Raw genomic sequence first — 72,089 nt, forward strand, 5'->3', positions numbered from 1 at the left:
TTTCCTTCTATTATGAACTGTATTTCTTCATATTGTGAATGCCGCATTATGTGTTCAAGGTAGGAAGTCTTTTTGATTTTAATTGTGCCTGTTAGGTGTGCACGAGTTTTTATTCTGTTTAAAACACACACACAGTTTGTTGTTCTGGCGGTCCAACTTATCCTCAGCATCCGACGATATATCCATATTTCAAATGCATTAAGGCGTTTGATGTCTTCTTGTTTCAGCGTCCATGTTTCACATCCATATTATATAGCATATATACCATATAGGGGCTATATACTAAGTGTCGGCATTTCTGGTCTTGGGTGCCAATTTTCGTGTGTACGAAGAGTACAGTCAACACGCTTAGTAAAATATGATGTACTGAATAGACAGAAGGCAAGTATTTTTCTAAGCGCATGGAATCTAGCGTCAAATTAAGTGATTATGTAACAAAAAGTTCGTATTTTTACACTCTCCGACTTACTAGATTGTCATAGCGATTCTCCAAGGTTTCTCTTGCCAGCAGGGTATAACATTTTAATGTTCTTAGCGTCGTTGATATAGCCATTCTCGGATGACATAAGAACTTCCGCATGCTGAGGAAACCAGCCCTAGCTATTTCAATCCTTTTTCTGATTTCCTTAGAGTGGTCTAGCTGACTGTTTAATTCCCTGACCAAGTAAATATATCTCTGCGTGGTCTCGAGATGGACGCCGTTTATCATTATGTCGGTGTTTTCATTGTCTTGCGGATGTCTGTTGAAAATCAGTGTTTTTGTCTTGCCGATGTTAATCTCTAGACTCATCCTGATACTTTCTTCTGTCAGTTTGTCTATTAGGGTTTGCAGCTGGTCTTCGGATTCTGCTAATACCACAGTGCCGTCTGCTTATCTTATATGGTTTATAATCTTTCCATTTATTTTAGCCCCCTCTGGACAATTTTGAAGAGATTTTCAGATTATATACTCGACATAAACGTTAAACAATAATGGTGACAATATGCATTCCTGGCTATCTGGCTAACACCTCTTTGTATGTCTACGTATCTTGTATTTCCTTTTTTCTGTTCTTATATCAATATAAAAATAGATAAAATTTTACACATTTCTATAAATCTCTAAATAAAGAAGTGTGGTGAAGCAATCTTTATCATTTAATAAAATGCTATAACCATTATACAGTATGATAAAAAAACGGCGTCAAAAACAGCTGGGAATGACAATCCATGATAATTTTTCCGAGCTTTATCTCTAGACGTTATTTACTAAAAATTGATATAAAACTTGTCAAATATTAACACTAATAATAATTATAGAAAGGTTAAAAAAATGACAATGAGACAAAGATCTATTTCCAAAAAAGATATTTTTTCTCGAACTTTAAACTAGGTACACCATTTAAAACTCATTTTACTGAATATAAAAATAAATTACAACCTTCGCCATTATAAAATAAAGAGTACGGGCCAAGTAAATGACGTCTAGGGCTTGACATAGCTAAAATTATCAACAGTTTTCATTCTTCTTGGCCCCGTTTTTTTTCGATCGTATGCTATATAATTATCATATGCAATACTCGTTAATAATCTTTTTTTAATAAATAACTGAATTATCTCCCTAAATATCAATTCTACGATTTTGTTATCCTTTTTGTAATCTTAATTTTTATGCACTTCTAACTCTAGTCAATACAAATTTTTAATTGAAATAAAGATTAATAAATTAATTAACTACTGTATTAATTTAATTAAAATTCTTATCGGTATTTCTACAGTAATCTGAATTAAATTAAATGTTATGTCCGTTAATGTCACGACATAATAAATTATTAATTTTTCTTTGTAAGAATATGAAATAAAAAATTAATTTACTGTGCTGTGTAATACTAATATGGTTGTAAAAAAATTACATAAATTAATAATTATTCTATTCATTCTTTATTACTATTCCATTATAAATAAAAAAATAACTTAGCTATATAAATTTTGGTTTTTATATTTGTAAAAGTGAGATAAAGATTAATAAGTATAATAACAAATGAACCATACCGTCTTTAAATTCAAAACATTCAGTTTTAAGCCACTCTGTATACATCACTTATTGATTTTTAAAATGTTATTTGCAAAACCAGGGAGAGGAAAATCAGACGACGAACAGAGATAATAGGTGTTAAATAATAGCTTTAGACTACCGTTCGAGAATGTTATTTTGGTTTGTGAGTTTCGGTTATTGAGACAGAATGTTATTAAAGGTAAAGTGAATGTTTCCTCGTTATTTAACTAGTATTAACTAAAGCATATTATTTTATTTTCCTCTTCTAATATTCTGTTCTAAGATTTTTTCTTATTTATTTGATCTGACAAAGATAATATATATATTAGCAGGTTACGGAAGGAGTCTTCCAAGTTCTTGAGTTCTAGATTTTAGTTGGTTTCCACTTGGAAAGCAGAACGATTCCGCTCCTTTTTTAGCGCGATCATTTGCTTTCTCAAAAAAGGACATTTAAAGCTAGTTGTGTAGGAAAATAAAATAGATAAGTTAAAGACACACATTTCAACTTATTATGTAAAAGCTGAAAATGAACATAACAAAGAAGAATTAGTTTAAATGCTTTTTATGAATGGTTAAAGTTTTGAAAACCCAAGGAAGATTTTTAAGCAATATCATCCTCCTTATCCTTATAAGGTATTGATATTATCCTCACTTTTTGATTGCGTTTGACCACATACAGGGTGGCCCATCGAAAACGTTCCGCAAGACATAACGGCCAGGATATTTATTTTTCTATAAATCCAAAAACACGTCAATTTTGTTTGTGAGGGGGACAACTTTTACCCCAAAAATGATTCCAAAATCTTCAACCCTCTAAGCGGGGGTGTCATCCCCCAACTTTTTTCAAATGGGAAGGGGGGTCAAGTGGCACCGCAATGAAAAGAGCTTTCTATTCTTTTTATTTCCCCGCTTCGTTTTGAAAATCGGTCAAGTCATTGAGAAAATATGAAGGATTGAAATTTGAAAAGTTTATTTAAACATTTATCAGAGTAAATGACAAGGATAAATTTCTTCGACCAATTTGCTGTTTTTTCTTATTATTTCTAGATGTTTACGCATTTTTTCACTTGCCACAAGGTTGAACGATCAAGTGCGGTCTCAATATCGTTAAACTGACCTACAATAGAATTTCCAAAAATACCAGCCCGCTACGATCAAAATCGTCTTCGTTGAGTTCTTGTACCAACTGAATTTTATACGGGTGGAACTTGTGTTTTTTTAATATCGTTTGGACACTTGTACGATTCACGCCGGTCGCGGTCTCATTGGCTAATTTTCTTGTACTCAGCGTACTATCCATGGCAACTTGGCTCAATACAAATACCTCCATAGCTTCATTTACTACAGGATTTTCTCTCTGCCTCTTTTTATTCATAACGGAACCAGTTTCGTGAAATTTTGCTACTAAATCACGAACAATTTTGCCATAAAGGTGTTTGTCAGGATGGCGTTCATTGAATATCTGCGCAAACCGATTGCCACATTCATTATTTTTCAAAATAAAGTTCCATTATATCCACTTTTTCTGCAAGTGAGTACACCATAATTGTTAAAAAGTTTAACGATATTGAGAAGAACTTCAACGCACAAGTCACAGAACAGCTATCTAGCTACTACCGCACCTGATCGTTCAACAAGTTGTTGTGGCAAGTGAAAAAATGCGTAAACATCTAGAAATAATAAGAAAAAACAGCAAATTGGTCGAAGGAATTTATCCTTGTCATTTACTCTGATAAATGTTTAAATAAACTTTTCAAATTTCAATCCTTCATATTTTCTCAATGAATCGACCGATTTTCAAAAACTAAGCGGGGAAATATAGAGAATAGAAAGCTCTTTTCATTGCGGTGCCATTTGACCCCCCTTCCCATTTGAAAAAAGTTGGGGGATGATACCCCCGCTTAGAGGGTTGAAGATTTTGCAATCATTTTTGGGACAAAAGTTGTCCCCCTCACAAACAAAATCGACGTGTTTTTGGATTTTCAGAAAAAAAAATTACCCTGGCCGTTATGCCTTGCGGAACGTTTTCGATGGGCCACCCTGTATTGAGACATCCTCATTCTTCCAGAGAAAGAATTACAAAATAAGTTTTTTTTTGCAAATATTATCTTTGACTTTGGTTTAACTAATAAACTGACTAGTAAAAGTCAGTTACGTAAAAACATAAAATATATAAATGATGAAATAAACAATTAGAGATAAAAAAATATAAAGGGTATTTAAATAAGAGGTTTCGGATGTTGATAAATAATAAAATAAAAGTTTTATAACATATCTAAAAGTTATTTATGGCAGTGCGTAGCTGCTGGACACTGTACGGTACACAACATCTGCCAAATGGCCACCACGACGTCTCTGGCAGCACACAATCCTTTTGTTGAAATGTTCCATTACTGCTGAACACATTGATGGAGTTATGTTACGAATTATTCGCCTAATTTCTTCTTTTAATTGTTGAATGGTTTGCGGGTTGTTTTCGTAAGCTTTGTTTTTCACATAGCCCCACAAAAAATAATCAAGTGGCGTCAACTCGCAATGAGTTAGGTGGCACTTTTACGTACCTGTGTACGCAATAAATTCAATGTTTCATCTGTTGTATGACATGTCGCACAATCTTGTTGGAACCACATATTCTTTATATCCGTATCCATTATTTCATCCCATAAAAAAACATCAATCATAGTTCGGTATCGTTTTCATCTTCAAAAAAAACACGGCCCAATGATGCCCGCAGCCCAAAAACCGCACCAAACTGTAACATGCATCGAAATTTCATAGATTTGTCTAGGATTTTCATTGCCCCAGATGCACGAATAATTCGTGACATAACTCTAAAAACGTTTTACTGGTAAATTTCAACAAAAGGATTGTGTGCTGCCAGAGAAGTCGTGGTAGCTCTTTGTCAGATTAAAACTAAAAGAGTTTAGGACTTCCATCGTCTTTATTTATTTTGCTTACACAACGAATTCAGTCAGAAGTATCACTGATCAAGTGTGAACTAAACTAAATCCTAAGTCGTGGTAGCTATTTCTCAGATTAAAACTAAAAGAGTTTCGGACTTCCATCGTCTTCCTTTATTTTGCTTACACAACGTTTCGGTCAGAAGTATCACTGATCAAGTGTGAACTAAACTAAATCCTAAAACTACTGAGCTGATATACTAGAGCTGAGCATCCAACCGTGAATTTGTTGGGTGCAGTCAAGCATGGGGTTGTCCACTAAAAGCACCTGCATTGGAGCGTTTTATGACTGATTGACATATTGTTGAAATTTCCATATTTGGATTGCTAAAGATTTTATTATTGTTAGAAATGAATACGGTCTCTTTAAACTTGGGCTTTTTTCAATGGGGTTCTTTGTGGACAACCTGGGCTCCCGACCATTTTATGTTGTGGTGCTAGGACCACACATGATCTGCAATGCCAGACTTCATTGTTGCACCCCTTTGCGTATGTTTTTTATGTTCGTCAAGTCGTATAGCTAGAGGACATTTTGTCTACCCAATATAAGACTCACCGTACTCGCAAGGTACCTGCTAGTTTCACTCTTTCTCTTGGTTTGATAATTCAGGTTTTGTTTTTGTTAGAACACTTCTTAGAGTAGTTCCAGACTTAAAAACAGTTTTAATTTTATATTGCTTAGCTATTCGCCTGATATTCTCCGATGTTCCTTTTACATAATATGAAATCGTCAATAGGGAGAGGCCAAGATCGGTAAACTAATAGTATTGCTCATCCTCATAAGACGTACGTTCGCCTCTTCCCGCGCTTCAGCTGACAGTTGTGACGTCATTGTAGTCCTTGTCGTGATAGTGTGTATTATTAGTTGCATATGTTAAACTTATAAAAATTAAAGCTGAGAAATTTTGAGTTAATTATTTTGTCAATTTTAAAAGTGAAAAAGGTGTCTTTAAAGTTTTTAGAGCTATAGAGTATATAAATACGTTCATTTTTTGTTGTGGATTGTGACAAAGTGCTTACTAAGTGCCTACGATATTGTTTATTAATTATTTTAAAGCAAAATATGGAAGTACTCTAAAAAGAATGCTTGCAAAAGGTGATGCTGGGAACTGCTGTTCTTAAAAATGCATTATCCGAGTATTTAATACGATTTATACAGTTAATTTTCTATACTGCATACATATAAGGTGTTTAAATAAATAAACTAAATAATGAACGTTTTGCATCCGGCAACCAATAATGCACGTGTGTGTATTATTGGTTGCCGGATAAGGACTAATAACCATGACAAGGACTACAATGACGTCACAAAGCGAGTAGTTTTCGCATGAACTGGCCGGACACGCTGAATGAGCAGTCCTATTAGGTTAACTGTTCTTGGGAGAGAACATCCTCCTCTGGCTTGTCGGACCTGCAATTGGATACAATATTGTCTAGAGATTTTGTAGAGTAACCATTCTAAAGCAAATCGGTTTTAATATTATTTAGTTCAGAATTCAGAGATTCTTGGTCACTGCATATATTATAGTGGTTGCTCTATGGCATAGTGTTTTAATTATACCTCTTTTGTTTGCTTCTGAATGGTGTCCCGTTGTGTTGGTTTTTGTTATATTATTTGTCAGATCTTATCTTTATCTACAACATATAATTGTACACTGTCCAGGTGTGCACTGCCATAAATACCTTTTAGGTAGTTATGAAACTTTTATTTTATTCGTTATCAACATCCGAAACCACTTATTGGAATACCCTTAATTTAATTAAAATTATCTAGATAAAATTATAAAATGTCTAAATAATCTTTAATACAAAACCTGTATATTTTGGCATCATAAATTTTATTTCTTTTCAATTTCTGCCACGGTCGGTTGAACATTAAATTTCAAGAGTCAAGAGACCCTCCTCCTATTTGAAAAGCCCTCTCGATTCGGGGTAACAGGTAGTTTTGTTTGAGTGCGGCTCCGGCCGAAAGGTGCCCGATAATAGGTGGGTAGAGTCGAAAAAATTACACCCTTATGGGTCCTGTGGCACCTGTAAAGTTACTGGGAAACCTGCTGAGAGGCAAAAATAAATAAGTCTTTAACGAGTCTCTTAAATAAACGGTTTTTATTTTAATTTTGAAATGTAGGTCTTTTCAAATAGAACTGCAGATAAAACAGCTATAAAATATGAAAAATTGGAAATAAATTCAAGTTCAAGTATCATTTTTTAATACTCATTTAGCTTTATTGTCCTTTCGGCGATCGCCCTTTATTTTTTACATGAAAGGTCGCGCGAGGACTCTTATGAGTCCGCATGCTAAATTGAAGAGGTCTTAAGCATTGCTCGGTGTAAAGATATAAAATAATATGATAATCAAATTAATAACTATTAATTGACTTGCTTCATTACAAATAGTAAACATAAACATAAAATATATAACATAAAACAAGCAAAAACACAAACTAATAAATATTATTCAAAAACATAAATAATAATGAAAAAATCAATCCGTATAACAGTGATTACAGAACATTTGTGTGCTCAAAACATACGATATTGTGACACTGTACATACACAAGAGTAACGGGTTAGTCTGTTTTTCCACCTATCACAATTCTGTAGTGCCGATCCTCTGGTAATACTGTATTCAATGCTTCAGAATCTGAAATTTATTTTTCTGTATCAGAATTTATTTCGGGCCCTTGCCTTTCTATAATATCTACTTCTCCTTCTTCTTTATCATCGTCATGTTCAGTAATTAATTCGCCATCTCCGTTCAAACAGTCTTGCATGAGCTGTTACAATCGTTCTTGCTCTATTTTAAATGAGTACATCTAAAAAATAATACTTATTTAATTAAAAAATGTCTATTATTCAGCTCTTTTATCACAATTTACTCATTTTGAATTAAAACAAATTAGTAAAATAACTTACCTTTTCGACATTATAAAATTATTAATGTAAAAAGAGTATCACAAACGCGGTCGCGCGCGGACTGATAATGAATCAGTAATCTGTCGTTGTTCTCAACTTCATGCGTAAATTTAATGGAAGGAAAACGATTATTTAACTTAGAAATAAAATTATCTATGGTGTCTGAATGTGTGTCAAAAACAGCAAAAATATCATCCACATACCTAAACCATACTCTTGGTTTATTATGGACAGATTACCATTATTATTTATGGACAGATTACCATTTCTAGATGTATTAGTTATTAGAAATACTAATAATTGCCTGGAATTTGATATCTATAGGAAAAATACGACCACACGCAGATATATTCCTAATGAATCACATCATAGTGTTGAACATAAAATGGCTAGTTTAAATTTCTTAGTTCATAGATTACTTAGTTTCCCACTTTCCAACGAAAGATATGAAATAGAAAAAGATTACATTAGGAATGTAGCTGAGTATAATGGATATTCTCCTTCACTAGTTGATAAATCAATTAGAAAACGTAGGTATAGGTTAATGATTTCTGAAAATTCGACTTTTCAAGTGGAGAAAGATACGTCTAAATATTTTTCGATACCGTTTGATAGAGAGTTATCCGTGGTCTAAAAGGAATTTTTAAGAATGTCAATTATAAACTTGTGTATAGTGCTAATAATAAATTACAACAATTATTAGGTAATCCAAAGGATAAAACACCTCCACTGGAAAGGTCGGGTATTTATGAAATTTCTTGTAAAGATTGTAATCAGAAATATGTTGGGCAAACTAGAAGATCAATATTAACTAGATTTAAAGAACATTTAGCTCAGATAAGATATGGTAGACCGGATAAATCTTGCGTTGCCGAACATATTGTTGATAAAGAACATTGTATAGATCTTAATAATTTAAAATTAATTAAACAAGTCTCAAATTACAGGCAATTCTGACTCGGTTGGCTAGATTTTGCCACGCCCACTCGGTGCCCACTGAGCGAGTATATAAACGCTCAACTTGTAGATTGTACTTTAGTTTATAATCATCTGCTGATGATGCTAACATGGTTAGCGAAACAGTGTTAGCGCGTCCAGTGTAAAAGTAAAAGTGTTTTGGTGTATTGTGGTGATTTATTTTATTTTGCTTTTCATTTTAGGCAAAGGACATTTCAGAAATCGATTTGTTTGCTAGTTATTTAAATGTAAAGACTAGAATATTTATATCTTGGCATTATGATCCAAAAGGTTCTGTAATAGATACTTTCACCATGTCATGGGAAATGTTGAGAACATACTGTCAGAATAAGGCAAAGCAAATAAGATAGATCGGTTCATTAGGGGTGTATTTTAATCCAAACCATCTTTCGCCAAATACGATGAAACCTTTACTCTTTGAATAGCCTGGACTCAAACCGCTGATAATAAAACTAACCTTTTTGCTGACATTATGCTTAGCACAGAGGTTACAAACTCTATCGTTGCTTATTATAGCTGGTCGGAGAGATCCAATAATTTTTGTAAGATTTACTACAGGCTTATATTGGATAAAGGAACGACCTTTGCTAATTACAATAATGTACTACGTAAGGGAAAGTAAATTTCTAGTATAACCAACCATTTTAGACTAGTGGTTATTAGATCCTAGATTTTTTTTTGGTTATAAGTATAACAATATATGTAGAATATACCTGTATCTATAGGAATAATAAGTGTTAAAATGTCTATGGTGTAGTTTTGTTGGTAGTCATTAGGGTTCAGAACCGGGAAATCCCGGTACCGAAAGTACCGGGAATTCCCGGTTCTTTTGAGACATCAAAGAAGCGAATCTCGAAATTATTAATTACCGGTTCTTTCGATACTTTCGGCACTTTCGGGACTCGGTAATAATAAATAAAAACATATTTTTTGTTACGTGCGAAAGACTTTTGATACTTTCTAGTGGTCGAAATCAAACTCTTCTAAGTAAGTAGTTAGTATAGTTATTAGTTGAAGTTGGTTTCGAGGTTGGTTGATGTAATTTTTAAGCTACCTATGTGTCTTCTTTTTTTTTTGGCTTGTGTTCATTATTTGTATTCATGTTTACTTTCTCATGACTTAATAATTTGCTATTATTCATTTGAAACTCATTTTTTTATCGGTTTTACGTTTAAGAACCATCCCTTGCTTGCTAATTGACGAACTCTACGATCGTTGAACGAAGATATTTTAGTACGATTCTGGAAATTCTAATTAATACTACCAGTTAGAGTTCAAATCTTTTTGATCATAACAGAATCGAGCCTCTGTAACAATAATTTAAAAATATTTTTTTGTTACGTGAGAAAGTCATTTGATAGGTACTTTCTAACGGTGGAAATCAAACTCTTCTAAATAAGTACCTTTCTTATTGTTCTTGCTTCTTTTCTCTTTTGAAGTTCCTATAATATTTATTATGTTATGTTTTAATAGATATTTGCATTTTTAATTCAATATTTTAGGACTTTTGTCTCAAATTCAGTTAAGTTAATTTATGTTGTTTGATGTGAAATTTTATTTACCTATACTTTTTTCTTTACTTGTGTTCATGTTAATTTTTTCATGACTGATTACTTAATAATTTTGATATTATTTTCATTGTAAATCATTAACTACATTTTACTTTAAAAAACCATCCCTTGCTTTCTGGTTGATGAACTGCACCTCTAGTAAACAAAAATTAGTCAGTACCGAAAGTACCTAAAAAAACGGGAAATCACGGTTGCTAAGAGACGCGGTACCGAAATTCTCGGTTCCGAAAAACAGCTCCGGTTCTGGAAAAACCCTAGTAATCATATATAATAATACTCTTTGCGATCATATTTAGAGTAAACCTAATATGTTTGTTACAATGTTAATAATTAATTTATTATATGATTTGGAGATCGCCTGTATATATCTTTAAATATATACATGGTGATCTAGGAGGACGTGTACAATATTAGTATAATTAAGGATTAAAGGACTTATCTTAAGGAAGTTCAATCCCTAATTATGCGAGATTGGACACGTCCTCCTTGATCAAACCCACCCTACGTATCATTTCAAGATTAAACTAATTTTAAATAAAGTATATCTAATATACCCGGCCCACAGGCGATCTTAGTTACTAGCTCCAGAAGTATAATGAAGAACGAACACACAATCGGGTGGGGTAGCCGAGGAATCTTTTTCTTTAAACTTCTGCTCGCAACAGTGATAAGAAGTACTACTACATGGTGATTTAGGACGACGTGCCCAATCAAATACAAAAACAATCTGCAAGCTTACGAAAATAATCCGCAAACCATTCAACAATTGAAAGAAGAAGTTAGGCGAATAACACTGTCTAGCTACGCAATGGATTTTGGAATTTTGATTTTTGGAAAATGAAGAACTAAATCATAACTAATTATTTATTTCGAAATATTCAAGAATAAACAAATAGCAAATATCAAACTTAACACTAATGCATTATTCTAGTTATTATTTACAATATTAACATTAATAGTACAACCAGTACACGAACCAATATTTAATCCCAAACTAGATAGTTCTGATTTTACTTGAGATATGAGGGTTTTGGGACTTGAGACACTATCCAATTTTGATGTAGAGGTACTTGATTCCGGTATTGGACACTCTAAAATTTTATTTGATATTTGAATGTTATTGTTGATAGAATCCTCGACGTATCCCTCGGCCACCACCAGAACACCTTATCACTGAGTGCGCCGAGACGACGACCATTCGTGCCATGAACCTTGGTACGTCTGATGTCGAGGATGGAGAGCTGGCCTCTGTGGAGCCGTCTCAGATACTGGCTTTTCTTAAAGCCCTGAGACTGTATGATGAGTTATAACTCGTTATAACTCAAGAAAGGGGAACACACAATAGATCTATAAGGTCGCGGTGATTAACTCTCCTCCTAAACATTCTACATTCTACATCCCTCGGCCACTGTCGAAGATTTCCATCCTCCGTGGCGCTTCAAACTAAATATATCACCCCCTGCATTAGCAAGGAGTGTGGCTGAAGTTCTCCGGAAACAATGCCCAGCGTAGGCCTCATAATCTGGCAGTTGTGCTGGCAGTTTCAAGTGTGCTATCATGCTAGGCATCTTACCAATAGAATTTATGCCGACCACTTGGTTAACACATCTTTTATTTTGATATTTTAAAAACAATCTGCGACTGGTAGTATTTCTTGGACGAAGAGCTGCGTATTTTCAGTAAAGCTCAATATAATTCAAATTTGACACTGTAAAGACTCGGTCTATGTTTGTTTTTGTATCGGGTACTTTAACAATCAAAACTGAATCTTTATTTTTTATGTTATAGACCGTCATTTTAGTAAGTTCCCCACGGCGGCAAGCACCAGAAATACCAAGTATTAAAACGACCTAAAAGGAAATCGATGACGATGTTCAGTAATAAAAAAACATACATTCCAAGCTCACGCTTTTTTTTTCGCAATAAGATAATAATAATAATTTTTAGGGATATCCCGATTTTAATGTTTTAGTTTGGTTAGGAATAGTAGTAGGTAGAAAAAAAAATGTTGTTTGAAACTCGTGCGCGAACTACTTTGGTGATCTCGACTAATTTTTCAACTCGGCTATTCCTCGTTAAAAAATTCAAATATCGATCACCAAAGTAGCACTTCGCGCACTACATACCAAAATAACTATTAAGTATGTTATGAAACTTTTATGTTGTTCGTTATCAACATCCGAAACCTCTTATTGGAATACCCCTTAGTTAGTGTCATTGAAACCGTTGATTATTCGTTCAGTAACCGAATCAGTAATACTGTTTCTTTCAGACTGATAGTTGAGAACTCGCTTTTAGTTTCATTTTATGGAGGTGTCCATTGATTTGGTAATATCCGGTTAAAATGAAAACTGTTTCTGAACAATCGTCTTCCATCTGTAGAGGTGCCAATAATTCTTTCTTTTATACATTCTTGATGTATCTGACTATCGAATTAGTCGAAAACGCCACTCTCAGTAAACACTTCTGAAGATCTTATTATAAAAACATAAAAAAAATTAAATCTAAACGAATGGAGGGTTTCCTCTCTCTGGCCAATTACGCTTAATAATAGACGACCTTAATCCGTTTAAGCTAATAACAGAGGCGCAGATAGACGTATTATGATCATTAACGAGTCCGTAATTGACCGGCACCGGTGTGTACGATTCGAACTGGTCATGGAGGCATCAAAGGCCGCGACCGTCCACCGTCTGTCCCCAGAGGCGACTCGTTAAGGTGATATCGGACGGTTCACTTTTGAATAAATAAAAACTAATTGAATAAAATCTTAAGTAATTGCTTTCGCTATTAGATTGCTTTAAATTTCAGAAATTGCTTCTATCTAAAGCTTTTTCTTTAAAAATAGAAGCAATTGCTAACATTTGCTTATAATGATATGAATAAATTAAAGACATTATTTTTCTAATGTAGCAATTGCTTCAGAATTTTAAGGTAGCTCGATTATTCGGCTTTGTTTCATTTTGCGGTATACTTGTACTAAAAATAATACTAAATGTTTGAGCCTGTTTGATATTTTCTGTTATGGAGGAATATATGAATTTGCACAAAAAAAATATACAGCATACATAAGGATTGTAGAGATGGTGATTTCAGAAAGTTATATCGATTTGTTCACGGAAACGTTAAGCGGTTACCAAATTATTTTTATTATAATGATAATGAGTGGTGAAACGCATGGTGCTAAGTTAATGGCAATTTTCTGTGATAATTATTGAACCCGGATTTTCAAAATTCTGCAAGACATCTACTCTTCTGTAATGCATGTAGTTTGGGAGAAGATCAATATTTGGATTAGATCCTTATAAGTGCTGAGGATATTTTCGCGAATCTAAACGTTTTTTTTAGAGACAGTTTAAAGAAGAAATGTCATTTTCCAACTGTTATTGGTGTCATAGACTGTACATATGACAAAATTCAAAAGTTTCCTGAATTTGGCGATGAATATATAAATAGAAAAGGATATTTAAGCATCATTAACGTACATACAACTTACAACGCAAAATAATGTTTTGCAAATGTAGACTGGCCATTGATCAGACTCTGTGCACGATAGCAAAATTTTCAAAAATTATAAAATACCTACAAAATCTTTTTAAAAATAATATAGAAGTATATGTATTATTAGAATAAGATGGCTCCTAACGCCTCGAATTATGACATCCTGGACAAATCATCCAAATGAAGAGCAGCAAAATTATAATAACGTTTTTTGTCGAGAACTGAACGATGTTTGGGATAGTTAAAAGAAGGTTTCCTATACTTCACTACAAAAATTATAAATAAATTAGAAAAATACCGTCAATGATATTGCATATTTTGAACTTCATAATATCGCTGAAAGTTTAAATGATGAAGATTTGCATTACCGAAATGAGGAAAATAATGTAGAAATTAACATAAAATAACAAGAATATCCTATATATTATCAAATAAAAATCGCCAATCAGGATAGCAAAAAAGAGAATAATTAGTCACTCAAATGCTCTTCAGTTGGGTATCTAAGTATCACATTAACACTATTATGTAGATATTATACTTTTAAAAAACATTTGCAAGCATTGTTCCTAATCCTGTGATGGCTGAAATTTTTAGTGTGGTACATCTTACTTTAGTCTTTTTTTAAGTAAGGAAAAGCTACAAAGGCCAAGAAAAAACAGCATTTACTTAAAAGTTTTATTCGTGTGAACACTTAGTAATTGCTTTTACTTGGAGCAAATATTAAAAAGTACTTGCTTGATTTTTATTATTACCCTCATTATCCTTTGCTGAAATACCTAAATTTGGGCCTTAAGCTGAACATCGATAAAACTAAAATCATATGCACTCCTCCTAAAAATCAATCAGTGGTATAAAAATCGAAGAAGAACTACTGGAATATGTAGCGCAATTCAACTACCTCAGCAGTTTGATTTCGGAAAAGGCCAATATCGACTTTGAAATTCAGCACAGCATTAGCAGCGCCTCTACGATCATGACCTGAGCACAAAAACGAAACTTGCAATGTACCGATCAATAGTAATCTCCACCATGTTATATGGAAGCAAAACATGGGTGCCATACCGCCGGCACATGAACGTATTAAACAAGGTGCAACAGAGACACCTTAGACAACTCTTAAGAATCAAATGGTTCCACCATGTCTCAAATGTCATGGTTACTAAAACCCGCTTAAGATGGGCTATTCACGTATGCAGGATGCCAGAAAACCTCCAACCGAAATCTCATCTTTACGGTGAACTTGTTGACGGGTAGAGGAAACCGGGTGGAACAACAAAAGGGGGTACACATGCAGAATCAGTGGTAATAAGCAGCGCATAGAGAGATAACATCACGCATTGGGCTTATTGGTCACAGGAAAGGTCATGAAAGGAAACGCCTTGCGTAACCATCCTCTGATGCGTATGAAGTAATGACAGTAATGGCAGTAGCAGTAGTACTAGTATGACCTGCAGTTTCCTTATGATGCCGGTCTTGAATGTCCATGTTTAGCACCCAAGTAGCATTTTCACAACTTGCGACCACATGTTTACTAAACACAACGTTGGATTAGTTACAAAAAATAGTTAGCTCCCTACCTTGGGTATTAAAATAAATTTAAACGTTTTTATAACGTTGTGCCGACGTTGGACTAGTACTACAGCAAAGTAGGAAGCTTCTGCGACGCCGAATAAACATTGTCTTGTAACCTTTTTTGCTTAAGTGATCTTTAGGTGATTCGAACAACGTAGTTACAACGTTGGACAATATAGAGTTTTCCGACGTCAGTTTCAGGACCTATTCCAACGTTATGCAAACGTCGTCTATTTTACTAATTCCAACGTTGTTTAGATTTCCTTATTCTTACGTTGGTAGGACGTCGAGTCACTACCTTTTTGCAACTGCATTGAACCACAACCTTAAAACTTAAATTTTTACTTCATTGTTCTGTTCAGTCAGACAGTTCAGTGCTGTTTTTGTTTTTATATAAAAAACTTAATTAAAATGGGACATAAGAAAGTACATATAAAACTAAATTTAAATATACATCGACATATATTACCGATAGTTTATCCACTCCCTCGTTTATTTATATTATAGAGGGCGGCACAAGCTAGACTCTAGGATGACTAAATTAGGCAATCTTGCGACTAGTATACTACCTGTTAAGGCTGAACTGCGACTTTATTAGTCCAGTATGCGACTACTCGAACTACTCCATCTTAATCTCCAAAACAACAAAATGAAAGCCGCCATGTTGTTAAATAAGAAAATGTTTCGTTCCTAAAATAGCAATTCCTGCTTTTTGAATACATTAACTTGAAATATTTGACCCCAAAAAAACACGCGGAAACAATTTTTTCGACTGCAAATAAATTATTCTCATTTTACTAAAAAAAATTCAAGAAAATTTTTAAAACTTTTTTAATTTTAAGGCCCATTAGTATTTTTCAAAGTAGAAACAATACATTTATCAATAAAGTTGTTTGCGTTTAGCATTTTTACCTTGGGTAACGAGTTACAGATTCGGTTAAAGTGTTTCAATAATTATGATCTTCAAACATCCTCCACACTTAAATACTTTTGTTTTGTTTTCCTTCACTGCCATCTGACATATGTCTCTAACTAAATCATAAAAATAATATTTTTACTATAATTATCCCAATTTAGGATAAAACGCGACTTAGACGCCATATTAGTTTTGTATTTCTGTGAATTAGGATTTTAAACAACGTTGCAGTTTGTACTAAATTAGGCTTCTAGCCAACGTCGGTATCCAACGTCGGTTCGACCTAAAAATTATTCTCCAAACTAGTGCAGACTAGGGTTGGCACGAGGTTGTGCCGACGTTGCGCCCCGACGTTTGGTCGCGTGAGACAACGTTGTCCCGACGTCCAAATTCTGCTTGGGCATGCATTGGTCATGACTGGTAGTACGCATTAATCGAATATTTTCTTCTTTAGATAAATTGACATTCTCGATTTGAATATGTTTGTTTATTAAAATTAATATGTTATTTTTGTATATTATTCAGAGACATGTAGAACAGAACAGACTCACTTGAGAGTCCTATTATTGTCCTATTCATTGGAAGACAAGGATAATGATGGTGGATATTATGATAGACTATAACTATTTCAGTATTTTAATTAATAAAATCTAATGTGTTCTTGAATCAGTTAAAAGTCAAGTTTTAAAGGTATATGTATCTCAAAAAATATCTTTTATAATATCAATATAGAAGTGATCAGACAATCTGTCGTGTACACTTCACAGATAAAGAAAACGGTCAAGTATATTGTTTTTAAAAACATTCTTCCCGAAATACAAAATGACAATAATTATTAACGTTAGATATACGTATTGTAGCGTTTTTTAAACCACTACCACTGCGAACGGCAGCTTTTCATCGGAGAGCAGTCGTGGATAAGGTATTTCACTAGAGAGAAAATTAATCAGTAATAATTAACAAAAGATATATAGATATTGGGCGCCAGGCATGTACAGAGAAAGAAAACACAGTTGTATAATACTTAAAACTAATGACTATATTTATTCATGACGTTCTTTGCTGATACATGACATTGTAGAGTTCTAGTAAATATATAGTGGTTATATGTCAAAGAAAGTGGTGGTAAGAGTCGTACTAAATATCAATGAAAACAACTACGATAAAATACAGGACATGTAAAGTTTAAGAGAAAATATGAAATGTAGCATTACTTTAATTAATTTGATATATTCCATATGATGCTAAATCGAAGATGTTACAACCTGTAGATTCTAGAATCTATGTTTGATTATCCATCTATTAAAATAGTGCAATAATATCTATAAAAGTAATACCATTACAAGACGTAATGCAATGAAACCTAAGATCTAAATTATATTTTAAAGATTATATCGACATGAATGTTCTTAACATCTAACCACTGAACATAGTCTGTACGATATTACTTAAGATGTACGTTATTGTTTAAGACTGAAAATGTTTTAGATGTTAAATGTAAAACTAGAACTTAAATATACACTTAGCTGTTCTTTTATGTAACCTTGCTTCAAACAGTAGCAGCGTGAGGTGGTCTAGCATCTCTGTACTGTCTGTTGGCGATCCTGTTGGTCAAAACAACAAAGGGCCAGATTGAGGACACCATGAATCCTTACAGCCGTAGCTACTGACTAGGCTTAGAAATGGGAGTGAAGCAGCATGGGACTCAAGCTACATCCACGCTGTGGCACTTAGATGTAAGAAAAAATCGTTCTTACTGGGGACACTCGTCCACAGGACATCTGTACATAAGATAATGTCGGTACATAAGGCATTACCCGTACCTTGGACACAGTCCGTACCTTGGACACAGTCCGTACCTTGGAAATATTCCGTACCTTGGACACAGTCCGTACCTTGGACACAGTCCGTATCTTGGACCCTAAAAATATGAAACTCTTGTTTAAAACCAAACAAGGTCTAATAAACAAAATAAACCTACCTCGAAATACTTCCGAGGGCTCAATAAATAATAAACAACATGTCCTTTCTTCCATGTGACATTCTGGAGGACAAAAGAAAAGGGACGCCAACGTGCCAGCAAAACACAAATACAAGTTGGAATAATAGTAAAAATAAAGTAAAAATAAAGTAAAAATATTCAATAATAATATCGAATCTATAAAAGGTAATAACTCATCTTTACCTGTAGCCTCGAAATAGCAGCTGATTCAAATTATACAGCAAGACTTAAATAATCACCATTTACAAAAGCTGGGATACAACAGAGCGTCAAAACAAAGTGAGGTTAAGCACGGAGACAGTTGACGTTTGACAGTTGACAGAAGACGATGTTGACAGCGCCTCCTCAGAGCAATAACAGGGTTGTGTCGAACGATAACAGGGTTGGCAACTAGGGAACGTAAAAATTACGCGTCAAATAAACTATCCGGCCTGAACGAGAGGGAATCCGGTGATGATAGGCCAGACATCATATATTATATATAAAAAAGACATGTAACGAACTAAAAACGTTACAGTATCAATATATTAAACTTCCTTCTAGTTGTTTTTTTTTATATTTATAATACCTTAATGAAGATAATTAGTTTTTAAACTTTATCTAGACTAAAACGTGATATATTGTGTCCTACTTAAATGAAGCAATCAGAAAATCAGAACATTTTTGTTTATTTCTATTGAAAATATTTACGGATCGAGATTTACCTCGATTTTTATATAAGCTGATAAATTCATTTAGCTTTTTAATAAGTTTCTGATAATCAAACATATGGTTTAAATATTTATTTTGATGAAATACATATATTCCGGTATATTTATTTAATTTTCAAAGTAAACTTAAAAACCCACAAAATAACAAGTATTTTTATACAAAAATTATAAACAAATATTGCGGCTTCGTACACAAAGTATCTGTACAACAAAAATGTTTAAACGTGGTTTAAACTCCATTAAGTGTTAATCAGTTGATCGATAACAGTAAGTGATTCGAAGGAATATATAAATATTTTTTAATTCCGCAGTATGTACACTCAAGCATAACAGGCACAGTTTTAGACACCTGTTCGATTAAGTCTATTTATATGCAAAAATAAGTCTAAAATGCATTTATTTTGCATATTTTATATCTACATAAGCCAGCCTCGTTGTATTTGAATAAGTAACTGAGAGAAAATACCGACAAGTGTATCTGGAACACTGTGTCACTATAAGGTGTCAGTATACTACGTAAATGTAATAAATAATAAACAAAACGAATGTAAAAAACTATTCGTAAACTAAACTGTATTTTTAACTATTTGAGATCTTTTAAAGACTATTTTCTGTTTAATAAATGCCATTTTTGGTTTTAATGCCAAAATTTATTTACGCCACCTTTTTCTACTTTTTCTCAAAACGCCAAAAACTCATTCATCATTATTTATTTAGATCAGCATTAAATTTCTTCTAGCTCAGCTCATCCAATAATTCGTTTTAAGTTCATCTTAACTGTATAGAAAACATTTCCCTTTTCTTTCAAGACCTCCTCTTGGCAATAAAAAATAACTCTTAACATTTTATCGTTTATCGCAAACAATACCTACCCAAATGAGGCACTGTCTGCATTTGAATCTTAGTAAATTATGTCAATTTCCGTCATTGTCATCGTAAGTGTATAAAGTCATCATAAAATCATTACTTTTCCAATATAGTCCAATTTTCGTCAATGTTTATGCCGTCAATAATTGTCTTTTATTAATAGTACTACTACCGCCAGTACTGCCATTACTCGCTTCGAGTATTTGACACGCATCAGAAGGTAGTTACGCAAGGTGGTGCTGAAGATAGTTTATTTAAAAAAAAAATTACTAAAGCTATCAGTCACTTTTTGATCGAACCTAAAACAACAATGTATACTCTGTTTTTTTCTCAGGTAAGATTTCGACAGACGATGACAGAAGAAAAGCAGATGACGTCCCATACCAATCTATTTATTTTACTAAAAAAAGTTTCTAATATTTCAAAGCTAACTAGGATGGGTTTAAATCTAAATCCGTCATGCGTTGTTTTCAACCAGTTTTATTGATTTATTTCAAAAATGACCGATCATATTTCAATTTTATTGGTTTGACGGAACGATGAACGACAAACGGACGCCGATGCGTATGAACTCGCCCTTAGATTTTTGAGACTTGTCAAAGTCTTGCTAAATTATAGGTTATAATTTTGTGTCAACTTATGTCAAAGACCCTGGGTTTTGGAAGATGATGCATATTGATTTGTGTTATTAGGTGTGTTTTGTGTCTTTTGAAGTCAAGTAGTGGAAAAATCGAGGGAAAATTAACTGTAGACCTAGAGAACAGTTTATAGTTAATACTCGCTGCCCAGGCAGAAAGCTTTATACACCAATAAAGTTACCATCAATAAAGTTTGTATCGACCATCTCGTCGTAGATAAGTGCATCTCGTATATGGTACGAGGATCGTACTAAACATATACTAAAAACTGGAGTAGCTGTAAAATATCGACATCACATAATAGGTAAATAATGGATTTTGGTACTGCAGAAAAGTACTGGTTTAAAAAAATTAAGATTAAAGTTAATTAATCAACCTTTAAGGTATAAAATTTGGTGTTATTATTAATAAAATAATTTGTTTTATTTATGTTGTTTAATTTATTCCTGTGGAATATTACAAATTTGTATTTGTACATAAGTTTTATTTTTTTGGTACGTGGTGTTTTATTCTTGTTTGTTTTGTATTAATACATACCGTTTTTTTTTAATAAATAAATTCTCAATTACATTTTTTCAGTTTTATACAGCTTTTTTTCACAATATTTTGAAGTAATCACTTATCAGTCAAATTTTAAATATATTAATTTCCTGCTATGCGTTCCAATTGTACCAACTTATTTCTTTGTAAAATAAAATAAACTACTTTGAAATTAAAATGACAGACACATCTATCACTGTCAAGGACCTTGTCGGTTGAACAAACTTATAGCAATTAGGTTTAGTAAAAATTTAATATATTTTTTTAAAGTCGTTTAGATGTATATGTGTTTTAATATTTTATAAAGGAAATTTCCTTGAGTTTCCAATGTCATATGATGTTAGTTTTTAAGGCCTTATTGTGCAAAGGATGTTGTTTTGCTATTTGACTCATTCAACCTGTCCTGATGGGAATAAAATTCTCGAAAGCTTGACAAATTGAAAAAGTAGTTTTATTAGCCTGTATAGGGATTATTGACTGGATTCTCACTTAAATTTTGAGTTTTTTCTTAACTGAGTCAGTCACGACTAAACCTGCTGTTTTTTGATATTTATAATATAATATAAGATGAGCCTTAAATTATTGTCTTGATAAGTAAATAAAAAGAATATTCAATTTTCACAGTTCACCAACGATACACGACGACCATAACAGTCAGAATTTAATTCATATTTACGCATGTATGATATAAAAGAGTAAGAGTTACAAATTTAATATTTTTTTATTGAATCATCCAAGTAAACCGAAAACTCTTCTGGTTCTCCTCATCCGATAATTCCTTTCAAGTACGTCCTAATTATCTACAAACTACCTCTTTCCTCCTTTTGAAAGCCTCCTCTTGGCGATCAAAAATGCCTCACAGCTCTGAGCTCCTAATCACTTCCATGATCGACATTACCATCATATCCGTTCATTGTGTATTCACTGCCAGTCCAGATGAGGAATCTGACTCTCTGCATCCGAATCGCTGTAAATTATGTCGTTTTTTCGTCATTTATTTTCTTGAGTTCATACAAAATAATTATTTTTCTAATAGTATAGACCAATTTTCCTCGGTAGTTGTCCTAATTTTCTTAAAATACTTATTAACAATCAAGAAACACAAGAAAAAGAAATTACATATATTCGTCAATTGAATATGAAGTTATTGTCACGATGGATCCATAAAAAAGTGAACATTTAGTTCCGTGCCCCGAGTTTTCACAGTTTACAAATAATGATACACTACAATCATAACAATATTAGCATTAAATTTCTTCTCGCTTTCTTCATCCGATAATTCCTTTCAAGTACGTCCCAATTATCTAGAACCCATCTCTTTCAAGGCCTCCTCCCGGTGATCCAAAAAATGCCTCACCGCACCTGACCACTCGTACGACCGACCTTTCCATTATATCCGTCCGTCCGTCGCAGCCACTGCCTGCCCAGATTAGGCCGATCCGAGTCTCCGCGTTGCATCGCAGGCCTCCTCCATCCACTACACCTGCCGCCTAGCCGACGACCCAACAAATTCCTTCTCAGCGGGACTGCTGTTAACTCTCACACTTGTCCAGACAGCTGGCGCCAGCCGCCCCTCCCGCCCCGCGCCGCCCTCGACGGCCGACGCCGCCGCTTACAACAAAAACAATCATGTCAACCCGGACTTCAGTCGGCAAGGCCTGCCCGATCCTGCTGTATGTGTCTGTCTGACGCTCTCACAACAGACGAGCGCTACCATCACGAACGACGACTGTCTGTTTTTGGCCTTTGGTGCGTGTGGTCGAATTGGAATTCAGTACTTACAACGAATTCAAGTGAAGAAAAAATTAGAAACTACTCAAAGTATCTGTGATATTCTGGAAAGAAACTGAGGAATATAAGTGTCGTTGTGATAAAATTCGTTAGAAGTTATAGTTATAGTGACAGAAATAAACGAAGACATAAGTATTGCTGTGATTTGTGAACAACCCTATGTTACTTTTTTCTCATGAGCCGTGATAGAATGACGAATGGGAATAACAAGCTGATACTTAAAGGTGACTTTATTTTCACTATTACTTAATACAATTGAAGTTCAAAAGATGTAACTTGTTAAATTATTTAACATGTTCGGAACTTTCACCGATTTCTTCAGAAATATTTGTGATTGAAACATTCTTTTTAAAATATTTTGATTTCCACTCAAAATTATTCGCATTTTTTTTGTTTATCTATTTGTTTTAGTTTAATTTTCTATAAATTATTATACTTCCTCTATTACATCCTTTGAAATGAGTAAAATCACCAATTCCAGGAATAGAGCACTTAAAAAAGATATAAAGACGGTTGGTAATTCAAATATGTTTAGTTTATTTTTTAAATCAATTTAAAAAATTGGGAAACTTTATTCTTCTACTCTCGGTTTTATTCGAAAATATTACCAACTTTTACCAATACCACAATTCAAAAACTAAACCCAAGAGATTAAAAAAAAATCATCATCCATGTTTCCCGAATATTTTGTTTTTTGACTCATGTCAATATACCTATGCCTTGGTTAATTTTTAAGAGCAATATGAACTTGCCACAAACATTTTGCAATTTTTTCAATTATCGATATTTTTTGATGTTAGTCTTCATAATGACGAGATGGCTTTGGTGATTATTGTTGTGTACAATTAAATATGGTTCATAGTGTTGAAGATTGTGCAAAAGTTACTGATCTTGTTGAAGATGGCCGAAATTATGAATATTCGCTTGGTCCTTGAAGAAGAATGAAAAAAACATAACACAATATACAGGGTGGTCCGAACTGTATTCCGGAAACTTCGGCAGCATATTCTGCAAATAAAAATATGTAAAAAAGTTCGTATAAATGTATGTCCTAAAATGCTTAGTTTCGGAGATACAGGGTGTAGAAGTTTCATTTTTATTTCGAGAGATTTTTTCCCAATAATTTCTGAAATAACATCAATATTTGGATGAAAAATGGTATCTGGGAGTTTTTTGACATGAGAAATTTGATTTTGATGTCAATATGGCTCCTATTAGTAGAGGGCGCCACCTATATATTTTTTAACTGGTTTGAAGAGTAATAACTTTTTGCCCGTACCTGTATAAAACTACTGAGTAAAAAAATATACATTCGCGACGTTTTTTACGTGAAATAGGTCTCTTGGTAAAAATCGCTACGAGTAATGGTTTTCGAGATATTTGGAATCGAAATTATCAATACCGGTCATCATTGACATAAATTAACATGTTGACTAAATAGTTATTAGCCTGAAATCACAAATTTGAAATGTTTTTGTGCCAAAAGTTCAACAGAAACTGTTTTATCATCATTTTTTTGCAGAAAAATTTATGATTAATTTTAAAAAATAAAAATTTCCTAAATTTATTATTTCAGTCATCATTAGTCAACATGATTATTTTTTTCGTTAATAACGACATGTATTGTCTATTTCCATTCTAAATATCTTAAGAACGGTTTCTCGTAGCGATTTTTACAAAGAGATATGTTTTACTTAAAAAGTCACAGAGATGTATATTTTTTTACTCGGTAGTTTTATACAGGTACGGACAAAAAGTTATTACGCTTCAAACAGTTGAAACACATGTAGGTGGTGCCCTCTACTAGTAGAAGTCATATTGACACCAAAATCAAATTTCTCATCAAAAAGCTCCCAGACACCAATTTTCATCCAAATATTGACGTTACTTCAGAAATGATTTAGAAAAAATTGGAATAAATATGAAACTTCTGCACCCTGTATCTCTGAAAGCAAGCATTTTAAGACATACATTTATACGAACTTCTTTACTTATTTTTACCTAAAGAACATGTTGCCGAAGTTTCCGGAATACAGTTTGGACCACCCTGTATTTGCAGCCTCATTAACAGTATGAGTATTTTTTAAGAGTTTTTTTGAGAAGTTTTTTGTTTGTTAGTACAGTTTTAGTTATTACAGTTATTTTTTTTTCTTCTAAATCCTTAGTTCTGTTGGTGTTACTAATATTTATTAAAACCAAACCTGTATCGTTACTTTTTAACGTTTTTTAAATTTTAATATTCGTTCGAGTTCTAATCGGTGTCGATATGACATTTCGACAATAGTCACTAAAGCCACTTCGTGATATTAAAATATATGTAACATCATAAAAATAATGATTATAGTTGAAAAAATTACAATTTGTTAGTGGCAATTTCATTTCGCTGCTAAAAATTAGCCAAGGCATGTGTTCATATAAATCAAAAAATAAAATGCTCAGGAGACATGGTTCTGGACCAAAAATAATATTTTAGAAAAAGTTACTCACGAAATTATTGCATAGGGTGTTAGGGTAAAAAAAACCGTCAATTAACACTTATAATAAGCCAAGTACTAAAGTTTATAAAAAACTGAGTTTATGAATTAAAGATGATAGATTTATATACAATTTGCTAAAAAAAATCATGAAAATAGAGTTAAAAGTAAAAAATTATATACTTATTATACCGGGTGGTGCTTGCATCGTCGTTAGAAACATAGGAAATCCCATGCAAATTTTAAACTGTTCAAATATTGGCTACCCTGTTGATTTTATAGCGAAGTCGTAAATAGATTTTTTAAAGGTCTACGTTTGGGAAACACACATGCCAAATTTAAACCATTTTGGACAAGCCGATTTTAAGTAATTTGAGAAAAACTGCATCTATTTTTAACATAAAACTAAACATAGCCGAGATCATACGTTATCCATAAATTTATCAATTTTCTGTTGCAACGAGATATTGTAGAAAGTTAGTCGTCAAGTAACAGATGTCAGCTTCTTGCAAAATGGCAAAAATAATTAAAACGGTTTGGATTTTACAGCATTATGTAAAAGAAAGTTTATATTTTAAAATTTGATAAAGCTTATTATGTTTGAGAATAGGAACCTTCATCTCATCATACCATAAATATAGAGTGATATATACCAGTAAAATGTATATAAAAAATAGAATCACCTGTCATTCTAGGTACGAAAATAACAGTTATTGAGGATCACCCGATGGATTACCATAAATATCAAATTTAGTAAAGTAGGTAATTGTAATAAAAATTGACTTCTCTAATAATGTCTGAACCCAATAACAATTTTACAACATGTACCTTGCATATTATTATTCTTATTAATATCAGGTGTTTAGGTACTCTTCGATGAATGAATGAATTGCAATTCTAAAACCTTAAATTTCTTTAAGAAACATATTGTAATACAGTACTCCTGACAGTTATGAACTAAATTCACTATTTTTATGGACTTTCATTGTCCAGTTTAAATGTTAATATTATAATTTGTATAATATATTTACAATATTTTATTTGCATTTGTTGAAACGTTCAATTAAACCCTGTTTGTGTAAATACTTCAACAATAAAGAAAATAGAAATTCAAGGAAGGCGTTTTGATAAAGAAAAGTAACTTTTTGACTTTACTTTTCAATTAAAAGACACTTTAGGAAAACATGAATATTTCAAATAATTTTATAACATTATCAAGATTTAGTTCAATTATATTATTTGTTCAAAGGTATTATTGGCAAATATTTGTATATCTATGAACGACAATTGATAAAATAGATATAACCTTTTGAAACTGTAAAAACGGTGAAAACCCAACATGATGAGAAATATAAACCCGTTTTACTTCAGTCGTCAGAAATATGCATAAAAAGAATATTAATCTTAAAAACAATGTTAATTAAGTGTAAAGTCAGTTAACAAAATTGTTCCATTTTATATAAATGTATAATATTAGGGTGTCCGTTATTTACCAAGTTGATCATTTCTCTCACGACGCCCTCTAAATTTTTAGTTTATTGTCTAAAAAAAATAACAGACCATTGTATACTCTTAATATTCACATTAAACCTTGCCCCAAAGACGATTCATTTCCAATTTAAATTACATAGGAATTTGCCACTTTTCGCAAATATTTTTTTTCTCTCGATCTTGTTCTCTCGATCTTGCGGACATGACAATCACATATTCTTATACAGAACTGAACGCTCTACAAAAAAGATCTCTTACAATTTTTCGATAAACCTACTCTTTCAAAAGTTATTCACGGCTAAAGTTAACCACTGGGTATATTCCTAAACTTTTCAACTTTTTTAAAAAAATTATGATTATTTTTGAAAAATTTAATCTATTATTTGAAAAAAAAAGCAATTTTCATGATACCATAGGTTTGTTCCAACCCGTCGCAGAACCGTCACCGAACGATCACGCTCGTGCGCAGTAATTCAGTTGTGTTCCAACCGAGATTTGACGGTTATCGGACGATCCTATTTGCGTACCAAACTACCTTGGGATCGTTGTTACGATTTCAGAACGGTAATTTCGGTACATATTCCAAATTGAGCATTAAAGCATATTGGCAGGGATTATCGATTTTTAACAGCTGATTCTGGTCCGGCGTCCGGCTGATGCTTCTGTCTTGGTTATTTTTTACGAATTCGAATACGTGTGCGTTATACTTTTGCTTGTGAGTTTGTGTGGAGTAAATCGTTCAGAAATTTTAATTAATTTTTTATTTATAAAATAATATTCAAAGATTTTACCACTGCAATGAAATAACAGGAAACTACGCATAACAGGATCATAAAAGAGAGGATAGGTAAGTGAGTTAGTGAGTATACAGTTGAAACAACATTTACCAACAATTACTGGATTCTGATTCTCTATGTCAAGAATAATAATTATTATTATTGCAAATTGCAAACAAAAATAATAGGGTTATGTTATGAAATTCTAAACAAAAACAAAAAACCGATCAATACACGCACGCTTGACACTTTTGATAGTCCTGAAAACAATCCACAAAGCGTTCCAACGTTGATACTTTTTGCACCGTCACGAAACTATTCGAAGTCCGCGCATGCTAACAAAGTGCAAGAAAACCGATTCGAGTGCAATTTCGAAACGATCTCGAAATGCTGGTTGGAACAAACCTCATGATAAACAATTTTGAATTATGGAAAACAATTGAATGCATCACAGGTTTTTAATTCTAATACTAGTTATTTTTGAGCTTGTATTCTTTTGCAGTACTTAATTAACTAATTTTAATTAAGTTCGGTAAATTTCTATTATTTTCCTAACATTTTTTTTCTATTGACTTGACGATTTGAATTTATTTTTACAAACATTCTTGCCAACATACAAAAGAAATATCAAAATCCAACTAATCCAACTTTTAAAAACCTAACCAAGAATGTTTATTAAAATAAATCAGCTACACTTAAATGGTTTAAACTTCATTAGACTTGATGATTTCTTAATTCCCAACCATAACACCATCAGAATTGTATATTTTTACAGTAATAGATTAAATTTTTCAAAAATAATCATAATTTTGTCAAAAAAGTTGAAAACTTTGGGAATTTACCGAGTAGTTGACTTTAACCGTGAATAACTTTTGAAGGAGTAGGTCTATCGAAAAATTGTAAGAGACCTTTTTTGTAGAGCGTTCAATTCTGTACATGAGTATGTTATTGTCGTGGCTGCGAGAGAACAAGATCGAGAGAAAAAAAATATTTGCAAAAAGTGGCAAATTCCCATGTAATTTAAATGGAAAATAAATCGTCTTTGGGGCAAGGTTTAATGCGACTAAAAAACTTTTTTGCTGAGTGGTTTAATTGAAAGTGGTAGTAAAAACTTGCATTATGAAAGTTATAGTAATTAAGTGCAACATCTTTAAATCTGACCAGCCCAATTGCGATGTTATAGTCGGAACCTTGGGGTTATATAGTCAAAGGTCGGAACACTACCTCCATTATCGGAACGTTCCTCTAAAGAATTACGGTGTTTCCTTGCTCCGATGCCTGTTTTGTATTCCTCCCTCTTTGAGTAGGGATTATTCATTCATTATTGCCTCACTATCATTCACTATGTATATATTTTTTACTCAGTAGTTTTATACAGTTATTACTTTTCAAACCAGTTAAAAATATGTAGGTGGCGCCTTCTACAAGTAGAAGTCATATTGACATCAAAATCAAATTTCTTTTGTTAAAAAACTTCCAAACACCAATTTTCATCCAAATATTGACGTCACTTCATAAATTATTTGGAAAAAAAACGAAATAAAAATGAAACCTATACCACCTTTATCTCCGAAACTAAATATTTTAGGATATATGAACATTTTTACTTATTTATATCTGCAAAATATGCTGCCGAAGTTTTCGAAATACAGTTTGAACTACCCTGTATAATCACCAGAAAAGTTTAAACACTATTTTAATTGAATAAAATAAAACAAAATTTTCTAAATATATGGAATCTTACAATTAAGTCCAAGTTTTTTGATAAAATACGATTTCTACTCTACTTCTTTAGTTTAAACTAATTCATTAATATTAATGAGACTTTGAATAAATGTACTGCATCAAAAATTATTATTCTCTATAGGATAATTGTTTGTTATCACCTTGCGTCATCACTGAAGATATGTTATTAGTCGAAACAAAATGGAATTATTAACTAGCGAGTTCCGTTATTATATAGTTCACACCATGATGCTTTATAGCCATCAGTGCACCGCAAAAGATCTAGCGTGCCGTCAGATGGCGAGTTACTACCAAGATCTAGGAAGCGTAAAATACTAATGTATCATGTATTCAATCTGTTCTAGTAGGTTACTCCGTTCGCAATATGTTGTTTACTTCACGCCGTCCCTGCTCGTTCGTATGGGTCTGCATCTCAGAAAAATAAGTAAACTTAGAGGCAATATAACATATAAATAGAATTGGTTTATGGTAAATTGCAACATCATTTAACCTTGCATTCGAGCTTCCGTTACTTGAGCCACGCCACAAACCAATTTTTCTAAGAATTCATAACAACTTTCTTTAAATGGGTCTCAAAATGACTGCTAAAATTGAAAATCATATCCTGTTGAACCATAATGGGTATAAAACATTTAGATGCTTCTTGAATGAATTGGCAGTACTGTTTAGGAGAAAAAACATAATCATTTTTTCGTAAAAACTTCTCGATAACCCTAAAGCGTAGTTTACACGGGATAGAAAATTGCGATAGAACTTGCTAGAGTAACTTGCGATAGTGTTTACATTTAAGCAAATTTTAAAGCAATTTCTTGCAACAAGTACTTTCTAGGCATATGCTTTGAGCAAGAAATTGCATGCACGTATACACGGTATCGTGTATATTGCACAAGTATATTGTTTAGTAGAAAAATGTCGCGCCGTAAAAAGACAGCTGCAGCCACTGCTCTTCTTGTTGCAATTTTACGCAAACAGCCAAGAAAATCTAGAAAAAGAATATGGGTTAAAGAATGGTTGCCAGAATGCCTAACCTTGGAGCTTACGCGAAGTTATTAAAAAAAAGAAATGAAGACCCACAGCATTTAAACAATTTTCTGCGAATATCAGAAGTCGATTTTACTTTTTCTTTTTATAATTTTGTTCCATTCCTGGTTTGCTTGGGTACGAATATTATGTAACTTCCGCTGAATCTCATGCAGCCTCAGTTGTGTTGAATTTGTCAGCTATAAATTTGATTGCTTTTTGCTTTTTAGCTCTATCTCTGTAAATTTTCGATTTTTTGCCACAATTCCGGAAATCCTTCAAATAAATTAATCAAAGTGATGGTATCTTCTTTCGACCACATACTCCAGTTTAATATCGTTATTTAACACGCCTTCGAAAATCACTTGCACCAAAAATTTTCAACAAGACGGAAATAAATTTTAACTTACCAGAGCAGTCTCCCAACCTGTTTACACTTGCAAGCGTCTTTCGTCGCAACCACTTCCCCGCCAGTTTTGTGACTTGTTCGGAGAGTGCTTTCGGATACTGTTTACATTATGCAAGTTTGGTAGAAGCACGTAGAAGTGCTCTCAGACATGTACTTGCGATAATTTACTTGCCCGTGTAAACTATGCTTAAAACAGCGAACGCAGGGCACGAAACTGTGCCCTGGTTCAGGAAAACAATGTTAAATCTTCTCGAAAGAGATGGTTCTTACAAGAACATGCAATGGTTGCATTCTTATTTTGAGTTGCAGAGTTATCCGAAAACAAGTATAGCTGTTTCACATTTTTTGGGAGTATGTTTTTATAGAGTGGAAAAGAAAAGAAATAACTTCGTGTGGTGACTTTCTCGCAGTTGTTTCATTATAAATGTAAAAGTGAGCTTTACCGGTTTTGCTTGAATATATGGTCCGACAATTGGCGAAAGTAGGGGGTAGCTCCGGACATGCATTCTTCTTGCACCAAACAGTTTCGTTTTGGAGGCAGTTCCAAAAATCGTTATATTTTTACCATTTATCATCGGATCTGCCTCTTTCTCGCACCAATCGATTTAACTCATTTTTATGCAAGTAGTACAGATACAACTTAAAATTTGAACAATAATAGAGCTGCCCTCTTCTTGAAGCAAGGTCCTCAATTACGTAAAACATATCATCATAATCTTTTTCACTTTATTCAACCATTTCCAGTTATGGTGTAGCCCCCCTAACATACGCTTTTTGTAGTTGACCATTTCAGGTTCGGTCTTCCTAAAGGTCTCTTAATTCCTCGTGGATACAATGCTGTAATTTTTGTAGTCCATCTGTTTTTCTTGCCGGGTTTCTTGCCCATTGCTGTTTGAGGGATTTGACTCTGTGGATGACATCTATTAGCTCGGTCTTTTGTCGTATCCACTCTATTCTTTTACGGTCTCTCTTGGTTATTCCCAGCATATTTCGTTCCATTGATCGTTGTACGACTTGCAGTTTCCTTATGATGTCCATTTTAAGTGTCCTTGTTTCTCATGCATAGGTCGTTCCTGGTAGTACACATTGGTTGAATGTTTTCTTCTTTAGATAGAGTGGCATTCTAGATTTGAAATATGAGTTTCTTCCATAAGTACTCCATGCTAACTTCTGTTAGTTGTCCCAAAAATATATTTTTTTACTATTTTTAGTGTTGTGTTATTTATTAGAATTTCTTTTCCTTCCACTAGTTCGTTGTACATTACTTTAGTTAGTTAGTTCATTAATTTGTGCTTGTAGTTCTTCAGTACTATTGGCACTTAGGACTATGTTATCAGCGAATCTTAGATGGTTAAGATATTCTCCATCTATTTTTAATCTTTTGTTGATTCAGTCCAGTTGACGGAAGATTTCTTCTAATGTTGCTGTAAACAGCTATGGGGATATATAAAACATATACATGTATTTAAATTATAATAACAACAGTAAACATTAAAAAACTTGTAAAGTGTAACTAAATATTAATTGCCTGAATTTTCTAAACTACTTTAACCTCATTTGCTAGGTCAATGTTGATGAATTTTACATATCAATTTGGTGTATCTGGGGTAACTGGGGTTTCCTGTCATGATTTTTGGGTTTTAAATACAGAAATTTTTTTGGACGTTTTTCAAGACCCCAGTTGATATTGAGCTATCAAGACCTAAGGTATTTCCTATTCTTCTAGCACACACGCCTACACACTATAGGGTTAAAGAATACACGAGGCGATGTGGGGAGCGTGAAAATGCGCGAAAGGTATTTACGTTCGTGTTCTCTAGGGTTCACAGAGTCTCCAGACGGTCACCCGTCCATCCACTCGCATTGTCTAACGTCGCTTCGACAGATCTAGGCCTTTGTCCCGATGTAAAAAGAAACTGTTTGACTGTGGTACGAACAGGAATTTCAGAACCTCTCTAGGTGTAATTATTTCTCTGGGATCCCATAAATTGGAACCAATGGATGCTCTTCGGTAATCGGGCTAAGCGCTTAATAAGGAATAACTTTTAATTATCAGTGACAGGTCTTTGATCATCGGCCAGGTGTTGCACGGAATGGAATGTTGATAATTGGTTGCGCAAATCAAATAATCCTTTTACGATGTTACGCTGCTTTATCATTTAAGATTTTAATTTCTGTTTTAATGCATACTTATAATGTAATCTAAATTCTGCATTAATTTTTATTATTATTATATATTCTTTTAATTTTATATTATAAGAGGGCAATGGTTTAGCTACGTCGAAACACCGATTCCCATTAGAACACCGAAGTTAAGCGACGTAAGGCGATACTAGTGGATGACGGGTGACCGGTTCGAAACTCTGTATCGTGCTGTTGTCCAAAAAAGGCAAAAGTGTAAAATCTATTGATACACACTGCTCATTCACACCGGTTCGAGGCCTGATGAGATCGGATATCTCGTGAGTAAGAGTCGATTTAGACACTTGCCAAGTCTGGCCGAGGACCGCGGTTCGGATTCCGCGTAAACAAAGTAGGCCCCGTCCAGATTAGCCCTGGTAGCAAAGAGGAGACGTTAAGTGAAATCTACTACTATATTAATTAAACTGAAATACCGAAGTAATCATCTTGGTAATCAGAGAATACGTACCTATCAATAATATTACCAATTGAAAATTAGTACAATAGTTATTCAATAACAAAAATACCAGATACGCTACTGAAACACCTAAGTCAATTTGACTTATCCTAATTATTTTTGACAAAAAAATATTAAATAAAAGCGAAAATACAAAATACGGATATAATGTTTTAACTCTAAGTGAATTTCATAATTTATTGGTTTACTACAGTTATTCCCTTATTTCTCTGGATCTTTAACCGAGAAGTATCACACGTATAAAAAAAATAGTAGGTTTACTAGTTACCCTAATATTACCGTCATTAGCCCATTACTGATATCAATAATTATCAAAAAATAATTACTACAGTTATTCCCTTATTTCTCTGGATCTTTAACCGAGAAGTATCACACGTATAAAAAAATAGTAGGTTTACTAGTTACCCTAATATTACCGTCATTAGCCCATTACTGATATCAATAATTATCAAAAAATAGTTAAAATTTTCACCGATTGTCCCATCAGTATCGCGTGCAATCGCCCTGCACCACAAACTAGTTTATAGTATTTTTCAGGAATTCGCAATGAGGTCAGTGTTAAGTTACAATCTTTCTAGGATTTACTGCCTCTGAACCAAAACCAAATCAATTGTGGAGTAAATAATAAATAACAAAAAATAAGCTTAGAAAAGTCTACCAAATCTATACAATTTCAAATCAAATGCAAATGTGTCAATTGAAACGTCAAAAAAACTGTCACATGGGGTCATAATGTCAATTAGTGCATGTATATATAAATTTATACACCGGCCTTAAGATTTTTATTCAAAGTGTTAACCATTATGAGCAGATGATTAAAACTCTTAATAACAATTGGTGATAAAAGTTGCTATTTATATTCAAACTACATACTTCATTCACCTCATTGTTGGTCCAATTTTATTTTGAACGAAAACTTTAGTACAAAAATCAAAGATTTTCCTTGACGATTAAGTAAAAAACAATCTTCGGATTTTCACGAGGTTTGTCTCCTCAACGAACACCTCAGTAGACTGAAGCTGAGGAACAACGGCGAATGCAGATTCTGTGAGGAAAATGGCGAAACACCAGAACACCTTACCACTGAACGCGTCGATACTACGACCGTTCGTGCCATGAACTTTGGTACGGCTGATGTCGAGGATGGAGAACTGGCCTCTGTGGAACCGTCTCAGATACTGGCTTTTGTTTTGCCCTGAGACTGTATGATGAGAGTTATAACTCGTTATAACTCAAGAAAGGGGAACACACGTTCTACGTACTACATTAGTACAAAAAAAGAAATAAGTTTAAAATATCCTATTGTGTCTTTTTTAGATTAAAAACTTAAAATATAAATTTAAATCGAGTGTCAATTAAAATTATATTTCTAAATTTAACAAGAAATATACATTTGCAGCTAGTTATTAGGCTCGTATTCCTTGTCTGAAAAACCTGCTCTAATTTTAACTCTTGATAGTCGTATGATGCAACTTCTAATTACGTTTGTTTTTTCAACTAATTACCATGCAAATGATTTTTATTGATATTTACAACATATAATTAAATGTACTTCAACATTATCTAGATTAGTATCATTATAAATAGCAAGGAAAAAATTATAACACTTCAATTGCTTCCACTTATGATATGTAGATTAGGTACAACAAAGATTTTTTTTAAAAGATCAAGGAAATATTTTTAATATCTTTTTTATGTTGAACTTGTGCTAGGTACTTATAAAATGCTACGTATAATTTTTGTACAGGTTTGATGTGTTAATACTTATCAAAAACGATTAACGAGTTCTATTTACATAACTATACAGACAGAACAGCTACAATGAATTAGCAAAATTATATTCGACTTCATAAGTTAAGTTACGGCAAAATGATAGTATGCATGTTTTAAAAACATTGAGTGTTCGTAGCAATGTTACGATAGCATGGGTACCACGGTCCGTAGGTCATAAGAGTAATGAAAAGCAGATGAAATGACCAAATAAGGTTCATCAATTCATAGGCCAAGAACATTTTGCAGCGTTGCAAAAGCAGTCACAAGAATGGTGAAGAATTCACCAGGGCAGACAGGCGAAAAAGTTCGTAGTAGAACATTCGTTAACATTCATAACAGACCTGATGAGCAAAGACTGTAGTCAAAACTGTAGTGGGTCTAGTAACAGGGCAACCTGCATTGCATTTGCTCATTTAATTGCGTTTAACGCCTTGGGGGTAGCAAGATACAGCTTGCCATGCTAGAGCCATTCGGTATACAAGGAAAGTAATGTGGCTAGCACTAAGCTTCAACCGCCAATTATTACCTCAGGATTGTGAATCCCATGTACTCACTTAAGGCTGAGTCGACCTATAAGGTACCTAAACTACTTTTATTTTATTAAAAATAGTCGGATGATGAAATGCCGGCTGTATAGGATTCGAACCCACAACCTTGAGATTGGTAGACGAGAGCTGTATCTGTACGCCACGGGGCACCACTACTAACAGGACATTGTAAGCTGAATAGGCCTCTAAAGCTCATATTGTATTGATGGACGAAGCCATGTGCAGATTCTGTCAATCTGACGAAAAAGCGACTGTCAAATGCGTGGTGTTTCTGACAAGGAGCTAAGGGATAGTGCTGGAAAATGTAATCTAAAGGTCGCAGTGAAATAGGTTAATAGCTACCACAAATCGCGTAAAAAAAGTTTCGATTTTTATGATTGTGGTATTAGTTTGTAGATAAATTTGTTGGCATCATTTTTTATTATTTTAGTGGCTTACATATTTCGGTTAGGTGAGCTTATAACGGGGTAAATAAAAACTTCGTTTTCTGCGAATTATTGAGAAAACTGTTGATTATTATATATTAAACTATTGATTATTATTCTGCAATAAATTGAGAAAACTCCGTTTGGAAAAAATGGGACGGGCATTTTTGATAAGAAACACTTTCCTGTAATCTTAGATGTATTTCTAACATTAAATTTTTTGAATTTTCCTATTATCTCTATTCTTTTATGAGCTACATATTTTTAGGTAAAGTACTGATATTTTTACAATGAAAATGGTTTTTGAAAATGGAGCTCTCAATGCCCACTGTTAATTGAGGATGTCCTCCAAGAAATTGTCCTTCTATTTGCTCCTTTTATTGGAGATCAGTTTATACCGATGCATAATAATCCCAAACCAGTCCCCACGTTGCGCAGGGTAACGAGTTACGAGTACGAGTAGTTAACGTGTACCTGGATGAGGTTGTAGAAGATTGGAATGGCCTCCTTGTAGTCCAGATCTTAATCCAATCCAACCTTAAACCAAACCAAACCACAGTGTGTCTAATTTTTTGCAAAAACAACGTTTTGATTTACCCCGGTATAAACCCACCTAACCGAAAAATTATTGGCTTATATTCTTCCAAACCAAACCTAACCAATAATAAAAATAATGCCAATAAATTTATCTTCACACTGATACAGTCGACTCTCGATAGTTTGACACTCGTTAATTTGAATATCTCGATATACATATTGAAGTCCTTTAAGAAAATACTCGATAAATTGAAAAAAAAATAATATAATTTCCCCTTGATAATTTGAATGAATTCTTGCTCGCCGACATTCTATAATTTGAAGTGAGAGCTTCCTTACTCTCTATAATTTGAACTCGACATTTTATAATTTGAAGTAAGAAATCCCATATTTTGAAGTCCGTGAGTCTCCGTTTAACAAACTCTTATTTATTTGAATTTATCCCTATTTCCTCTTGATTATTTGAACTTCTATTATTTTGAACTCTCTTTATATTGATTTTTTTTTCCTGGTCCCTTGCGTTTCATATTATCGAGAGTCGACTGACCATAATTATAAAAATCGGATTGCAGAATAAAAAGTTATAAAACATCAAACTTAGTCAAATTTTTAGGGTGACAGAATTTTGTACCGGAGAGTATGTAATATGAGTATTATGAACTGCAAGAAATATTTTTCCAAATATACGAGTATTATATAACTTAACTGGCAATATAGCCAGTATGTCCCCTTGATCATTAAAAATTAAGATTCTTGCTTTTTCCATCTTCATTTGGTCCATAGATTCTCCGGTCCTAAGAAGAAAAATTGGGGAATTGTCTTACTCTGTCACATTTAAATTGCGGTTCCGTATGTCTTTTCTCAACAACTATATTCTAATGCAATCGTCATCTTCTGTGAATCGGAGTATATTGTAAGAGTTATTATATGCACTGAAAAAAATAATTTGTGAATTGAGGGTTATTTCTTGCCACAGATTATTGTAGTAAATTCCGTTCTTTAATTTGCTGTATCTATGTAAATATGTTATAATATATATTTACATTCAGCAATATTTTTGGTGAATTTATTTAAAAAATGTGTATTTCATAGTAAATTTACTTATTCATTGTAAATTTATCTTTTAAAATCGCCAACTTCTTATAATATTACTATAGAGTAACAACAAATTAAATTATTCGGTGGTAAATTTAATAAAACATGTTTTTATAGTTATAATATTTATTATAAATATTAATTAAGTTAAAAGTCACAAAATATACCTTATGATACCCATTGCCCGTCTCCTCTTGTCTAGAAGAACCTTACTGGAATTCTGCGCCTAACCAAAATAGGAACAAAATTGTCATTAGATACAAAAAAAAACATGCAAAAAAAGGTTTCTAATCAAGACAGTCACCGCGACCTTACAGATCAATTGTGTACCCTTTTCCCTTAATTGAGTTACAACTCATCATACTGTCTCAGGGCTTGACAAAAGCCAGTATCGGTGAATATCGGTAAAAGCCAGTGAGACGATTTGACAGAGATTAGTTCTCCATCTCTCATCAAGTTTATGACACGAATGGTTGTCGTCTAGGCAGGGGCGCCGACTTTTATGAAACCTCGTGGGTGCTCATCAAATATGAGTAAATGTAACCAATTTCCATATTGTTACATTTGTCGTATTTATTACACTTTTTTACATATGTAACATACATAACAATATTAGAAAAATACCATATCAATTTGTCATTTTTACAATTTTATTGAGTATAATTTGAGTTATACAGAAATATTTTTTTTTAGTACAGGTACCAATTTGTGAAAATATTAATTTTACCCATTACAATCGTGTAAGGACAGGCATTAAAACAACAGACAGATACTGTAACTGTATTTTATAAAGCGATACAAAATAAACGAAACTAAAAGTTGCTGAGAAGAGCTACTGGTGGAGGAATATCCGAGATTGGGAGGGGGACAGCTTAGGGTTTTTATATAAACAAATTCTCATAAACTAAAAATTCTCAAAAAGATAAACACAATATAATCATACACAACGAGCTATCACGCTTTCGCATCACATAGCACATTTCATATACTTGGCCAACTAAATAGACTGACAGTGAGCTATAGTGGATATGAACACACATTCCTAATGTAGTTTACAATTTGCTTCCAATTTAGAATAATTATAATTATATACAGGGAGAATCTTAAATAAGTACAAATATTTTCAGGGCCGGTAGATCTCGATAAAAGAAACACGTGTTTTCTCTTTATCGTTTTTCCAATAAGCCCAAAATAAATCGAGTTATATTACTTACTAAAAATAAAAAAAATATGTATTTTATGCCCATGTTTTGAGAACCACTGCTTTTTTTTCTGGGTTTTCTTTTTTGTAAACATAATCTACTACCTATATGTTGCCATAATATTAAGATATTATATATTTTAACTAAAAATTAAAAAAATTCAATTTTTCTCGAAAAATACCAAATTAAAAAAAAAAGAAAAAGCGAAAGAAATCTTATAGACGTGTTTCTGCGATCGAAATATACCACCCCTAAAATATTTGTACTAATTTAAGACTCACCTTGTATAAATCTATGAACTCTCTAAACACTTTTAGAGCCCCCACAAACGCGCAGTTATTTATTTTTATTATTAAACACAGGCCGATTGTGCAGGCCAGTGTGCGCAGTTTAACCTGTATTACAGCCTGTCGCACACACGCGCAATTTTATAGTACAGTTTTATAATCTGTATTACAACCTGTCCTTATCTGTTATCCTTGTTTATATATACAAGGGTTTTATCTATAATGAACTGAGTTACGGAGTCACTTCGGCACATTTTTTCTAAGGAAAAATGGCCTCCCGAAATACACATCTGTCTTGGATTTTATTCGCTTATACAATAAGTAAGAAAGCAGAAAAACAACGGTTACTTAAAGGAAATAAGTATTGCCACGTTAATTGGCTTGCTGATTTAACAGTTGAAAAACAGGATTGGTTTAACTACCTAAGAATGCAATGAATGAGGAAACTTCCTTAGAACTACTGAAATTAACGTCTGGAATTGGGAATTGGGCTGGATGAGATGCGAGTGTCTTAAAGTTGCTAAACTGATTAGTTTTGATGCTCATGCTCGTGGGTGCTCCGCACCCACTAGTTTTCTCTTGTGGGTGCTTGAGCACCCGAGCACCCACGCAGTCGGCGCCCCTGCGTCTAGGCCAAAGTTTACAGAATAAAATATTCTCGGCGCACTCAGTGATGAGGTGTTCTAGTGTTTCGCCATTTACCATTCATAGAATCTGCCTTCGTCGTTGTTACTTATTAGTTTCAATCTACTGAGGTGGTCATTTAGGAGTGTCTTGTTAAGAATTGTTGTTATTGTTTTTACCGAAATCAAGGAAAATCTTTGATTTTTCTCGGTCGTAAGTCCTATGAAATTTCTTCGAGTGTCTTAGACTATTGGAGGATTCCCATTCCAGGTTACGGATGGAGTCTACTAGGTTCTTGAGTTCCGCTTTAAGTTGGTTTTCACTTTGGAACCAGAACCGTTCTGGTCTACTAAATATTATGAATAGATATTTAATTTCCAATAAATCTATATCTCGATTTAGAAGCTGATTTGCATTGCAAATCATACGAAACTTAAAAAATTATACCTGAAACAGAATAATTCCAATGTGTCCATGCACTTGGTGCATGATCATTTCGAGTGTAATACTCGCGCACAATTACATTTCGAGTTATTACTACTTACTTAGAGTATTTTATTTTTAAGTCCTTAAAAAATAGATCTCGATAAAAAATAAGTACAGGCAAATAATAAAATATATAAAATATTCGAGTACGGTTACATGGCAGAATTCCTTAAATACAATCGTAGTCAGATGGATATCTGGAATTAAGTGGGATTCCTGATATTGATTTCAAAATTATATTATGGATAATATGAATTCACCATCATGTCAAGTGGTTAAAACCCTTATAAATAATTAATACGTCACTTTTTGGAAAGTATGTTTTCCAGTTTTTGAAGTATGAATATTATGCATTCTGAATATTATCTTTATACTAAGTCATATTCATAAATTATGTTTTTTTTTAAGAAAAATACTTCATGGCGGAATAGTTTTTAAGAAAAAGTTAAATTTAGTTGTAAAAAAATAGGTTGGCCATAATAACTTCTAGAAATGCTTTTAAATTAATAACACTTTACTTGACTTTACTATAGAATTTTTAGAAATAATTTTTAAAGTAAATAGTTACGTTTGATTGAGTGTTCTTAAAAAACATAAAATGAAAACAGTAAACTAAGGAAAATGGAAGATAAGAAGTAGATATATAAAGGGTTAAAATAATCAAAAACATAGTCTAAAGATCAAACAAATAATTATGATAATCATCACCTATTAATATATTAACTGTTTTACACCTGCATATCATCCCATAACCTGTTATCAGACCCTCTTTGCATGAATTTCCACTAGAAATCTAGGCAATCTTTGTTAATCTTGTTTTTTTCTAAGACCTATTTATTTTTGTAATCACTTCAGTGGTGACTCGTCTTCATTTATTGGTAAAAAAATCTGCAGCAAAATATCGTATGTCGATGTCATTTTACATCTAAATTTAAATGGCAAATGACATCGATCGTCATTTCCCAGCTAACTAAACGCCGTTTTTTCGGTCATACATATGTCTCTGACAGTATCATACATTAATAAGGTTAAAATAATATATTTTTTTTCAAACGCAAAAAAAGCACTTTTACGCCTAAGCACAAAAATTCGAAAATATATTATTATTATACTGATATTAACTGTCAAATTCAAGGAGTTGTAACCATAGCTTTTCAATAGTAATTACTTACAAGGTATTACTTTTTATATTATTTTCGACGTTTAAAATGGTTTAAAATTGTTAAAAACTTATTTGTGCCGTTTGAAAAAAAAATAGAATATTCTATACGAAGTAAAAATACTAAGTATGATATACTTTTTGTGTATCATTTGTACTCCTAGTAAACCAATATACACTATTACTAAATGTTACACAAACAAGAATAATTTTTAAAAACATCAAAACGTATGGATTTCAATAAAAAAAAACAACAAATCAACGAAAATAAATCATAGGACTAATAAGGATCTTCTATAGGATATAAAATAGAGTGTTCTTATATGTTAAATTATAAGGTGAAATAATTTCTACAATTGCTTACTACATATTTTGTACGTAGAAACTACTGAACAAATACACATTTCAGAAATTGCTAAAACTGAGATAGCTATGGACCCGAATTGAATTAAATTTTTTTGTCGAATCTAATTTCATTCTTTATAGAATTCTTTATATCAAAGAAGGTGCTCAGAGGCTGGTTAAAAAGTTCATGATAAAATTCAGTAAAATAATTTACTTAATAATTAGAAAATTTATACCAAAATCTGATGAAAACGTACGTACTATTATTTGAGGATGACTAGAATTTTTTCTTTTTGTGCTGCAAACACAGTACAGCTGCAGTGCCATCAATATATTACTAAAATTAAATTAATTTTGTATTTGATACAAATAAAAAATTGTTTATTTATTCTTTACTTTTTTAATGCAGCTTGACTATCTTTGCGACGTCACTGTATCACGCCGCAAGTTAATGAATGGCTAGGTGATTTGCTAACAGATGTTCGTGAAGTACGAATGTAAAAACGCGTCACATCGCGATAAGATCTATAACAATCTGTTTAAAAATATTCGTCAGTCATAAAAATTTCAAGTCGAAAAGTTCCGTACATTAGCACTTGAATTTGATAATCTTTAAAAAACCGTTTAAGACATACTTAAGCCGATAAAAGATCGTTTCTGTGTTAGAACACGAAAAATGCGACTACCTAACGGTTCGGGTGCTTGCTACCACTTTATTTTACGTAGTTTGGGTAAATTTTCTCTATCAAAATTTATTCTAAAGAATCCTTAACTAATATTCGTCTTTTTTTTCTTGTTGCAGAATCCAAAATGTCCAGTTCAATGCACGAAGACACCGGATTTTGTTCTGGAGAGGACTACATGGAACACGACATCCATTCTCCAACTGACAGCAGTGAGGACAGCGTTGAAGTGAAGATCTCCGCCATCACTATCAAGTCCAACAAGAGAAAACTACCTGAAGACCCGAAGAAAGACACTGCTTTCTCCGGACCACTGAAGAAAAGAATGATTTTGAAGGTGAAGGCTGAAAAAACCGACATTGTTAACACGCCTTTTCGTCCATGGAGTCCTCCAAACTCTCTCGAGCCCAAGGTGCCTGTTCAGTCCTCAAATTTTGCAGTGCCTTTTCCGTTGAAACTGGAGAATTCGAATGAGAGTTCGGAAAAATGTGCGGTGAATCATTCGTACTTTCGACCGCCTTCTCCATTGCGTTATGCTCAACAATCCGAACCCGTAGCTCTTGTGATAAAACGTGAACCTGAAGACAGGTCCAGTACAAAACCTAGTGATATGCGTGTTCCGGTCCATCCGGAGATCTCAAAATTGACGCCTGCCGAAACCGAGAGGCTTATATTGAATAGCACTGAACATTTCCCAGACTTGCAAGCGAAACTACTCAGTCCATCCTCGTCTTCCAGTGCCACCAACCAAAAGTCCGATCAAAAACGGGAGCAAAGGAACTACAAGAACATGACAAGAGAGAGGCGGATAGAGGCGAACGCTCGCGAGAGGACGCGAGTGCATACGATTTCTGCCGCGTTTGACACCTTGCGTCGTGCCGTACCTGCCTACTCGCACAATCAAAAACTGTCAAAGTTGTCGGTGTTGAGGATCGCGTGTTCCTACATAATGACATTGTCCAGTCTAGTTCAGGACTCGGAAGGAGAACCCTCTACTTCTGAGTGCGTCGATTTAGTATCTAGAACCATTCAACGAGAGGGAAAACTACGAAAAAAGAAGGATGATAATGATTAAAGTGTGTTATTGTATATTAAAAGACTTTAGCCGTAGCCTCGCCTCGAGATAGCAACAGATGTTCCTGATTCTAGATCTATTTTCGTAAATTTTAGTCATCGATATTGTAGTTCATTGATTAATGTTTTTTTTTTTTAAAATGGAAACAAAAAATTTCGTATTTCTGTTTATACTTTTTTTAATTGTGAATATTTTTTATTATTGTGTAAGTAGACTGCTGAAAAGACTTTATTTAAATATTTTAAATTAAATCAATTTAATTTTTTCCTATTGAAAAGTGTTTTATTTTACCCTATTAATGTGAATTTTTCATTTTAACGAATTTTGAGACTAAAACTCCTTATGGCTTAATAAAATTATTTCTTTCAGTTTTTTAGTCTTTAAAGTTTTTTTTTAATTACATGATTGGTTTTGTTTCTTCCTACTCAGATAAAAAATAAATAGTAATAATATATTATTATATGCTAAATAAAATTTAGAAATTTTTTATGGTGCTACGCCACTGGTGTAAGCATAAGTACAATTATTACGAAGTTAATTATATTAATTTTTAATTGATAAAAAGTAAATATGATAACAAAATATAATGCCGTATGAAAAAAAACGGTGTCAATCTCTAGATGTCATTTATTAAAAATTGACATAAATCTTATCTAATAAATTCATTTAAAAATGATAAAAAATGTAAGATATCTTGAGCCCTTTCATCTAAGTAACTTTTGTGCTCAACAAATACAGTATCAAAAAAACAGTGTTATGGGGAATGACAACCGGTGAAAATTTCGTCGAGGTCAATCTCTATTGCAGTTGGGGTTGGGACCTTTAATGTTACAACGGCAAAATAAAACATTAATTAACCACACTACACCAAAACACTAGTTTTAATCATCTGCTAATGATGCCAACATGGTAAACGAAACGCACGTTCAGTGCACAAAAAGTGTTTTGGTGTATTGTGGTGAATTAGTGTTTTATTTTGCTGAGGTCCATCTCTACACATAATTTACTATAAACTGACATAAAAATTGTCAAAAATTAACATTAATTATAGAAAGATTAGAAAAGGATAGAAGATTTCCAGCAGGGCTGTTAGGTAGTTTATGCAGCAAAAAACTACGCCAAAAACTACGCGTAGTTTTTTGTATTAACAACGTTTTAAAATTTTAAAAACTACCTTCGACAACTACGTTAAAAACTACCTACAAAAATATAGTAAAACATAAACAATTTAGACTTTAAACAAAAATCAAGCCAAATTCTTATCATGGAAGTATGAAGTTATATTATATTTGTATAAGTTAAACAACATCAGAAAAAAAGACAATTTTTTTTCAACAAAAGTGTACCTACCTATTTTCTACGAAATACAAAGTAACATTGAACACAAAATAAACTATAAATTCTTATGGAGAAATTCTCCATAAACATTCTCCAGGAGAATATATGATTTTTTACATCTAAAGGCACAACTTCATAATTCCCCTCTTCCCAGAAGGTATGGGCAAGGTATGGAGACATCGACGTCTTCCAAGCATTTTTAACTACTAAGTATCAAAAATATCACATAATAAGGAACAAATTCACAAAATGTAGATTTTTTATTTCTTTAAATTGATCAACAAACAAAGTGTTTAGGTTATATTTTCACTGTTATTTAAAAAAACTACATTAGTTACATAAACAACACATTTACTACTTGACATTTAAAAAACTACTTGTGACATGTAGTAAATGTAGTTTATTAATTACTACGTGTAGTTTAACAACTCTTGTTTTTTAGTCATAAATCTATTTCCAAAAAATTATTTTGGTTAGGTTAGCCGAAGACCCGAGAAGAGTCATCGATATTGTAGTTCATTGATTAATGTTTTAAAAAAAATGGAAGTTGAAAAAATTTCTTATTTCTGTTTAGACTTTTTTAATTGTGAATATTTTTATTATTGTGTAAGTAGACTGCTAAAAGACTTTATTTAAATATTTTAAATTAAATCAATTTAATTTTTTCCTATTAAAAAGTGTTTTATTTTACCCTATTAATGTGAATTTTTCATTTTAACGAATTTTGAGATTAGCTCCTTATGGCTTAATAAAATTATTTCTTTCAATTTTTTAGTCTTTAAAGTTTTTTTTTAATTACATTATTGGTTTAGTTTCTTCCTACTCAGATAAAAAACAAATAGCCCCGATAAATGGCGCTACGCCACTGGAGTAAGCAATAAATACAATTATTACGAAGTTAATTATATTAATTTTTAATTGATAAAAAGTAAATATGATAACAAAATATAATGCCGTATGAAAAAAAAACGGTGTCAATCTCTAGATGTCATTTATTAAAAATTGACATAAATCTTATCTAATAAATTCATTTAAAAATGATAAAAAATGTAAGATATCTTGAGCCCTTTCATCTAAGTAACTTTTGTGCTCAACAAATACAGTATCAAAAAAACAGTGTTATGGGGAATGACAACCGGTGAAAATTTCGTCGAGGTCAATCTCTATTGCAGTTGGGGGTTGGGACCTTTAATGTTACAACGGCAAAATAAAACATTAATTAACCACACTACACCAAAACACTAGTTTTAATCATCTGCTAATGATGCCAACATGGTAAACGAAACGCACGTTCAGTGCACAAAAAAGTGTTTTGGTGTATTGTGGTGAATTAGTGTTTTATTTTGCTGAGGTCCATCTCTACACATAATTTACTATAAACTGACATAAAAATTGTCAAAAATTAACATTAATTATAGAAAGATTAGAAAAGGATAGAAGATTTCCAGCAGGGCTGTTAGGTAGTTTATGCAGCAAAAAACTACGCCAAAAACTACGCGTAGTTTTTTGTATTAACAACGTTTTAAAATTTTAAAAACTACCTTCAAAAACTACCTACAAAAATATAGTAAAACATAAACAATTTAGACTTTAAACAAAAATCAAGCCAAATTCTTATCATGGAAGTATGAAGTTATATTATATTTGTATAAGTTAAACAACATCAGAAAAAAAGACAATTTTTTTTCAACAAAAGTGTACCTACCTATTTTCTACGAAATACAAAGTAACATTGAACACAAAATAAACTATAAATTCTTATGGAGAAATTCTCCATAAACATTCTCCAGGAGAATATATGATTTTTTACATCTAAAGGCACAACTTCATAATTCCCCTCTTCCCAGAAGGTATGGGCAAGGTATGGAGACATCGACGTCTTCCAAGCATTTTTAACTTCTAAGTATCAAAAATATCACATAATAAGGAACAAATTCACAAAATGTAGATTTTTTATTTCTTTAAATTGATCAACTAACAAAGTGTTTAGGTTATATTTTCACTGTTATTTAAAAAAACTACATTAGTTACATAAACAACACATTTACTACTTGACATTTAAAAAACTACTTGTGACATGTAGTAAATGTAGTTTAACAACTCTTGTTTTTTAGTCATAAATCTATTTCCAAAAAATTATTTTGGTTAGGTTAGCCGAAGACCCGAGAAGAGTCATCGATATTGTAGTTCATTGATTAATGTTTTAAAAAAAATGGAAGTTGAAAAAATTTCTTATTTCTGTTTAGACTTTTTTTAATTGTGAATATTTTTTATTATTGTGTAAGTAGACTGCTGAAAAGACTTTATTTAAATATTTTAAATTAAATCAATTTAATTTTTTCCTATTAAAAAGTGTTTTATTTTACCCTATTAATGTGAATTTTTCATTTTAACGAATTTTGAGATTAGCTCCTTATGGCTTAATAAAATTATTTCTTTCAATTTTTTAGTCTTTAAAGTTTTTTTTTAATTTCATTATTGGTTTAGTTTCTTCCTACTCAGATAAAAAACAAATAGCCCCGATAAATGGCGCTACGCCACTGGAGTAAGCAATAAATACAATTATTACGAAGTTAATTATATTAATTTTTAATTGATAAAAAGTAAATATGATAACACAATATAATACCGTATGAAAAGAAAAACGGTGTCAATCTCTAGATGTCATTTATTAAAAATTGACATAAATCTTATCTAATAAGTTCATTTAAAAATGATAAAAAATGTAAGATATCTTAAGCCCTTTCATCTAAGTAACTGTTGTGCTCAACAAACACAGTATGATCCAAAAAAAAACAGTGTTAAATACAGCTGGGGAATGACAACCGGTGATAATTTTGGCGAGGTCAATCTCTATTGCAGTTGGGAGTTGGAATCTTTGATGTTACAACGGCAAAATAAAACACTAATTAACCACAACACACCAAAACACTAGTTTTAATCATCTGCTGATGATGCCAACATGATTAGCGAAACGCGCGTTCAGTGCAAAAGTAAAGTGTTTTGGTGTATTGTGGTGAATTAGTGTTTTATTTTGCTGAAGTCCATATTTTTCTAGAGTTTTAAACTACACCATTTAAAAATACTGATTCAATAAAGTTTATAATAAAATTTTGACTCAATATTAAAATAAACTAGAACCATCTTAAAGCCAACTGGCAGTAAGCGCCATTAAAAAAATAAAGAGTACTATATCCAGCCGTCCTTAACGCCGTTTTTTTTCGATCGTTTGGTATTTTACTGCAAAGTAGATACATAAATGAATATAAGAAAGGAAAATTAAAAATATATTAAAAACTGGGTGTTTTAGCATGAAAAATTTGATTTTGATGTCAATATATGACTCCTTCTTGTAGACGTCGTAAAATCTGTAAAATTCTTAGGGCTTGTTGTAGACAATTCTCTGAAATGGGATATGCATATCGAAGTTTTGTCGAAAAAATTGAGCTCTGCCTGTTTTACATTAAGATCTGTTTCTAAGGAGCTTAACTTGTCAGTGGCTAGAACTGTTGCACTTTTTGAGTCGCACCTCAGGTATGCCCTTCCATTCTGAGGTACGTGTTGTGCGACTCAATTTGACCGCATTTTCAAGCTCCAGAAGAGAGCTGTTCGATATTCACTGGGACTAAACAGCAGAACTCATTGCCAGGACTTTTTTAAAAAATTAAAAATATTAACTCTTTCTTCCGTATTTATATTTGAATCCGTTTGCCTAATACGTATGCATATATATCAGCTTCTCAAGAAAGGCCATCTCACACTTATCCACTCAGGAACGCGGAGCAAGATCTTTATCTACCTACCCCACGCTCAGAGTTAGTTAAAGTTCAATATTATACAACTCGAAAAAAATGCACAATCACCTGCCATTTGAAATAAAATCCATAACATCATTTTCTTCATTTCGCAAAGCATTGGACTCTTATTTACTAGACAAGGCTTTCTACGCCGTAAATGAATTATATTTTGATAATCGAATTTGATCTTGTAAACACTGGTCTAATGTTTGCTATTGCTATATTTACTAATGACATCGAAATAAATGTATTTAGAGGTCATTGATATTTACTATAAACCAACTAAATATTTTTGAATTATATTTTTATTTTTTTATTCTTTGACATTGTAAACATTTATAAATGTTTATTTTAAACAATAAGACTGACAATATTATTTGTATAATGTTTTGTATTATCTTTTGTTTGTTTGTTTGTGTACCTTGTTTGTTTACTTTGTTTGTTTAGTTTACCTTTGTCTACAAATTGAAAAATTTTTTGGTAATAAAGGCATTTATTTATTTAGGGGGCGCAACCTACATATTTTCTAACTGGTTTGAAAGTGATAACTTTTCGTCCGTACCTGTATAAAACTACTGAGTAAGAAAATATACAATTTTGCCATTTTTTATGTACAAAATGGCTCTTGATAAAAATCGCTACGAGTAATCATTCTCAAGATATTTGAAATATAAATTATCAATACATATTATATCATACAAAAAAAAATATTGTCTAGATAGTTATTTGATTAAAATAGTAAATGTGAGAACAATTTTTTTATTTAATTGTATTTTTTTCTAAAAAACTATACGATAAAAAAGATTCTCTTTGGTTACAAAAACAGTTGAAATTTATAATATTTAACAACTATCTTGTCACCATGTTCAATTGTTATCAATGATGACATGTATTGAATTATTTCGATTCCGAATATCTCGAGAATTATTACTCAATGGAATTAACACAATGAACGAATTTCCTAACGAACTGACGTGTCGCATCGACGAACTACATCATACTCACTATGCCTGCATGGACGCATCAAATTGTCGCACCAGCGCAGCGTGCAGCGCCAGCGAAGCGCATAGTAAGTATGGGACCTACGACCGAGAAAAATCAAATATTTTCCTTGATTTATGTAAGAACAATCTTCGGATTGCCTTGGGGTTTTCAACAGGGCACTGTCAGTGTCTTCTCAAAGTTCTCAATGAATACCTGAGTATATTGAAGCTACGGAACAACGGCGAGTGCAGATTCTGTGGGGAAAATGCGGAAATACCAGAACACATCGTTCACACTGAATGTGCCGAGAGGACAACCATTCGTGCCATAAAGTTTGGTACGACTGATATCGGAGATGGAGTATATGGAGAGTATCGGAGATGGACTATTAATCTCTGCAAAACCGTCTCAAATACTAGCTTTTGTCAAATCCCTGAGACTGTATGATGATCTACATATAAACAAAGATTATGTAAATAATGTCTATATCTATGTGGCGAATTCATCTCACCAAAAAAATCCTATATGGGTATTTTGCCACTGCAAGAAAATCTTCTTCTTCCTTCTTCATAGTAGGCGAATCGCCTGTTTGGTTTCGTAGTCTCTACCTGTCAGACTGACAAGTTGTCGCTCCATCGTTTTCGTGGACGTCCTAAGCTTCTGCGACGTAGCCGTAATTTGTCGCGTGAAACTCTCACTATCCTTCTGTTGTCCATTCTGCTGATATGCTCGTTCCATTCTTTCTTTCTACTGTGAGTACCCACTCATTTACATTTTCCACCTTGCATGCTCCTCTTATGCTTTCATTTCTCTCCCTGTCTAGAAGCGTCTTTCCAGCTATTCTGCATAGTACTCTCATTTCGGTTGTCTCTAGTTGTTTAGTTTTCGCTGTATCAGGTTCAGTTTCTGCAGTGTATGTCATTATTGGTCGTACCGTTGCCTTGTAAATTCTTGCTTTAGTTTCCACCTCAATGTTTTTATTTCACCATATTGTGTCATTCAGGCATCCTGCAATTCTGGTTGCCTCCGTTGTCCGTTCTGGCACCTCCGCTTCTACATCACCATATCCTGAGATGCAAGCAAGAAAATCTGAGTTGTAAAAAATGTCTATACCTATGTGGCGGATTTATCTCTGCAAAAAATCTTATATGGATATTTCGCCACTGCAAGAAAATCTACAAAATAAAATAGTTATTTTTTGTAAACAAAAAAAAGATAAACTTTCCGAAACCTTAAGCATTTTTTTGTTCGTTAGGCAAATTTGTTTATCAGTAACACTAACTGCTGACAATTAGTCTTCGTTGGATTAATGCCAACATTGCTTACAAAAAATAACTATTTTATTTTGTAGATTTTCTTGCAGTGGCGAAATACCCATTTAGGATTTTTTTGGAGAGATGAATCCGCCACATAGGTTTAGATTTTTTACAATTCAGATTTTCATGCAGTGGCGAAATACCCATAGAGGATTTTTTTGTAAAGATGATGTGTTATATAACTTAAGAAATAGGGACACAATAGATCTATAAGGTTGTGGTGCTTAACTTCCCCCTAGTTACAATCAAAAATGGGGCTTTATAGGCATCACTGTGTATTTTTTGATCCATCTCAGCCGGATAATTTAGCTAGATATTTCTTTTTGCACATTTTTTATTACTATTGGGTGATTTTAAATAATTTTCTATTAATTAATATTAAAATATTTGATAGGTAATATAGTTTATTTCAATAAAATTTGTTTTTATCGATAAAATCGTTCGAATTCGTTTTTTTGTCGCATTCCATTTAATCGTTTGGATAAATTCGCTTCGCATATCTCGCAGTTCTTGGCTGTTTTTTCCGATTCTGAATTATTGAAATAAATTGTATTTTTACTTGAGAATATTTTTAAATTTTAGTAAATTGATACTAAAATAAAATCTTATTTGCTAATAGATATTTTTTGGGTTCATTTTGATTAAAATATTAATTAAAAAACACACATAGATTCATAGATAAATTCGTTTCATTAATTTTTCATTTTTTTTTTGTTTCATAAAAAGATAAAATGGCAACACAATCTAATAAATTTAAACAGTTTTATTCATCTAGACAGACTGCTTCTTCTAAATTAGAACAACTCGCTATTTTTGCAGACAATGCATCACAAGATGAAACACATCTTATACAATTTAAAATTCGTTATGAGCAAATTGATAATATATATGAAGAGTTCTACAAAAATCATAACGCTCTAATTGCGTTATTGTCTTTAACAGAAAACCCTAATTTAGAGGTAGAGAGTCTATTCGTAAAATGTTTGATGATAGATATTTTTTAATTCGCACAACTTATCATGGTTTATTCAATAAAGATATAAAACCAGAGACAGATCAATGTAAAGTTTTTCATCAAACTAATTTGCAATTACCAAAAATAGATTTGCCTAAATTTTATGGCGATTATTCTGAATGGCCTACATTTATAGATTAATTTAAATCATTGGTACATTTAACTAGTTCGGTTCCAAGAATTCAAAAATTTTAATACTTGCAATTATCTTTAGGAAAAGAACCTCTCTCTCTAATAAAATCTTTAAATTTAAGTGAAGATAACTATGATATTGCATATAAAAGTTTGGTCGATCGTTATGAAAATGTTCGCTTATTATCAAGTTCGTGTTGGCAGCAAATTACTGATTTACCTAAGTTAACTTCAGAAACTCCTGTTGAATTAAGAACATTACTAAATGTTTTTAATGAGAATTTAGAAGCGTTACGAAATTTAGGTTAACCCGTAGATTCGTGGGATTTTGTTCTTTTTCATATTGCTATTGCCAAGCCTGATATGTCTACACTAAAAAGATTTGAGTTAGAACATAGCTCAACAAATATACCAACTTTCGAAAGTTTAAAAACTTTTTTGGAAAAACAGTGTGTAGCTTTAGAATCGATTGCATTCACTACTGAAAAATCTGACAAGAAATCATTTTCTTCTCATAGTTCCAAGGAAAAATTCGTTGGCAATAAAAAATCGTTTTTTACTATTAATTCTAGCAAATCTAATCTCAATAATTCTCAAAATGTAAGCTATTATTATTGTTCGTTTTGTAATACTAAAGGCCATCCTATATATCTTTGTAGTTCATTTCTGGAAAAATCACCTAAAGAAAGATATTCAATTGCAAAACAACATAAACTTTGTTTGAACTGTCTCTGTAATAATCATAATGTCGCTTCGTGTAGTTCTCGTTCTGTTTGTCACTCATGCAAAGGAAACCACCACACTCTTTTGCATTTTTCTATCGAAATTCAAATCGAAAATGAAGATGTAATATCGCCTCCCACACCTAAGGATTCTGTTGCTGGTTCTCTACATACATCTCAAATTAATCCTATTCCAGGCACTTCTGGTTCTTCTCAAGTAAATTCGTTAATTAGTCTCTTATCGTCAGGCTCGCCTGTTGTTATTTCTACCGCTCTCATCGAAATTCGCGATGAATATGGAAACTTCCATAAAGTCAGAGCTATCATTGACTCCGCTAGTGAATGTAGTTTCATTACGGAGAAATGTGCCAATAGGTTAGGATTGTTCAAACAAAAAATTAATTTATCGATATTCGGAGTTGGTCAAGTATCGTCTACCGCTACCAGCTTCATCTCGTCTCAAATTCGCCCATGCAACTCATCGTCGTCGTCATCTCTATTAATCGAGGCAGTCGTATTGCCTAAAATTGGAAAGCCTACTCCTTCCTCGCCTTTAAATCTCGATTAAAATCTCTAGAAATCTCTAAAGCCTCATCTTTCCGGTATAAAGCTAGCAGACCCCTATTTTGCAAAACCTGCTCCAGTTGATCTACTACTAGAAGCAGAATTATATCCCTTTTTACTAAAGGACCAAAGAATTCTTACTCATAATCCCAAAATGCCTTCTGCTATTCTCACTATTTTTGGTTGAGTTCTCAGTGGTTATGCTTCCCCACCAGATTGTGTAAAAATAGTTTATGCAGTGTGGTGTGCTCAGAAGATTTTCAAGATTCCATGGATTCATTCATTAAAAGATTCTGGGAGATTGAGGAACTGCCACAAAAAATATTTCGTTCTTCGGAAGATGAGTTATGCAAAAGCATATATCTTAAATCTCTCTCGCGTTGTGATTCTGGTCATTTTATCGTGGGCTTGTCATTTCGGCGATTCATTTCGACATATCTCGCCAATTTTCGCTGGTTCTCACTCACTCGGATATCGTCGTTTGCTTTCGCTAGAAAAGTGATTACTAAATTCTTCTCTCTATGACAGTTACTCTGAAGTATTGCAGGAATATTTGTCGTCAGGATATATGGAAAAAGTGTCTGCTCCTGCTTCGGATGAAGGTCATTTCTATTATCTCGCTCATCACCCTGTAGTTAAACTCAGTTGTGCTACTACTAAAATTCGAGTAGTATTTGATGCTTCGGCTAAAGATTCCAAAGGACAGTCCTTGAATGATAGTCTTTTAACGGGAGAGAAATTACAAAAGGATATATTCTCAATATTGTTAAAGTTTCGCATTGATAAAATCGTATTCACTGCAGTTATTAAACAAATGTATCGGCAGATTTGGATAGAACCAAAGCATACGGATTATCAACGTATTTTGTGGCGGTTCTCTCCGTTCGAAGACGTTCAAGACTACCGTTTGAAAACTGTCACCTTTGGAGTTAGCTCATCTCCATTTCTAGCTCTTCGCACCATTCAACAGCTTATTGCAGAGGGAAAAGCTTCATTTCCACTAGCTGCAAAAGTCCTAGAAACTGACATTTTCGTAGACGATGTTGTAACAGGCTGTTCATCGGTCGAGTCTGCATTACAATTACAGCAAGACCTTGTGGCATTATGCAGTTCTGGAGGATTTGAACTTAGAAAATGGTCCAGTAACTCACAAATTCTTTTAGATAAAATCGCGTCATCTGTGTGTCACGATTCTTCTTTTTCTTTTGATTTTGAAAAGGACATGGTTCTCAAAATTCTTGGTCTCCAGTGGGTTCCACTGCAAGATTATTTCACATATAAAGTTGATATTCTGGAAAGGCCATGTACAAAAAGGCACGTTTTGTCAGAGCTGGCAAAAATGTTCGATCCATTGGGATTTCTATCACCTCTCACTTTTTTCGCTAAATATTTGATTCAATAACTCTGGGTTTTAGGTATAGGGTGGGATGAAAAACCGCCCGATCGCATTTTGGAAATTTGGGAAAATTATAAATCCCAACTGCATCTAATTTCGTCTCTTAATGTTCCTCGTCGCATCACTTGTGATGATGTCATATACTACGAACTTCACGGGTTCTGTGACGCATCAGAAAAAGGTTATGCGGCTGTTGCTTACCTTCGTGCTCTTTCTCATAATTCTCAATATTGGGTCTCTTTAGTAAGCGGAAAATCAAAAGTTTCGCCCTTAAAACGAATCTCTCTTCCTCGACTGGAGTTATGCGCTGCAGTCTTATTGTCTGATCTTATTGCAGAAATCTCAAAAACGCTGGAAAACAATCTTAAGTTTTGTAAGCTTTATGCGTGGTCAGATTCTATGGTAACTATTTCTTGGATTAAATCTTCACCTCATCGTTGGAAAACATTCGTTGCCAATCGAGTAAGCCATATTCAAGATATTCTTCCACCTGCTTGTTGGAATTATGTGGAATCCAATAAGAACCCTGCTGATTGTGCTTCGCGAGGTTTGTTACCAGAGGATCTAGTAAATCACTCCCTATGGTGGGCGGGACCACCATGGCTTAAAGAGCCACAAAACTGTTGGCCTTCTTTTAATCACTCTGTAGAGCCTAGTTCTTTGTCCATAAAGGAGGAAGAAAAGGTTCTCTTTGAAAATAGCCGTTTCTATAGATTTTCGATAGTTTCTATATTTTTTTTCGATAGTTTATTGTCCAAATACTCATCTCTTAGGACTATACAACGCGTTCTTGTTTATATTTCTCGATTTGTTCACAATCTTCGACATCCCAAGGATAAACTTTGTGGATATATCACTACTAACGAGTTACATTCTTCTCTCATGTTGCTTATTAGAAATGTTCAAGCTCAATCATTTGATCACGAAATATATTGTATTCAAAGTGGTAAGACATTGTCTAAATCTATGCGTAAGCTCTCCCTCTTTCTCGATAGCTCGGGTGTTCTCAGGGTGGGCGGTCGTTTAGGTAATTCAGGTTTCAACTTTTCTCAAAAACATCCCGTCTTGCTACCTCGTCAACATCGGTTGACCGAATTGATTATAGAACAGTACCATAAGCAATATTTGCATGTTGGATTGCAAACGTTGCAATTTCTATTGTCTCAAAATTTTTGGATTTTGTCAGCTAGAAGGGCTATTTACAAAGTCATTTCTAAATGCATTAAGTGTTTTCGTAATAGTCCTAAAATTTCTCAACCTCCAATGGGTCAGCTACCATCTGTTCGAGTAAATCAAGCTAAGCCTTTTCAAGTAGTTGGTGTGGATTACGCGGGACCTCTTTTTATAACTTTAGGAAAACATCGGGGTGTAAAATCTCAGACGGCGTATATTTGTCTCTTTGTTTGTTTTACCACAAAAGCATTATACGTTGAATTGGTTAGCGACCTCACCACTCATGCTTTTCTTGCCGCGTTACGTAGATTTATTGCTCGACGTGGTAGGTGTAACCAGATATTCTCTGATCGTGGCACTAATTTTGTAGGCGCCAAGAGTGAAATTCTCAAATGTACGGAAGATGCATGTGTTGAGGAAAATTTGACTTGGACATTCAATCCCCCTTCTTCGCCTCATTTTGGAGGATTATGGGAAGCAGGGGTAAAATCCTTTAAAACTCATCTTTTCAGAGTCATTGGGGATCAACGATTAACGTACGAAGACCTTTATACGGTTTTAGTTCAAATTGAAGCTTTGTTGAATTCAAGACCATTATGCCCCTTAAGCTCTGATCCCAACGACTTATCTGCCCTAACTCCAGGGCATTTTTTGACTTTCTAGTATTCCAGATCCCGATTTGACTTCTATTAATGTCAATCGACTCACCCGATGGCAATTAATCCAGAGAATCCAGCAGGATTTTTAGCGTCGGTGGCATCGTGAATACTTGCATCAATTGCATCAAAAATTAAAGTGGAATGAAACTACTAGTTCGATAGTTCCCGGCACATTGGTGTTAGTGAAACATGAAAACAATCCACCCCTTAAATGGCCTCTCGCCAGAGTGGAAAAATGTCATTTAGGTGCGGATGGTATATGCAGAGTAGTTACTCTCAAAACTCAACGAGGACAATTACAGCGACCGGTTGTTAAAATTTGTCCTCTTCCTCTAAATTAGTTAAAATATATATATTTTGGTGGGCGGTATGTTCATGCATCTCATTATTCTTTTTTTTTAGTTTTCTTTAATTGGGTTTGGGTTTACAATATTTAATAATTTGTACAATATGAGTGATGTGCAAAAATAAGTAGTTTAATTTTTTGTTTATTTTTCTTTACATTATTCGATTATTAATTGTTTGGTTGAGAATGATCACATAAATCATTAAATTAAATTCAATTTCGTTTCAAAATTCAAACTCAGATGATTTCTCTATTGCCCAGTGCGCGCGATCATAGTGCGCGTACTACGAGAAGACATTCGCAATTCGGCCGGTGTGTAGAGAACAAGTCGCAAACACTAGTGCAGAGATCCGACACTGTTTCTATTTTTCTGGTACTATTTTTTCACAACAACGTTACGTGCATCCGAAGAGTGTGGGCAAAAAAAGGGTAAGTCATTTGAGTGCCCTGGTATATTTATTTCTCAATATTTTCTTTTTTTCAATTCTCTTTTCGTTCAATTTCGCAACATATTTTTGGTCCGGAGCCGGACCTATGCGAGAAGTATGCGAGCCTTCGTGGCGAGCCTTTGAGCCGGACCTATGCGAAATTGAACGAAAAAGAATTGAAAAAAAAAAAATGTTGAGAAATAAATATGCCAGGGCACTCAAATGACTTACCCCTTTTTTGCCCACACTCTTCGGATGCACGTAACGTTGTTGCGAAAAAATACACCAGAAACCAGCAAAACAGTGTCGGATCTCTGCACTAGTGTTTGCGACTTGGTCTCTCTACACACCGACCGAATTATGAATGTCTTCGTAGTACGCGCACTATACTATATATCTATATACCATGATCGCGCGCACTGGGCAATAGAGAAATCAACTGAGTTTGAATTTTGAAAACCAAATTGAATTTAATTTAATGATTTATGTGATCATTCTCAACCAAACAATTAATAATCGAATAATGTAAAGAAAAATAAACAAAAAATTAAACTACTTATTTTTGCACATCACTTATATTGTACAAATGATTAAATATTGTAAACCCAAACCCAATCAAAGAAAACTAAAAAAAAAAAAAGAATAATGAGATGCGTGAACAAGTGTGTATTATGTTTCCAATAGTTACTTATCCCATCATTCTTTCCTTTAAACCACCTTTCGTTTTTTTAAACATTTTTTTTAGTGGATAATTTTTTTAAGCAGACTTTTTTTTTAATAAGTATCTTTATGCTTTCTATTCCATATTCTTCCTTTCTTTATCACTTCTAAATTCATTAATGTTAGTCAAAGAAGAAATTCGTCGAATGCAGGTGTTGGTTTAAAGGTCGGTTATAAAAAACGTAAAAAAGAGCGAAATATCCTATGGATCCCGGTCATCAAAAGCTGATTTAATGGGACAGTCAGGTAGGCAGGCATGATAAAATTTCATCAGGTGGCACTATCCACCTGTCCAAAAACTACAAGAGAATTTTTCAAAATTCGACTGGGACAGAAAGGGTCTGAAAGATAAAAATTACGTTTCCATTTAATTTAATACAAGATAATAAATGTCAGGCTTTAAATTATCTAAAAAGATTTGTTGCTCAATTAACTATGAAATGATGTACAGCGATTGAAAAAAGTTCCCAACAATATATGTTTTTTTTTATCTGTTAACAAATAAATGAATGTAGAATCAACCATATAGTAGCATACCCAATATTTCTATATCATGTAAAAACATGTCATTTCTACAATTAAAATTAATACTTTTAAAAAATACAGGGTGAATTTCCTACGATGTTCGCTATGGGTATCTCGGAAACTACTGGAGATAGAGTCGGTTAAATGGGGAAAAAATTGCAGTTTTGTGGGGTCATAAATATGCGCCTTTCAGATTTTTGAAAAAATCATGGCTTACTAGATATTTCGAAAAAAACAAATTTCGGCTATTTTAAAAATTGTCCCTAATTCCATTATAAGCTATTTTAGACAAAAATTTTCAGATAAAAGTTGTAGATAATCACATCCTTAATGAGTCTGTGTTCTCCGTTTTTTTCTAAAGCCTGCCATTTTTGACATTTTTTTAAATGGAAACCATAGTTGGCCATGACTTCATAAAAAGCGCCATTTTTTAAGCTTTTTAGTGATATAAGCTATAATATCTTTTCTTCGAAAAATTACTGAGTTATAGCCGATTCTTATCATTTTTAAACAATTTTACTTAGTTATCCATGGAAACAAGTTCAATCGCCGTTGCTCTCAGAAATGTGAAGCCGTCACATTCAAACTTTGTAAATTAAAATAAACAAAAATTGTAAATATGTATTTTTTAAATGAAGAAAAGCGTGTTGATCTCGCACATCAATAGAGTGGTTCCAACATGACTTTCATTATGACACACCACCCCCACCCCCGATAATGAAGGAAATGTTAAAATTATTTATATCATAATAATTATACAAACGCAGGGATAGGAAGAGGTGGACTAAATGCATGGGCCTCCTTGATCACCTGACCTATCCACTTTAGAATTTTTTATGCGGTATAGTTAACAATAAGGTTTACAAAATAACTTATGAATTAAGAGAGGCACTCGAAGTGGCGGTACGAGAAAAGTTTAATTAAGTCGACCGGTCCTTCTGTTAGAATAGGTAGTAATTTAGTTTTAAAAAGATGCAACTCAAAACAATGGCGGATTTTTTGAACATTTTCTAAAATAACTTAAAGTGTATGTAGTGATATTATTTTTTTAAGTTTTAGTTTGTGTAATGTAAATTGTAAAGAACCGTTTAGTAATTTATTCTGACTTTTTATAAGTTATAAATCATAACTGAATAAGAATACCATGCAATCTAAGTGAAATTAGTCAAGAAAGATAAGAATTGGCTGTAAGTAAATTTAACTTTTCTAACATGTCTTGAAAACCGTTCTCTTCGTAAGAAGAAAAACGTAACATTCACCGGTCAACGTATCCTCGAAAATGTATGGTCAAGAAAAGTTGAACCAATAATCCTACATGCTTTTCTTCATTTGAAAAATGCATATTTACAATTTTTGTTTATTTTAATTTACAAAATTTGGATGTGAGAGCTTCACATTTATGAGAGCAAAGATGATTAAACTTGTTTCCATGGCTAACTCAATGAAATTGTTTAAAAATGATAAGAATTGGCTATAACATATTATAGCTTATATCGCTGAAAAGCTTAAAAAATGGCGCTTTTTATGAAGTCACGGCCAACTGGTTTCCATTTAAAAAAACATATGTTTGTGTCATATGTCAAAAATGACAGGCTTTAGAAAAATATGGAAGACACAGTCTCATCAAGGATGTGATTATCTACAACTTTTATCTGAAAACTTTTTGTCTAAAATAGCTTATAATAGAATTAGGGACAATGTTTAAAAAGCCGAAATTTGTTTTTTTCGAAATATCTAGTAAGCCATGAACTTTTTCAAAAATCTGAAAGGCGCATATTTATGACCCCACAAAACTGCAATTCTTTCCCCATTTAACCAACTCTCTATCTCCAGTAATTTCCGAGATACCCATAGAGAACATCGTAGAAAACTCACCCTGTATAAAAAGTGGGATTGCAATATAAGTATAAAAAATGGATCAGAATTGGATTTTGCATTCATGTACAAATTTTAAAAAATATCTTCACAAGAACTTTTAAGATATATAAATCTTTCCACAGTTTCTTACATGATTTTTTTTTATTTCCTTTTTTCACTAAGGTTCAAAACCTTTTTTTTTTGTTCCACTGTCATGAAACGAATGCTTAAGAACAAAGGAAGCGCATCAGATTGCGGAAACTACCTGGAAATTTCACTACTGGTTATCCGAGGAAAAATTCTTGCAAAAATTATGTCAAACCGCCTGCACCCACATATAAAAAAATCCTTCTAGAATCGCAAACGGTCTTTCGCAACAATCGCGGTACCGTTGATTCCATATTCTCTGTCCGCCAACTACAAGAAAAATTAAAGGTGCAGAAGAGTAAACTTTATGTTGCATTCATCGAATGGTAACAAAAGCCTTCGACTCCGTAAACAGAGATGTACTTTGGGCAATTATGCAAAAGTTCGGAGTACCCAACACATTTCTTACAGTGTATAAAAGCCTCTATAACAAAAAGTCGAGAGCATCACTGAGCGTTGAAAGTATCACTGAGCACTAATACGGATCACTTAGCGATTTCTTAGGGGGACTTCTAAATGTTGTCTAAAATGACTTCTAAATGGACTTCTAAATGCCTGTCCAGATGACTAGTACGGGTAGTATAAAATTGGTTTTAACCTCAATCCAATATTATCTTATAGTGACCTAAGCCCCCCTAAAAGTCTGCGTCTAGTTGCGCCGCTGTAAAGGAATTAGGCAAGGATATGTCTTAGCAATTATCCAATTCTTCTCCTATTCAACATATTCTCTAGTTAGAAAAACGTTACAGCAATTACAAGAAATGCTGAACACATATACCTGCGCATACGAGGCTTTGGGCCTTAAGCTAAACTTCGATAAAACTAAAATCATGTGCACTCTCCCAGAAAATCATAATACTGCTATAAAAATCGGAGAAAAACTACTGGAATACGTAGCGGAATTGAATTACCTCGGTAGTTTGATTTCGGAAAATGCCAATATCGATTCTGAAATTCACTGTGTGCACAGAATTAGCAGAGCCTCAGAGAATTTTGGATATTAAGAGACAGGGTTTTGATACAATCATGACTTGAGCACAGACGCGAAACTTGCAGTGTACCGAGCAATAGTAATTCCCACCATGATATTTCGAAGCGATCCCTGGATGCCTCGTACGTAGGATAAGCTGGTCACGTATGCAGGATGCAAAACCCCCTACCAAAATCTCTTCTTTACAGTGAGCTTGTATGGTAAGAGGAAACCGGGTGAACAACTCAAAAGATACAAGGATATTTTCCACGAAAACTTAAAGGGGAATGCATGCAGAATCAATGGAAGAAGCAACGCACAATAGAACGCAATAAAGAAGAATTGGAAATTCAGTAAACAGCGACAACCAAAAAGAAAAGAGACAACAAAGCAATTAGATTTTTGAATGACCGGAGTGCGGAAGTGAGATAACATCACGTATCGGACTTTTCAGTCACAGAAAAGCTCATGAAAGAAAATGCCTTGCGTAACCATATTCTGATGAGTATCAGATACTCGTCAGCGAGTAATGGCAGTAAGTACAGTGTGAGTAGGTTTCTTGTAAACTGATGTCAAAATTATGATACTTTGTAGCTGAACTCATATACAGGGTGCTACAAATTCGAGGTACGAGCATTGGTATCTCAGTAACCGTAATAGATACGAACATGGTTAAACTGGGGCAAAGTTGCGCTTTGGGATGTTCACCAAGATGCCATCAATTTTTTTTTAAATTTCAAGAATTGCTGAGTTTTTTGGAAAAAAACGGATTTTTTTGAAAATTAATTTTATTTTTTCCTGTCGTTACTTTTAAGAAAATCAAAGAACTAATTGCACATTCTCATGGCCACTTTATAAGGGCTATCTGATAGTATTTTTAGATTTTCAAATTAGCTGATAATTTGTGAGATACAGAGGCCAACTTAATTTTTTTAAGTACGGATCTGCATTTTTTATTTCAGGTTTTGAAAGAACTCGATCTCCGGAGTATGATATGCCACACTTGATACTTTTTTTGTTTTGGCTACTTTAGTTTTTACTTAACAACAAAACTAGTTAATTATTATTTAAAATAATTTCAAGTACGACTCTGGTTTCTTAAATTATTTAATCTGATTATATTCATCGCAACAATATTTATCAGCGCTAATTAACATTCAATAAGGAAAATCGGGCCGATTCAAAGATTCAAATAAATAATATCCAGGTCAGCAATTTAAAGATATTATTTTTAACTTTTTTTATTGTGAATTTGGAATCTCAGTGTACGATCTAATTATTCATAAATAAATATTCATAATATTAATCGTAGTTGCTATAAATAAATCAACTTCAATAAACTAGTTTTGAATGCTCTACTTGTTCGAAAGGGTTATCACCCTTCTTAATGCACAAATATGTTATTATTCCGAAAGCATTTTGTACTCTTTATTGTAAATGTTGAAATGTATTGATTTCACTTTTACAAATGACGTCAAGTAATGCCCCTTTAGTTATTGCATTTGATTTTCCGTATTCAATGTTTTACACCACGTCATTGTTAACTTTGAAAGCTTATCAATATTGTAACGATGAACAGATTGAATTTTTAAAAACCAGAGCCGGACTTGAAATTAGTTTAAATAAATTATGTTCAAATCTCCGAAACAAAAAAAAATATTAAGTGTGGCATATCATTGTACTCAGGAGACCGAGTTCTTTCAAAATTTGAAATAAAAAATGCAGGTCCGTATTTAAACAAATTAAGTTGGCCACTGTATCTCACAAATTATCAGCTAATTTGAAAATCTAAAAATACTATCAGATAGCCCTAATAAAGTGTCAATGAGAATGTGCAATTAGTTTTTTGATTTCCTAAAAAGTAACGCCAAGAAAAAATAAAAATTATTTACAAAAAAATCCGTTTTTCCGTGAACATCCTAAAGCGCAACTTTGCCCCAATTTAACCATGTTTGTATCTATTACAGTTATCGAGATACCAATATTCGTACCTCGAATTTGTAGCACCCTGTATAGAGTTTACCAAAAAATTTATGAAAATAGAGCTAAAAATAACAAAAATATAACACTTTAAATTTGACCAAAATTTTCTCCGTTGCGTTTTTGTTTTGAGTGTATTTGCGAAAAAAACTTTGGTACATCAACTTCCATAGACACCAGTTCTTTAACTCATTTTTTTTGCAAAACAGAAAGTAATATTCCTAATAACAATTACTTCCTCCCGTATCATTATATTGAACACAGTAATTGTCCAAAACAGTAATTGCCCGGGCCAGAAAATTACACCTTGTTTTAACAGACTGCTTTCAAAAACGGACACGAAGGTTGATTTGTTTATTCCTTTTATTGCGCCCAAAACAAGCGGAAGACTTCCTGCGTATCAATTGTTGCTGCCTATCAACTGTTGCGGCGACACCTGTTTCGAAAAAAGCCGATTGTTTCTTTGTCGCAATTTGGGAAGGTTTAAGCGGGCATATGATTCTTCCACAATGCGCCCGCAGTGGGGTCTGCCAGTAAATTATCAAAACCAGGTGACCTCGGTAACTAATGGCCGCAGGCAGATGGCAGGCAAAATTTGTTTTAATTGTTTTGTGGATAATGCCTTCATGCTTTTGTGTTTTAAATTAAAGTTCTGAACGCACTTTTTGCCTTATTTTATTTTATTTTTCTTCGCATTCCGTATTATGAATTGAAGTCTTATAAATAAAAAATTAATGACAATATTCTATGACAATCGCCACTAATACAGTACCATCTAAAAAATAAAGTACCTGTCAAAGATACAGAAATATCATATCATATAATTATGAAATTAGATTGAAACATGTTGAATTTAGATATTATTTTACTCATTTTTAATAGTTCAGTTGCATCTGTCATTGAACAGTTTAATAAAACCTATTTGTGTTATTAATTAAAGCAGATTACTCAGTGCTTATTGTTTCCTTTGTATTTTTTCTTTGCAGCTTTTATAATTAAAATTAGTTATTTGTTAATAAAAACTGAAGGCAATAGTTAAGAAATTACCCACTAAAACAAAACATTAAAAAATAAAATACATGCCAAAAAGCACAAAAAATGTCAATATTTTTTTATACATACATATACAGGGTTGCTCACCACATACGACACGGAGTATTGTAGCTAAACGATTAGATTTTTACAAATTGTAAGTTTTGGGTTCATTAAATGACTATTAGAGCTACAATTTAAAAATAATTTTACAAGAGTAAATAATAAGTAAAAAATATTATAGTTGTATTTTTTTAAATTGAACACCCTGTATATTATTGCATTTTTAGATTCTACGATTAAAATAAAGGTAAATTTGATTAAGGTATATCACACTTAAACCTTACAGTTTTTGAAATATTTTCAATTTTGTGAAATTGCTGTAAAAAATTTAACGCTTCATTTCTACAAGGGTACCAAAATTTTTAATACTAAATATTTACTGAAGGTTATTTATTGATCAGATACCTTATACAGAGTGTCCAAAAATTTATATTAAATAATTACTAGATTTAAACGGCAATAACTTGTTTAATTTAAATGAAACACCCTGTATATTTTACGTGAATCAGATGCACAGTTTAATTGTCTATTGAATTATAATATTATACCATTTTTTACCTACCTCTTTAAGTTTTCGTGGAAAATCCATTTTCTCATAATTTAGATCTCATTTATCACTATACCCACGGAATACTGACATTTTAGATTTTTTTAAAGCAACATGTACAAAATGTACAGGTGGTAAAAATAATAATATTGCAAGCCCATTTGTTTACAAAAAGAAAACTATTTAAATCTTTGTAAAAGAGTATACCAAGTAAATATACCACCATTATTTCCGCCCAAAAATTAGTTAATTACATATTTAATTGTTTTAATTATTCTAAATAAATGTAGATTTGAATAAAGAAATCAATATAATAATAACTTATGAAAATGAACGTCTCTGTTGTTATAAATAAGTATTTGTCAAAAAATGAAATAACATTTATAAGGTGTTACTTTTTACCACACTGTCCAATACACATACAAAATTTAGTTTTTTTAGTACTTGGAGCAATTATTATTAATCGACGTAGACAGTCAATTAATATAGTTTGAATACTGGAATCATATTGATTGGTCCTCTTTAACAAAAAATATTTAAAGAGTTTTTTTTTATTTTTTAATGAATTAAGCGAACTATATCGACAATATTAGTATATGTACCTACTCTTTGAAAATTTGTTACATCTTTAAAAATGATCTAAAATGTCAACGAAAACTTGAAGAGGTAGTTAAAAAATGGTTTGGTGTAAAATGGTGTAATACAATTTAATAGACAATTAAATTGTGCATCTGATTCTCATAAAATATACAGAGCATTCTATTTAAATTAAACAAGTTATTGCCGTATAAAGTTAGTAATTATTTAGTATACATTTTTGGACACTCTGTATAAAGTAGTATAATTTTTATTATTGCAACACAATATCTGAGCAATAAATAATCTTGAGTAAATATTTAGTATTAAAAACTTTGACACGCTTGTAGAAATGAAACGTTAATTTTTTTACTGAAATTTTACAAAATTGAAAATATTTCAAAAACCTTCAAAAACGGGAAAATATTTCAAAAAAAGGTTTAAGTGTGATAAACCTTAATAAAATTTACCTTTATTTCAATCGTAGAATCTAAAAATAGAATAATATACAGGGTGTTCTATTTAAAAAAATACAACTATTATATTTTTTACTTATTTGGGACACTCTGTATCTTGTAAAAATATTTTTAAATTGTAGCTCTAATAGTCCTTCAACGAACCCAAAACTTACAATTTGTAAAAATTTAATCGTTTAGCTACAATACTCCGTGTCGAATGTGGTGAACAACCCTGTATAATAGCTCAACTACGTACCATTGCGATAAAAAAAAGTAGTACAACAAAATATGATTTAATCTGCTGGTCTATAATAAAATTAAAAAAAACTTGAAAAATTGCACATTTATAAAAGGTATGTAAATTTTTTATATTTTTATTTCGCCACGTATACCTACCAATTATTACCTTTGTTATTACCAAATTCATGGTAACGCCTAAAAAGTTAGGTGGCATAATTGTATTGTTCGACGATATCCACTTCTCGATATCCTTATGGAGTTCTATCTGGGACTACCTCGGAGACTACTAATTCTTGTACTACTTTTTTTTTATCGCAATGGTACATTTGCCATTAAACAGTGTTTTTTTTCAAACCTCACAAAAGTATTAATTTTTGCGACGTGATTGACAATATAAAACAGTCATTTTAACCCTTAGGCATAAAAGTAAAGGACTTTTACGCCTAAAGCTTGATTTTCATTCATCCGTTTTCCAACGATACGATGATACGATATTAATTTTAGTGGTCGAATTTAAAGACTTCGGTTGGTTAGAAACGGTTAACCAATCGAAGCCTTTAAATACAAACAATGAAATTAATATCGTATCAATCGTCGGACAACAGATGCATGAAAATCAAGCTTAAGCATGAAAGTAGGAAAATATATTATTAAACTGACATAAAGCATAAAGTGTCAAATTCAACGAGCGTAACAGAGCGTAATCATAGTTTCTCGATACATAATTACATACAAGGTATCAATTTTAAATATTTTTATATTATTTCGAACGTTTGAAATTGTTTAAAACTTATTTGTGGCGTTTGAAAAAAATAGCATGTTCTATTCGGAGTAAAAATGATTTTTGTGCCTCGGCTGTATGTGTCAAACATACAGCCTCGCCACAAAAGGTGTAATTTTTACTCCTAATAAAACAATATACTAGTAATACCACAGATTATGGAAAACAAAAAATTAATATTAATATTAGTTATGACAAACTTACCAAACAGATATTCAAGTAAGAATTCAGAGTGATCATTTTTCTTAAGTTATCTGATTGCTTGCCATTTCAGCCATCTAGCTTATGGCTAGTAATAGCTAAAATTTCTAAACTAATAGCACAGAATATCTAGCTACGCAACAGAAAAATACTCGAAATGAAAGAGCTAAAATTGCACAAATAAAATACTAGATGGCGCGACAATATCATAATCAGAATATAATTGGAAATTTTCAATTTTCGGTTTTGGATCGACGGCACGTCGACGGCCTTGAAGCTCGGCTAAATATGCACAGTTGCCAGATTCAAAAAGACTTGAATTGGCATCCCATTCTTTTATTATGTATAATGCAGTATGTGTTTCTTTCTATTCTTCTTTTCTTGTCAGATACACTTATATTAATTATTCCTTTGGCTATTAAAATAGTTTTAAGTATATTATTACAAAACATATACATTTTTTATATACACTATCTTATAATGTTAACTAAGAAAATACCTTTAATTACCTTTAAAATTAATAATATACAGGGCAGGGCGATTGATAGTGATATTTATTAATGCTGGAACGTTAGTAATGCAATATAAGTTTAATAATAATGGAAATAATTTATTAAAATGCAGTACAAAAAATGTTAACTGACTAAAAAATACTATAATAACAAATTTCTTCCATTTGCTACGTTATTTATATAGACCTAGGTAAATTTTAAAAAGTGACACAGGTACAATTAATAATATATTAGTTCGGCATAAAAGTTGCTGTCACGACATCGAACAATAAATTAAAATTCGTAAAATAAATTAAAATTATTAATTAAACAAATCTTTATAAAGAAACGCAAGTATACCAAATTTGGGCCCAATCGAACTCAAGGAAATAATATCCTTATAGTGTACTATATTATGGTACCACTCGATATGCTGTAAGGTACCATAATATTGCAATGTCACCGAAGATCCGTAGTATACCAAATTTAAGAACAATCGAACGCCATGAAATGGTATCGTAATATGGTACTATATTAAGGTACCACTTTATATACATTATAGTTCAATCATATTACAATGTAACCGAAGATACGTAGTATACCAAGTTTGAGCCCAATCGAACGCCAGGAAATGGTATCGTAATATGGTACTATATTAAGGTACCACTTTATATGCATCATAGTACCATCATATTACAATGTCACCGAAAATACGTAGTATCCCAAGTTTAAGCCCAATCGAATGCCATGTACGTAATATAGTACTATATTATGGTACCAGTTGATATGCTTCATGGTACCATAATAATGCAATGTCATCAAAAATACGCAAGTATATATCAAATATGAGCTCAATCGAACGCCAGGAAATGGTATTGAAATATGGTACTATATTAAGGTACCACTTTATATGCATTATAGTACCATCATATTACAATGTAACCGAAGATACGTAGTATAACAAGTTTAAGCCCAATCGAACGCCAGGAAATGGTATCGTAATATGGTACTATATTATGGTACCTCTTATTATGCTCCATGGTACCATAATATTACAATATCACCGAAGATACGTAGTATCCCAAATTTAAGCCCAATCGAATGCCATGTACATAATATGGTACTATATTATGGTACCAGATGATATGCATCATAGTACCATCATATTACAATGTCACCGAAAATACGTAGTATACCAAGTTTAAGCCCTATTGCCGCCATGTACCTAATATTGCTATATGGTACTATAGAAGGTACCACTTTATATGCTCCATGGTACCATGATATTACAATGTCACTGAAGATATAGTATACCAAGTTTAAGCCCAATCGAACGCCATGTATCGTAATATAGTACTATATTATGGTATCACTTGATATGCTTCTGAAAAAAATGGCGTCCAGTTGGCTGGAAAAGGACGATCGATGACATTTCCCATATAAATTTACATATAAAATGACAGCGATATTCATTTCATAGCTATCGCTAACGCCGTTTTTTTCCCGATTATACGATATGAACTTGGTATGAACACAATCGAACGTCAGGAAGTAGTATCATAATAGTAGAACAATACTTATTATATTGTCGCCGAATTACAATGAAAATTCAGGATTCAATTATACAATCAAACGTCAAGAAGTGATTGTAATTTAGCTCATAAGATTTAATTCCAACTAACATGGCAAACTGAAAAAAACAGCTCTGATCTATTTTAATATGTTTAAATGATGTAGCAAATTTGAAGGTAGGCTTTATCAGGAAGTATTACGATATGAATTACACAATGGCAACACTGCACAAAATTCTTTTAAATTTTGTTTGTAGAAAACTGTTTTCTTTTAAATTTATTGCCTTCTATTATGTAGTAGCGAAACTACCACATCAAAATATCTGATTTGGAGACAGGCTTTAAAAGCCTTTTGCTACCTACAATTTTATACATGTAACGAGGCTTCTGTTGCGTAGCTAGATATTCTGTGCTAATAGGCTTGTAATAATAACAAAAAATTCAAATAGCTTCCATGTTGAAAACAAATGGGATTTATTTTATTATTCAATTGTCGGAAAATGTTAAATTAATTTAAAATAACCAATAAGAAAAAAATAGCATATGCCATTTTATTAAACGACAACTTCAAAACGAACCAACACCAAAGATATTTGAGCCAAACCGTTGACGTGACTTAACCTTCCTCACGTTATCCTCATTTAGCCCAGGGCTGACATCGGATTAATTTGATTTTAAACCGACTATTTCATTTATTAGTACAGATGGTGTAAAATAGAAAGAGCAAATTCGGCACTATAATGGAGAGCGCTGCAGGGTTTCCACAAGCTACACATTTGCTTCAGTGATTGCACAGCTACACCACAATGTCCTGAGCTACACATTCTAAAAATTTGCATATTTCGTATAAAAATAATAAGAAAAGTAAATCAGCTAACAAAAGCTGATTTTTTTGGTTTTAAGTTATCTACATCGAAAGAGGCCGCAACTGTACTTTAAATGTCAGAGTATGAACAGAGTCATGAGTCAGTTGCGTCAGTTGGGAACAGGGTCAGTTGGCCGGTTAAAAAGTCCTGAATAGTTTACAGTTTTTAAACAGAATTAACCGATCTAATTTGTCCATAAAATCGTTAGTTTCGTGGCATCAATTTTGACGTCACTATAATCCTTCCTGGCATGAGAGGAAATGAAATGGGAAATGAATATATTGACGTATACAAACGAGTGGAAGTGAAACTCGTAATCATGCTTTAAAATTTGACGAACGTCCGTCTTATTGGGTAGTTTACAGTTATTGGTCATGGATGGCTACGCAATGCTACACATTTTTGTGTTCAAATTGTGCATCATAAATTTTCTTGTGGCAAGCCTGGCAAAGGGTAGAACATAAAAAGCTAAATATCTTGACGTATTATATGCATATCTCAAATATACCAATTTTGGAAGTCCAAAATTAGTAAACATTGTTTGTTTCTATAGTACAGATATATGTCTCAAATTCACAAAAAAGACAAGTTTCTCGACTAAGAAACTAATAATAGGACGCTGTCCAAAGAGTTTGATTTTGAGATAACTAATATTACGATATATTCCTAGTTGGCGCTTAAAAACAATTGAGGTCTGTATGAAAACCTATAGAAATAACGTAATTAATTGTAGTTATCTCAGCAACAAATAAACTTTTATAAGTCTTATAATTAGACCCTCGCCTTCTGCAAGATAGCACCGGGCTCGTGGACTGTTTTTAGCCACCTGTGTCGGCGGCGGGCTACACGTGACGGGCCACATTTTCGATAGATAAAATTTAATGTAATAACGACGATAACAACTGCGACAAAAAACTGATGGTTAGTTGGGCGCAGGTTGTATTTTGTAGCGAAACACGCCGCAACTGGAGAAACTATCGAAATAGTGTAGATTGGAGTAATATTCAGGGCATGAAAGGAGAAACAATGATAGGAAAGGTTAAGCAAATGCTTAAGTGAAGAATTTTAGAGCTTCTAGTTCGAAATAAAATAATTCGAAAGGACTACTCACATAAGCACCGTTTAACTTCCTTCTGCAACCTCGTTTAAGCTACAAGCTACACCGAATTTGGATAGAGGGGACGCGACGCAGACGTGTGGATATCTCCTAAAAATTACCACAGTAAGCCGTATTTTACATCAGAATGGTCACTGTGATCTTACTTACTTACTTACTTACTTACTGTCGTTGCTCGCTGACGAGTATTTGACACGCGACACGCATCAGAAGATGGTTACGCAAGGTGTTTTCTTTCATAAGCTTTTCGGTGACTGAAAAGCCCG

General features: G+C 32.7%; 2 protein-coding genes across 2 annotated transcripts; both read left to right on the plus strand.

Moving 5' to 3' along the window:
• Positions 1-22,266: 22,266 nt before the first annotated feature.
• On the plus strand, positions 22,267-43,944 carry LOC115885777. The gene is made up of 2 exons (XM_030904791.1): positions 22,267-23,221; positions 42,856-43,944. Exons 1-2 carry the CDS (start codon positions 23,173-23,175, stop codon positions 43,809-43,811), a joined length of 1,005 nt encoding a protein of 334 aa, XP_030760651.1. The 5' UTR covers positions 22,267-23,172; the 3' UTR covers positions 43,812-43,944.
• A 10,303-nt stretch (positions 43,945-54,247) lies between these two features.
• LOC115885714 lies at positions 54,248-56,911 on the plus strand. The gene is made up of 2 exons (XM_030904701.1): positions 54,248-54,821; positions 55,095-56,911. Exons 1-2 carry the CDS (start codon positions 54,248-54,250, stop codon positions 56,909-56,911), a joined length of 2,391 nt encoding a protein of 796 aa, XP_030760561.1.
• The last annotated feature ends 15,178 nt before the right edge of the window (positions 56,912-72,089 follow it).

The sequence above is a fragment of the Sitophilus oryzae genome, unplaced genomic scaffold (genome assembly GCF_002938485.1).
Source record: "Sitophilus oryzae breed Bouriz unplaced genomic scaffold, Soryzae_2.0 scaffold_41_pilon_pilon, whole genome shotgun sequence".
Taxonomy (NCBI): Eukaryota; Metazoa; Arthropoda; class Insecta; order Coleoptera; family Curculionidae; genus Sitophilus; species Sitophilus oryzae.

Coding starts and splice junctions, on each gene's coding strand:
- LOC115885777 (XM_030904791.1), top strand. CDS start 23,173: ATGAGCCGTGATAGAATGACGAATGGGAATAACAAGCTGATACTTAAA. Junction 23,222..42,855: donor TAACAAGCTGATACTTAAAG/GTGACTTTATTT, acceptor TTCTTGTTGCAG/AATCCAAAATGTCCAGTTCA.
- LOC115885714 (XM_030904701.1), top strand. CDS start 54,248: ATGGAAAAAGTGTCTGCTCCTGCTTCGGATGAAGGTCATTTCTATTAT. Junction 54,822..55,094: donor TGAACTTAGAAAATGGTCCA/GTAACTCACAAA, acceptor TCTGGGTTTTAG/GTATAGGGTGGGATGAAAAA.